Genomic DNA, 72,089 nt, shown 5'->3' with positions numbered 1-72,089 from the left:
CTCTCTCCTACTTTTACCATACCCTACCATATTATCTCTCCTACCCAATGTTTATTTTTATACGAAATTGATGATTTAAATTAATAGAAATATAAATATTCTTTGTAATTCTGGATTTTGTAACACACTTAGATCAATTTGGAAATTATTTTTAGAATTTCGTGGGTGGTTAAGATTATTTTGGGAGTAATTAGGATTATTTGAATTCAGAGTAATTAGAAAAATAGATTAGGAAGAAGTGTGGTAAAATATATAAAATTTGGGCTCAATTTATAGATAAAGTTATTTTACAACTCTTATTCTAATTTTTTTTTTAAACTTTAACCTGATTTATTAAATTAACGTTACAAAATTTGCAACGTTATAAAAATTATCATTTGGAACAATAAAACCAGCCAAAGAAGACACGTGGCAGCATCAGATTTGCTGCTCAGTGGCATCTGATGTGTGTCGGAACCACTGTGACAACAAATTTGTCACTTGGCCCACCATCATTGTGAAGCGCATAATTTCGTGCTTTCTCCCACTTTATTTTTCTCCCTTTTCCTTTAAACACAACGTTTAAGTGATTGTCAAATAATAATAATAAAAAATCCGCCATTTTTTTTTACCACATATCGTCATGCTACTCAGCATGTGCACTCCATCCAAGGTGAAGTTGGTCTGGAATTCTAGCCAACCAACTCAAAGGACCAATTGCCCCAATAGTAAAACCAACCAAAGCTAGTTTTACTATTTTCTAGACCAATCCAAAACCATCCCATTGTATATGCTCTAACGTTCTCTACATCATTTTGTACAAATCGAAACCCATTTTAACCATTTTCAGGGTTCTTAACATTTGGGTGAAGATTCAAGTTCATGAATATTTGGATGAAGTTTGAAGTCTTGTTTTGTGTGATTGAAGATTCGAAATTTTTTTTTCTGGATTTTTTCCACATCTGGGTGAACAAGAATTTCCAGATTTTAGATTTTTAGATTTCCAACTTTAAGATTCTTAGGTTTTGTTGATTTTTTTTCTTTACTTTTTGTTGTTTTTCATTTGGGTGGAGAAGATTTTTCAAACTTTTGGTGTAGATTCTATCTTTTCAATTTTCTTTTAATGTTTTCCAGATTTAGGTGAAAAAGATTTCTCAGATTTTGGTGAATAAGCTTTAAATTTTGGTGAAGAAGCTTGTCCAGATTTATATGGTGAAGAAGAAGCCTAAAAATTAGACTTAGATCTGTGTACTGTAATTAGTTTAATCAAGAGCTTAAACCCATGTTGTTTGCTTAATTGTTGTTCTGTACAGTGGGCCCCCAACTATCTCCTTTGTCTGTATGAAGAAGTAAATGTAGCAACAAAAATAGAAGACAGAGGGAGTAGGTAGTTTTTTACAAAAAAAAAAAAATCCAAAAAGAAATAAAAGAAAAGTTACCAATTTCATTTTTCTTTTCGACAAGGAAAACAGACTTAGACTGACACCCTAGTCTGGGGACAACCTAAAACATCCTTTCGAATGATAAGGAAAAGATCCATATAGTACGGGGGGGACCAGTACAGTAAAGAGGGGTAGCCGTACGCCTTCTTGGCCATAAAGTCAGCAACCTTGTTTGCTTCCCGAAAACAATGACGAAACTGACAATCCTGGAACCGACAAGAATCCACACCTGCATCTTTCACAATATTATAAATCTCCTATGGAACACGCTAAGAGTATCCACAACAAAGAGGAGGTCCTCTTCCTCTTATATTTTCTCTCTCCTTTTCTCCTCTTGACACCTCATTTTCTCTTTCCGCCACCTCATTTCCCACTAACTCATCCTCTTCCTTTTAACATTTCCATATATTTTTCTACAACAAAGAGGATCCTCTTCTTCTTACTTTACACAAACCCCACAATGTATTCTCTAATTTATTTTGATAATTATAGTTTTGATGGTATGTTTCATATTATTAATCTGTGTATAATTAAAATTAACTAATGCCATCTTTAACTACTACACTTGTATAAGTTTGTAATCCGTAAAATAAATTAACACAATTATATAAAAAAAAACATAAATTGCATTTGACGAACAATAAAAGAACACATGATGTACGATACACTAATATTTAAATACTAAAAATACACAAAGCCGATGTACAGTACATATTACTATTCATGTCGAACCCCGAACTTGTTCCATATTACCTTGATTTACTACTAAAAAACTGAAATGCCATCTGGAATTGAGGATTGTTAAAAATACTTGGATCAAACTGAATATTATTTGGATTGTGATGGAAGTTTGGATCATTTTGGGCGTTTGGATTATTTCTGTAATTTGGATTATTGTCATCCATAATTATCAAACTTTTAAAGAGGGAATGAATTGATTATTATAGAGTAAGTAAAGAAAGAGAGAAATGTGGTAAAAAAAAAGTGTGTCAAACTATGATAAAATTGGACTCTATTTATAGAGAAAAATAAAACATGTCCAATAGTATATTTTATTATATAAATAAAATTTTGAATCTAAATTATTTTTATAGTTGTTGTTAAAATTAGTGACCCTTTGAGAAAGATTATATCCAACTAAAACTTAAACTATCAAATGGGCCCACAACAAAAAAAAATTCAGCATTTTTTGGTGAAACGCAGCAAACAAGGGGAAGGAGCTGCGTTTTACAGCTGACTCATCACCCTCTTCGGCACAAGGGCCGAGACTCCATCTCCTCTACAAAAAGAGGATTTCCTTCAATCCTCTTGCTAAGAGGATCCTCTTAGCAATGTCTACATTGGAGAGGAGCTCCTTTTTGAGGAGAGAGAGAGCTAAAAGGAGATGAGATCCTCTTTGTTGTGGATGCTCTAAGAATTCTTCATAGAATTAATGACAACTAGGTTATCTCCTTCAATTATAATATGCGAGATATCAAGAGAAATAGCTCCTTTAACACCTTCTAAGGGCCTAAGTCTCAGCTTGAACAATAGAAATGTGAGGCCCCAAAGACTTAGCACCAACTAGCAAAACCTCACCATTACTATTACGAATAACAAAACCTAAAGCAACATTTCCATTGCTTTCTTTGGAACCATCAAAATTGAGCTTATAGAAATTAGCGGGAGGGGGGACCAAACAAGATTGGGACCTGCTCCGACAACCTTCGAAATAGGCTTGTTGATAGTAGGGGAAGGAACAATAATATCAGTACTCCATTATCGAGCAAAAGAAATGCTAACCATAAAGCTAACCTTGTGAGGGGAGAAACCTTCATCATTGAAAATAACTTTATTTCTAATGAACCAAATAAACCACCACACAAAGGCCAACTTAGAATTAGCATCAGAATCAAGGACGAAATGATACACCTCAATTCAATACCGAAAAGAGGAGTAGCTACACAAGTTAATATTACCAGGAAGACTAGGCCAAGCATCACAAACTTGGAGACAAGCAAAAACCTGTAAAGTAAATGGGTTCTGAAAATAAAGATGAGAAATAGACTCTGAAGCATTACAACATAACACACATTACTGAGGAACAAAAACTTTGCATTTTTCAAGCCTATCCTTAGAGGGAAGCCCATCATGACAAGCTTTTCATAAGAACATTTCAATTTTAGGGGGGACATGAAGCTTCCATAACTAGGGATGGTAATGGGACGGGTCCACCTGGACCTAGACCCGTTTATTTTTCACATACCCATACCCGCCACAGATTAAATAATTATCCTTTTCTTTTAAAAATAAGAGGGAATTGAATAGAATGAACTATCTAACAGATGTTACCTCATTGAAATCGTTAGATAGTAGTGCGACTGGAAGTTTTAGTGATTTTTGTTTTGGACAAATTTTCCTAAAGAGGGTCAACTCGTCAAGAAGAACGAGCAATTATTCTAAGTGCTTAATTAAATATGAAGAATTGATAATGATCTTGTATTATCTATATCATATATAATATTAAAGCAAGAAAAAATTAGCCTACGTGGCAAGACCTCAACCTTCCTCTGTTCTCCTTCACCCTTAACTTTTCGACCTAATGCTTGCTTATGCCACGTGGCATTGCTAAAAATAATTTTAACAATAATCAATTAATTCCTCCGATTGTGTAACAATGAAGGAATAATATCAACTACAATAACTAAAGGAATCAATCAACCAATTATCAATTAAGGAAACAAATCAAATATTATCTTTTTTTTTAAAACGAAAATCATATATTATCTTAGCGGTCATTCTTATTATTTTCAAAAAAACCAGTTATGGAATTATTTTCAAGCTAAATACCAATTTAGAGGAGAGAGAAAATATACAATGAAAAAGATGAATTGATATAACAACTTTAAGTTTTTCACTAATACAAGATACTCAAAAAGTCAAAATATGAAATTTAAATATAAAACAAATATTAGCTAAGTACAAGCCAATGGGTGCGTTGGTATAACAACTTTAAGTTTTTCATCACACCTATCAAACTTATATAATATAATTAATTTAAAAATTACCTAATTTCAAGCCAATGGTACATTGGTCTAATAATTTTTTTTTTTAATATTATTCACTTTTGGTAATGAATACCACACCATTATCATGAGATGCTAGCCCCTTCAAGAAAATATGCAAATGTAATAATAATAGTAATGCAAGTTTATTTTAATTTATTACCAAACAAGAAATAAAAAGATGATTTTGTTGAAAAAAATATAACACACCATGATTATGACTAGAGATTACATATAACAAAAGCAATAACAACTCAAATATTCATTTTTAGTCCCAAAGTGGTTTAGGTAAGCTAATATGATAATCAAAAAAAATCATATCCATGACCAATACATATAAAAGTATTTTTTAAAAAAAAACAAATTTAAAGTGAGAGAGTAAAATAAGAGTTCATCTATATATATGTTCAAGAAATTGAATTAGGTAAAAAAAAATGAAAACCAATATATAAGCATCTGTCTACTTTAACTAATTTTGACATAACTATGATAATATAAGTTTGGAAAATTTAGATAAGATTAAACAAATTTAGATATAATAATTAAGTGTTTTTCAGACAACTTAAGGGAGAATTAAGAAAATGTCAGACAAGATAAGTTGTTTAAAGATAAAAATGGATATTCTTCTCACTACTAAAAAGTTAAGGTCAAAGTACATTAAAACATTAATCTATGCAATTCTCTCTCCAATTTATTGGATAATATTAATATATTATTCTATTATTGCGACTAAGAAGGTTGACAACCTTAGGCTTAGGGACTAGGGTCACTCAAATATTTTCCCACATTCTTACATTCAAATGAAACAAACGATATAAGTACATACACTTATGAACTTACGCTTGATACTAATATCATTTTTAAAGAAAATTCACACACTTTGAATTTGGCCCATTCTATAAAAATTATAAAATAAAAGAGTAGGAGAGAGAGTGAAAACATGACACATGTGCTTAAATTATAAAATAAAGCTTTCTTTAATTTTTATAATAGTTTGCGAATTATTTTGCAAGTTTTATGAAATATCCCAAAAAGAAATATGTTGCGTGTATTAAGAAACTAAGAATAGTAATTATTTTTCTTCAATATAATCCAATATTCTTTAACTAATTATTCTTGCAAAAAAAAAAACTAATATAACTGTTCAAAATTTAACATCCTAAACTCAAATTATATATGAAAGTATGAGTGAATCATGAAGTAGTTGACATTATAGGATATCAATAATTATTTCTTATATGCATGATTAAATATAGTTTCCTTGCTAAAATAGATATTTCTCACTTATTCATCATTAAAGTTAAGCAGCGCATGATTTTCTTATATAATTAATATTGTATAATACTCATTCAGTTAGATGAAATGGGGAATGATGTAAGATAAAATATATCATCAAAATTATGGTCATTTAGGGAACTACAAGTAAAATAATTATCTTATAATTTTATATAAAAGTAATGTTACAATTTTTAAACCATAAATCGTGTGGACGATATTAGACTGGAAAGAGAGATATCTAATGAGCATTGCGACACTAATTTAGAAGGTGAATCAACAAGATGAGTTAATTGTCAAGCTTATATGTAAAAAAAAAGGGGGATTTATAAGTATTCAAGTTTAATTGGTTTATAATAGAGTGAAACTATTTTGAAAAGATCAAATAAAGTTATTGAATTGGAAAAGTTGTTAATTTATTTAACTTTGTTTTGTTTTTTTTTTCTTTAATGTAGAAGATAATATTGAAATGTACATCTTATAAAGAACCTTAAAACACACATATATTATACAAGTAGTGCGTATTTATATTTGTTTACATTTTCTAAATTAGTCTTAATGAATATTAAAACTTTAGTTCGCTTAATATATTCGAAAATTGGTTTTTAGGAAGAAATTAATGAATAAGGTTAATTGTGGACCATTGAAGTCACTTGAGGTAGTCTTTGGGAGGTGAAAAGTAAATTGAGAAACCCTGTATTATACTCATTCCGTCAGATGGAATGGGAAATAAGGTATGATACAATATATCATCGAAATTGTGATCATTTCAAGTAGCAACGGGGATAAGGTATTTAGGAAAAAAGTAGAGTGGGAAACCCTGTATGATACTCATTCCACCAGATGAAATGGGGAATAAAGTATGATACAATATATCATCGAAATTGTGGTCATTTTAGGTAGCAACGTGGAATAAGGTATTTATACCCCGTATGGTACTCATTCCGTCAGATGGAACAAATTTCCTCTGAGGTTTCAAAAAAGGCAATTTTAGTTGGGCGTGTGTCAAAAGTCAAGGAAATCCCTATCGCATGGTGGGTTTGTATCTCCCGAGACCAGTTCTCAGTCATGGCCAATTTTATGTAGCCATTCTCAGTCATTGGTAAAAATTGCCTAATAGTACTCCTATATCAGAAAGATAATGGAAGTCTAATACTTTAAGGCCATTTCGAGGAAAAAATGAAGATGTAATGTAGAGAGAGTTTCTCCCTCCCCCCCCCCACTGGTTAGTGGGATGAAGACCAAGTTCGTGCAAATTTTCTCCCTGTTGAGGCGGTTGAGATCCTTAACCTTTACCATCTCAACCCTTAGATGATGGCTTTCTATAGGGCTACACCAAAATTGGTATGTTCTACTAAATAGACCATCACTTTATTAATTTCTTTAAGAATTCCCATACAGCTGTTGGCGATTCTATTGTATCGGAAGTGTGGAAAAAAAATCTGGAATTCCAATCTTCCTCCTAAGGTGTTGTTGGCTTTACTTATGATGATATAATTGCTTCTGACTATATTATGCTTCCTCCGTTCTTTTTCTACTGCAGCAATTGGGTTTTCACGCTTGCCAATGCTCAATTTTTACTATTAATATCTTTATTTACTATTTAGTAAAATTATACACATTTGATATTTTGAAAGTATATATCAAGACGAATCTAACAATACCCCACATGACTATATTTGTCTTTACATAAAAATAACAATATATAGTGAAAGGGTATGATAGTGAATGAATAGTGTAAAAATCTCATTGTTATATTAGACTACGAACGGATGAAGTAGCTTCTTAAAACATTTTGTTTTGCTCTAAAAAGAAATCTTCCAAAACATATGAATATCATGTATCTGTTAAACAACTTTATAATTAATATAAATGTGTATTTCTCTTAAACACAAATTTTTTGATCAAGTAAACGTAAATAATCGTTTACATGTTTTCAATGTAGCGGATATATAAACATTTTTATTGTATTAAAGTTCCCGTGCATTATGCACGGGTCCAAAACCTAGTATATATATAAAACAAGGTTCATTTTGCTTACGTGTCAAGCCAGCATTATTCAATATTCACTTTGCCTACGTGTCATGCTACTATTACATCTGCCACGTGTCATCGCCAAATTCGACACTCTATTATATACAAAAAATTTGATGTCACATGGCGTGATAATTTCCTTCCAAAAAAAACTACCTTGAAATCAAACAATGATATTAGTGTGGTAAGTTTCAAACAACTGCCTAAATTATAGCTACCGGTCAAATATAATTAAATGTTTTTTTTTTATTTAAAATTCAAAATTCACCCACCAAGAATTGTTATTATAGTTGCGAAAAAATAAAGGTAAAAAAGTTATTATATAAGATGTTTATGTAATCACATCCTAATATAAACTGATTGTCCAGAAAATTAAAATGTGCATTCATCCTAATTTCAATTTCAATTCCAAATTCCTAAATGACAGTTATACTACTAATATATTAAATTATTTTTCACTAACTGTTAAAATTTAGAATCTTGATTTTTTCAATAGGTTTCTCACTCACTAACTGTAATATATTAGAATGTTTTTTATAGATTGGCATATTCACTATTTCATTTCAACCTCATGTTATTGTTTCAAATAATTTGAATCTTGATTCTTCTCACTCACTGTTATCAATTTTAGGAATTATATGACTCATTTTAGTATTATAACTAGTTTTTAGGCCCGGGCTACGCTCCGGGTACTTATATTGTTCATCTATTAATAATTTAATTTTAAAATGATTACACCATATATCACTTGGTGTAATGGTAAATGTATCTTAATTCTTATTAATATGTCATTTGATCCTTTGAACTTCATCTCCTAATTCGTATTCTCGACAACAACAATAAGATTTGATTAGCATCAAGAATAATTTATAACGCTGCCCTATTAATTACGAAGTAGAGGACTCTAATGATCATGGTGAATTTCGAAAGGAGGGATGGAGGAAGGGAATGACTGCAAAAAAAGAAATCAAATAAGAAAAATAAACTTTATGGCTAAAAGTAGGTATTAAGTGCCACATTACTAATTGCAATACATATCTATAATTTTGTGGAAACATGAATCACTAAAGGATGTTAGATTAGATGGTAAATTTTTGGAAATCCTTACTTGAGGTCAGGTGTTCGAGCCCAAGCTTTAGCATATATATTTTTTAAAATAATGATCACATGACTTAATTACTAATTGCAATACATATCTATAATTTTGTGGAAACATGAATCACTAAAAGATGTTAGATTAGATGGTAAATCTTTAGAAATCCTTACTTGAGGTTAGGTGTTCGAGTCCAAGCTTCAGCATATATATTTTTTAAAATAATGATCACATGACTTAATTACTAATTGCAATACATATCTATAATTTTGTGGAAACATGAATCACTAAAAGATGTTAGATTAGATGGTAAATCTTTGGAAATCCTTACTTGAGGTCAGGTGTTCGAGTCCAAGTTTCAGCATATATATTTTTTAAAATAATGATCACATGACTTATTCTTGGTTAAGACACGTGGGAAAATTGACAGATTGAGGTTAAGACACGTGGGAAAATTGACAGATTGAGGGTGCCACATGGCACATAGACATTGCATTAGAAATTTGAGGAGAGTGCCACGTGGCATCTAGACATTCTTCCGCACGCCTTTTAATATATATGTATAGATTATAAGATATAACTAATTGCTAAAAACTACATGCAAACATAAAATCATGGAAATTTCATCATAATTAGTCAAAAATCATTTTTAAAAAAAATAAACTTACCAAATAATTCCAACCTATATTGACCCATTTAGAAAATTATTTCGAACTCCATTCAATCCAACTCCTTCACAGATTTGTGGTTTTGCATGCGGTCTTTAAATCTTCTTCACTTTGTAGATGGAATGATGTACACCTTGGTTGCATTAAGGGATTATAGTAACCATGCTTCAAATGCAAAGAACATAAAGATAATCAAAGGCTTAATTTCTTTCACAAAACCCACATGCGTGAGTTTTATAATTGTTGTTGTTGCAAAAATCGATGACTTGAGAAGATAACAATTCAAAATGTTGGAGTATAATTTTGATCGATAATTTGTGGCTTTAAAGTATAAAAATGTAGCTACTTATAAATGAGAGATTGTAATTTGACTTGCTTGAAGTCTCTGATTTTAGAAGATGAGTAGGCGTATTATTTGGACTTAATTTTTGGAGTGTTTTGATGGAAAATCAAAGAGGAAGAAGAATGGCGGTTGGTAATGGATAATTGTTCATAAAGAAGTTTAATATATGGTACATCAATATAAGGAAGGAAGAAAGAATATATTTCATTTAAGTTCCCTGAATAATCTGAATACAAACAATTGTATAAGTTTGCTATAAAGTGCAACACCTTATAAAGTATTGTATATAAAGCTTGATATAAAGAGTTGAAAATAAAGTCTGATATCTTATTGTATAAGTTGATATTAAGGTTATATAAAAAAACAATACAATTTTTAAACATATTACTATGGTTTTATTTTTTGATGTATACATAACTAATTATAAGGTCAAAAAATTGGTTTTTCTTTTTTGATGCATAATGTACGTACTTGATATATGATCTAGGCTTTTAGATATAGTTGAAGAATATTTTTGTGGACTATGCTACATAAGAAAAAAAATTATACGGTTAACTCATATGAGCCCTTTATTGGATATATCTAACAGTACGACCAATCATAATTTTAGTACTAAAAATCATACAAGAGTTATTATTGACTTGGTGCTCGAAATCTAAATCCCAATTTCATAAGGAGCGTCTTAATGAATGATATATAAATGAAATATATTGTCTATTTGATAAATAAACTCACATGTTTTTTTAAAAAAAGTGATGGAAAACGTAATCACTCTTTACTTTGATTAAATAATATTTAATACATAGGCTTAATTATAATATTTTGGTAAATATTTATGAACTTTACAACATATTTTTGACGAAACTATCATAAAATCTTATATTTATCATTCCCATGTAATTTGCAGGGGTCAAAAACCTATACTAAAAAATTTCGATCAAATTTATTAGTTGCATATATTATGTCCACTCACACATGAGAACCATGGTATTAGGGGGACTATACTTTATTTTTGTGTGTAAAGAAATTGATATAGACATTTAAAATTGACTATAAGGAACAATGACATAAAATTACGTGAGTTTAAAGTATCTATGAGACAAGTTTTACCGCTAAAAAGTTAGTTAAAGTTTAATAAATGACTCTAAGCAGGTCCATTTTTTATAAGACACGATCTAATAAAATAAGAACAATCATACTACTAATTATAGATAATTCACAAGTCATAATCTTACAGCACAAGGGTCGTAAGCCAGTTTTAAACTATTCTCATTACAAGATTCTATATTTTTTAATCACAAGGCCATAATACATATTTCAACCTAAAATTACGAGATACACCTCATTCACGAGTATGTTGGAATGTAAATATAGAAGTTTGAAATGGTTCTACAATTCAATTCTAAAAATCGAAAAGAATATGGAAAAGAACAAGTCATATGGTGATTAAGAAATAAAAGGCAAATCAAGAAAAAAAAATGCCATATTTGTATAATTTTCTTGAGTGATTGTCTCTTTAAATTAATTTTTTCACTTAGAAATTTAGAGACAACCCCATTAACTTTGATGGAAATCATGCTATATAAACTTTGAGATTGTTTTTTAATACAATTTGGATAATCATATCATAAAAAAAAATTGTAATAAGATAGTTTAATAAGAGAGAGGAGTTAAGCGAAACTGCAGAAAGCAAGGAGTGAAAGTTGTTGCATAATTGAGTGACAGTAGTGATTATGTTTTTATATGAGCCTGTGTATAAAACGATAGGCAGAACAAAAGCTTCTTCTTTTAACTTTTTTTGTTTTAAGAAAGTTTTTTTTGCTAGGCAAGTAATTATATTAATTAGAGCAAACAGTTACAACCTAAAACCAACTAAGAGAAAACAAACCTTTGCTAAGCAACAAAAAAAAAGCTGGTTGGTCACATGTTTTATCATGACATTAGCTACATCAATCACTGAACATACGTGTCGTAAGTCGGTTTTAAAATTTATACGATATGATTATGAAAACTTGAAATCAACCAGCTACTATTCAAATCATGATTTTAGGAGAAACATCCTACAATCTTAAATTTATAAACAAAGTATTCCCCCGCATTTTAATGTGTTTTTTGTTTCATTTACGTAATTATAAATGTAATATCACGATTACAACATTTTTAAAGTTCAAAATGTTGTAACAAAGGATTTTTATATATATTAAATATAATTTTACTTTTTATATTCTTTTAATCTTGAATATATGGATTCTAATAATCACAGATTCAATATATTTCGAATAAAAACAACTACTTAATATAAAAAATAATGTTGTCGTACATTATATACGGCTCCAAATTATTTCTACATATATATACATAAAACCTCCCGTGCATTTTTGCACGGGTGGAAAGCTAGTTTGAATTATAAAAGAGCAAATATACAATGAACTGATTACAATGAAAATCGAAGAAGAGTAGATATCATATATTATATTGAGCTAAGATTGAATGCCATACGTTGGCTACACATTTCATTATTTATAACAACTCAACCCTAGCTAAGTTACCGTTATAGTTAGATATCCAAGATCTTTGCTGAATATCCCTCTTTATACACCTATATATATATATTTTTTGATATGGTAATTAATTGGTCAAGTAGGCTCACCCCTCATGAGTTAGGGGGGTAACAAGGGGATCCCAACCTATAAGGAAACTTCCAGAGACTGGAAAGTGGAGATTTGTATCCATAAGCAAATATCCACAGAAACACCCCAAATTTGGGGTTATTGAGAGTCGAACTCCCACCATGAGTTTGGGAGGTGGGAGCTCCAATCATTGGGCTCCCACATGATTCTCTCTTTATACGCCTATATAATGCTTCATCCTCTCAACCAACCAACGACCTCTGACTTTATTCAAAGTTCGTTAGAAACGCGTGCTTGACTGTCATGTAGAAGAAATTCGAACACGTAAATATCTTATGGACATGTCAAAGACTATGGCACACACAGATAAATTCTAGCCAGATTTTTGCCACACAACAATTATAAGGTAGATTTTTTTTATAAAAAAAGAATTTATAATACCACGTTTTTTTTTTTTTTCAAAATTTGTCATTTATTACTTCCTTCATATTGTTTTAGTTGCTACATTTTGTCATTTAGGTGTGTCTCAGTTTAGTTGCTACATTTCTACCTATTTTTATATTTCGTATACGAGTCCTACACTTTATTTACATTTTACCCTTATCTTTGTCCTCATCCTCCTAATTAATCCTCCCAAACCCCTCTAATACTCTCAAAACGTATCTTTCTTCTCTTAATCTTCTGCAACACTTATTTCTCTCTCATAAGCACAACTTCATCTTCATATCGTGGTTTTCGTAATTCGAATTTGGTTTTGTAAACTTCAAATTAATAATCCTCACATTATCTTGCACACACCAGTACCCATTTACACCATTTTTGGTTTCCAGATCTTAATTTTGATTGCACAAGCATTTTTTCTCTCTCCTGAATGAATTTTAAATTTAGATTTTGCTTTTCTTTGATAATATAATATAATATAATATAATATAATATAATATAATATAATATAATATAATATAATATAATATAATATAATATGATATAATATGATATGATATGATATGATATGATATGATATGATATGATATGATATGATATGATATGATATGATATGATATGATATGATATGATATGATATAATATGATATGATATGATATAATATAATATAATATAATTGATGATAATAATAGTTTTTAATAATATAATATGTTTTCGTCTCTTTGCGTAATGATAACGACATACTTCATTTTGTGAGGAAGCATTGTGCACTTTCAAATAATGATGTGTATAGGCCATAGATGCCTATGGATGATAATAATATGTTTTATGATTGAGATGGTACGGTTGCGAAGGATAATCTAGTTAAAATTGTGTGACTTTATGGTGGATTGCTTTTAAGTTAGAACTTTTAGTTATGTTATGTTTATGAGGATTTTATATGTGGAACTTATAGTTATTATCGTATTTTATATGTGGAACTTATTGTGGAACTTTTAGTTATTATCGTATTTTATATGTTTGTTTAAATCAAATTGCATTAAATGCATATGTGCCTCTGTAGAATAGATGGAAATTTGGTGCAACAAAGTTTGACGCATATAACACTGCAAGAGTTTAGGAGATTGACAACCTAAGTTGAACGGATGCCTTTGCATTCGGGGGGGGGGGGGGGGGGGGTTGGGGCATCATTTCATACATAGGATCTTGATTGTTGACATACCATCATAACTTGTGTAAAAAATAACTTCGGCTAAATAGAGAAATTTTTTGTAAGTCTTGTTAATATGCTTAAAGCACAACAACTCCTAGTAGATGGTAGATATATAAGCATAATAATAATAATAATAATAATAATAATAATAATAATAATAATAATAATAATAATAATAATAATAATAACAATAATAGTAGTAGTAGTAGTAGTAGTAGTAATATTGTTAATAATAATAGTAATAGTAATAATGATGATGATGATGATGATAATAATAATAGTATTAATGATAAAATAATCGTAATTGTAATAATAATAATAATATTATTATTATTATTATTATTATTATTATTATTATTATTATTATTATTATTATAGAGAGATAAATTAGGAACTGAACAAAAATAATTGAAATTGAGGCTTCGTTTGGTTGGATGTAAAACATTTTACATGGAAAATCGAATTGTGAAGCTAATTTTTTGTTTGGTTCAATCTAAAAAAAGTTATGGAAAAGAGAAAAATAGAAGGGGAAAGGAGAGGATGGATAAGAGGAGAGTAAAAGGTTGCTAAGGAGAAGCGCAAATTAGATCCTGCACCGAGGTGTAGGATGAGCATCCTACACCTTGGCCAAAACTACGTCGTTTTGATGGTTTTAGGAGAGCCAAAATTTGGCAGGCTTTTGGCAGTATTTTTGAAAGTGGGTTAGCTCTTTCTCTCTCATCATTCACTCATTCCCTCTCTTTCTCTCTCATTTATTTTTCAAGAACCATTTCAATTCTCTCTCTCATTTATTTTGTTCTTCATTTATTTCTCCCTTATTTTCATTCATTTCTATTATAAATTTCCAAATGTTGATATTTAATTTTATATTCTGTTTTGCATTTTTAAAACTTTTTTTAATGTACAAATGCATATGGTTTGATGTACAATAATATACGAGTGTACATTTGGGGATTTTCAGTGATCAAAGTAATGACCTTTAGTGTACATTGTGATTTATCCTTATTTACGTTGGTTGCGGTACCTCTTTTTTATTATTAGCTCCACCTATAGTTGCATGTACATGCACGTACCTTGCATGTACACTTTGTTGACATTCATGTACATTAACTGGGTTACAATCATGTTGTTATGTGTTGACCTTTTGTTTTAATACCCATATTTAGTTTTTTTTTGTGGCACCTGGAGCACTATGAGGTATAGGACTGTAATTGTACACATTGAATTTCATTAATGAACAAACATCAACACACCAGTGTACAAAGATTGCAAATCACTCACTTGATATAAACTTTAGGAATTGGGTTACTTTTATTCTATTATGTTTCTTTGTACATTCTTGGCTTCTTGGTTGTTCATTAACAAAATCAAAATATACAATGACACCCCCCATAAAATCGTCAATAACACACAATGAACAATAATAGACATCCAAAGTACAATCCTTGTGATATAGTGAACAATGTGATAACACACAATGAACAATAATAGACATTCAAAGTAGAGGTTCAGATATTTCTTCAGATTTTTTTCCCTTTGTTCTCAAAAGGGTGGCCAATGGTATTTCTTCACTTTGTGTTCTTTCAACCTCAAAAAAAATTAGTAACTAGAGGATGAAATTTAAAAAACGAAATCATTAAACATGGAAGGAGGTTGAGTGTGGAAAAGAGAGAAGTGGTGAACAATATATGAGGGGAAATGATGGCAGTTGAGATCAAATCAGTTATTAAATGGTGAACAGTAACTGTCAAATCATTTACTTTTTGAATTTTTGTGATGTACATTGGATGTAAGGGGAATGTACTTTGGCTGTCAAATCAATTACTTTTTGCATGTTGAATGGTGCGTTTTATTCTCCTTGCCTTGCGTTTTGGAGCTGGTGTAGGATGCTCATCCTACACCTCTGTCCACCATCTACGCATTGAAGGAGAAGGGAGAAAAATGTATTTTCCCTTCTTTTCTAAAGAAAAATAATTCCACCTAAAACTACTTTGATAGAAACTTGTTTTACACCCCCTTAGCGTACCAAACAACGAAAAATGAGAGGAAAAAGAAAACTATTTTTCATGAAAAACATTTTGCGCCATACCAAACAGAGCTTGAATCCAACTAATTGTAATTGAACTAAAAATAAGATGAAAAGAACCAACTAAAAATAATAATCGTATGTATATGATAATATTTAAAATCGTAACAAATTTTCGATACACAATAAGTTATTATAAACTCGTCGAGAATATTTATAGTACACCTGGGTGTACCATGCTCATGGTACACCCAAGACTATTTTCTCAAAATGAGCAAAATGAACGAATGAACAAATGAGCAAAATGAACAAATGAGCAAATGAACAAAAATTTCTACTCATTTAAGAAAATGAGCAAGAAGTGAGCAAAAGAGTACATGAGCAAAATGCCCATATGAGCAAATTTGGTGTCAAATGAGCACCTAAAATTCTAATTTATTACAAAAATACCCCTAGGTGTACCATGCTCATGGTACACGGGTGTACCATGAGTGAACTCAACTCAAGTTTCTTCTTTTTAAATCTTTTGGAGTCTTACATTTTCGGGTGTTTTGCATCAAAAGAGAAATCTTAAACTAGGTACAGGCCGGCGTATACTAACACTCCAAAAGACGCAAATTCAATTCCTTTAGAACCTATAGAACCTCTCAATTCTCATACGCAAATTCGTCACTCATACGCTAATTCCAAAGCTCGAATTGCAGGTTTTTGTTTTGTTCCTTAGATGAATCTACTTGTTTTGTTGCCGATTTTGGTGTGGAATTGCTATTTTTAAGATCTACTTCATGTGATTATTCATGCGATTGGTTTTATCCGGTTGTTATTTTTTGTTTCATGAATCCAACTTAGTTATTTTTATCTCATATATGTTATTTCATGTTTTTAGGGCTAATTTACATGTTATAAACTTATGATTCGAATTTCTGGTATAACTTGTTAATTCATCTTTGTTTCATGGAACTAAATGATAAGAAAATTGATGTTACAATTTGTAGATACGCATATTTGTGTTCACTTGTTCTTGTTTAAATTTATCAGATCAATTTTTCAAGTGTTGTGGCTGGAAATCAGGGATGAATGACCAGTCATCCCCGGGCCCAGGGCGCCGCCCCTCCTGCCCTGGCTAAGGGACGGGCCTGGCCATTTGTTTAAGTTTTTATTTTTGATGAAGAAGAGTTGTGTTTAGATGGTTTTTGAGGGAAAACTGGTGGATATTGTGTTTGGCCTTAGTGAAGTGAGAGTTAATGTGCGATCGTTTGCAGTTATGTCAGAAGCAGGTTTTGCCATGAAGATAATCTGGAATTTTTTTGGACTTTATAGTCTGCGTTGTGCAATAGATGTTTAAGTTTAGTTGACTGATGTAGAGATGAGGAAATAGCACTACGTATGAAACAGGTTACAAGAGATTGTGATTCTAAAGTTTTTATAAATATTTGTTGCAAGGGTTGGGAAGGGTTGGCGGGTGGGAGAGATGGTATATATTTATCGTGTGTTTGTGGAGACTTATTTGGATGCTTTTGAAGAGCTTTTGTTTTCCATTTATGTGCTTTCTGGCTTCTCTGAGTAGATATATTTCTCCTTATAGGTTGTATGATGGATCCTATGGACATAGTTGGTAAGGCAAAAGAAGACGCTTCACTTCCAAAAGGTAACCCCTCCTCAGAAAATTAAATGAACTTTGGGTTCTTGATGGAATATTCTACTTAAAATTCCAAGTTTGTTGATGTAGTGCAATGACCATATTTTAATTTTATTGGTATCGATGATGATTGTAACATTCTTGGAACGTCTTTTGAGCTAAAGTTGCTGGCTCTATAAATTTGGAATAACGAAGTCCCTTTAGCGTTGATTAGGAATTTAGGCTTGCATATGAAGCATGCATGTAAGGCAGGCTAAAACTTTTCACTGATGATGAATAATTTTGAGAATTATAAATAAGGCCAGTGATTTCAGGAAACCCTATGCCATAACCATTCTTTGTCAGGAAGCTGTTGAGGTCTAGTATGTTTGCTGTTCGCTATGCCTTTTCTGCTTCGTGCTCACTACCATTTTCTAGAAGGTCCTCTTTGAGTTCTTGTATCCATGTGTAAGTTGGGATGGCCCAACTAAAAGAACTTAAGCAATCTTTGGCATCACTGTTGAATGAAGTGTGCTCCCCCGCCTCCTCTTAATTTTGTTTTAGGAAACTATATATAAGTCAGCTGTAATATATACATATATAACATAACTGTTTTAGCTTGAAAAATTAGGAAAATATCTTAGTTTGCTAACTATATACTATATTTCCATAATATCAATTCTTTTGACGATTTAATTGTTCAATTACTTCTTAATGAATTGCGTTTAATATTTTTTTAAAAGACATACGATCTATGTCTCTTAATTTATTCAACATTGGAATTATGCACTATATATATTAACTTTGACTATCTTTTTAATTAATACTCCCTCTAGTTTTTTATTTGTTTACTCACTTTACTTTTTGGGTTGTCTCTTATTAATTTACCCACTTTTTTTTTTAGTTTTGGAATGGTCCCACCAATTATTTGTTATTATCTTTACCTTCTCACACTACTTTTCTTGGCTCACAATTTTAACTTCAATACATATGACAATAAATTAATACTTTCTCTTTCCTTCTATGACCCACATACCTATTTCTTCTGAAGCCGTGGGTGAACTAATAAAAATCGGAGGGAGTATATAAGAAACAAATGCCATCTAGAAGGTTGTTGAAATAGTTTCCATGTATATTTTCAAGATATCTTTTTTTCTAAACCACTAATTATATTAATACTTTAATAGTCAAAAGTGGTGCATTGACATTTGTAAAACTCAACATCTTGTATGTATTGAGAAACAAAGTTAGTAATATAAAACAATATTTGACCTTCATGCACTGGTTACCAAATTAGTGATTTCGAAATTTAACATATTGTTTCATGAGAATTGCGGTGAAGAATTAGAATTTTTATTCCAGCGTGCCATAAAGTCCATTTTTGTTAGTGTCTTAGCATGGTAGGGGAATGGGAGTACACCACCTAAATTTCCCACCATTTTAATACCTTGGGGTGGGGGTTGGTATTTGAGGATGGGAAGTGGGACATAGCAATTTCCAACTTATTACCTCTAATATGCCAAACAATGGATCGGGAAATATTTAATGAATTCCCAACAACCAATTCCCTCTCCCATTCTCACCTTCTAATCCTAAATTTTCTACTCCCACGTGCCAAATGGCCTGTAAATGTTGTTTAAAGTTTAGTTGTTTGGCAATTATTAGCTTTGGGATATAGGAACCTAGAATTACAGATTTTTCTATAAAGTTTTGGCTACCTTTGGTGGTGTTAAGAGATCTAGTTAATGTTCATATGCTTTTATGAATTAATTGGATGATGTTTTGATGCTTCTTATGACTTGGTTCAGCGACAATGACTAAAATCATAAAGGAGATGCTGCCCCCAGATGTTCGTGTGGCTAGAGATGCTCAAGATTTATTAATTGAATGTTGTGTTGGTGAGTATATAGCCTCCTCTCCAAAGTTACTTCTACTGTGTATATGTTCTGCTAGTTTATTTTAGATACCATGTTTGAGTCTTAATTGCATGTTTGTTTGAAATGAAGCCCATTGATATGCAATATCTAGGATTATTGTTTTCTGGATTCTGCTGCTTTTTTTCACTTACAGAATCTCATTCTTTCAGAGTTCATAAATCTTGTTTCATCAGAATCAAATGATGTTTGCAACAGAGAAGAAAAACGAACAATTGCACCAGAGCATGTACTTAAGGCTTTGGAGGTATTTGCTTCATCTGATGCAATCTCTTCCCTCCTTGTTTCTGCTACTTGTAAACAGAATAGTGGTGTTCTGGGAGCTTTAAGCCCTGTTCTGGATGCGTTTTTATGTTTTGGGTTTTGCCGTGTTTCACGGTAGCATGTTTAAGGTTATATGTCCTCCGTTCTTTTGTTATTGCAACATTTTCCTTATTTGGAAGTTTAATATTAATTGCAGCATTACTAAATTTGACTATGTTTTCTCTCTATCTCTCTCCTTGTCACATGGGTCCCTTTTTTCATCTCTCTATATCTCTCTCATCTCCTTAAAAAATGTGCAACCCTTATATGTTGCAATTATTAAAGAACGGAGGAAGTATATATATTATTCCTGCAATATTTGTATAAGTGAGTAGGCGTTGCAATAATGTGCACAGATTAGAAGCTCTGGCAGCAGAAAAAAGCCCTTGAAATAGATCTGGTACAGCTTGTCACCTTGTGGTTCTTTGCTGATATTATGGTTCTTTTTTGTGGCGGTGATTGTGCTAATAGTGAGAGCTCTGGGAACTTGTGAAAGAGTAGATAAGAGGCTTTCATAATTTACTTCTATATAGCTTGCACAAAGTTCCTATTAGTCTTGGAATCCGTTTAGGCATCATTGCACTATTAGTATACAACTGGCCTACAAAAACAAGTCGTTTTATACCAAAAGCTGTTTTTTCTCATGGGGTCCCAGAGATATTTTCCAACTGTCGGGACGGAGGATGGGTATGGATTAGTCTATTACTCTGCCTCCACATGATCCACTCTTGTTCTTTCACACCCATGTGGAAGGCTGGGAGGAAAATTACCGTGTTAATTGTATTGCCCTTGGTATTAATGAAGTATGTATAAATGGCTTACCAGTCCGTCATATCTGTTCTAGCTCTTAGGTCCAAAAGCTGATTGTGACAGCAAGAAAGTACTGTGTACCCAGCATTAACATCAACTGTGACACCTTAATATTTCGTGCTTTTCCCTGTTTTGGTGCTCTAATCCTTCTGACGAACCATCATATTGTTAATTTGTTATCATGTTTATCTTTCAGGTACTTGGTTTTGGGGAGTACATTGAAGAAGTTTATGCTGCATATGAACAACATAAATTGGAGACAATGGTTATTCTTCTTTTCTTTTTAGATATATATAGAAAAAAAACTTCAAAGATCTCATTGAGCCTGATGATCTATTAGGCATATAATTTCCTGAAGCTATTTGCTGAATGTTCCATTTTGTATCTCACAGCAAGATGGTGTTCGAGGTGGTGGGAAGTGGGGCAACAGTGCGGAGATGACTGAGGAAGAAGCTGCTGCTGAGCAGCAAAGGATGTTTGCGGAGGCTCGTGCAAGAATGAATGGGAATGCACCTCTTCCCAAACAAGATACTGACCCTACTCCAGAGAGCTAACTTTTAGGATCTTAGATCTTTCTTCCTTTTGGATCATAGCTGAAAGCACCCATTAACATCTTTCTGTGCATCTGGCCTCATTTTATTGTACAAAGCTTTTGAGGCAAGGGTTTGTGGCCTGTGTTTAAAGCTTCAAACATTTGTATCTCACCAATTGGTCTGTTCATAAATGAATATAATTAGTGAGAGCATTTCACCACCTTGGCGGTCAGATGCTCTTAGAGGGTAAATATTGTCATCAATGGGGGATTGGATTCTACCGATGTAGTGTTTCCTTGGTAAAGGGAATGACTCCTTAGTATTTTCCAGTTATTGCTGGCTGTAGTCGAGCCACATAAAGTGTAGAATTATTCATCTTTCCTCTTTTTTGTATTTTGTTTTTCAGTAATGCCTTGAATGCAGAGAATTAAGAGAAATATGTTTTCTGTTGGATGTGTTCATCAGAATTTCGTTGCTTCAGATGGCAAGGGTTTCGTCCGTGTTAACTTTCTCAATTCCAATGCAATTTATATAATCCCAGACAAATGTTTTTGGTCAAGGCAGCTGTTATGGTATTTCACAGATTGATGTGGGACGGTCAAGTATTAGTGTTGCTTGACATGGAATTGAGGAAGTGGATGTAAGCTTGGGGGTAAGGGGGTATGTGGGCAAAGACGGTCTTCAACCTGTTTTTAGCTACTCTGCTTGGTTTTAAGTCTTTCAACATTTTTACTCCTTCCTTTTTTTTAACGCGCAATACTTTTCTAAAAGGAAAATAATTAATTACTTGTAATACTTTTATTTTTGCTTTTCCTTTCTCTCTATCTCTCTCTAATTACATGGGTTTTTTTTTTTTTTTTCCTCTCTACCTCTCTCATACCCAAAAATTGCATTGGAGTTTATGAAAAAAAGGTGTTACAAGTAAAAAAAACAAAAACAAAGTATTAACTTTAGCTATAGGTTCATTAGCTGTAATTTATGATAGATTTTCATAGTCTGTCTAGTCGAGGTAGCCATTGCGTATCCATCAAAAAAGATAAAGATAAAGCATTGCATCGTCAATGTCCAGCCCCATCTTTTTTTTATATTTTATTTTAATAATTATTTGCTCTTTCTTTTCCGTGTGTCAAAAACACCATTAAAAGAACAAAAGGGCCATGTGTTCCTTGGTGCTTGCTTCCCTCCCTCATCCCTCCATTTTCTGTGGCATGCTTTTGCTGCATCCTTGGCATGGGAGAAAGGAAGGGAAGGTGCTTTATGTGGCGTGCTGAGTTTGGCCAAATATGAGGGAGGATAATGAAAGAAACCAAATACGGAAATCAGGGAGTAAAGCATGAACGGCATATTGGACCAATGTACAGATTCTTTAAAATTTAAAGCTGGAGATACTACTAATAGTTAACACCAAATACGGAATTGCCAATGCTCTGTGACCCTTGTCTATTGCTTCTGTACAAGTACTTACAGGAACTGAATCGACAGAAGTAGTTAGGTATGTGCAATCTGTCCCAGGTTGAAAGTCTCTTCTTATCATCAACTCCCAACCCAAATATGTGAAATTGACACCAACATGGTACAACTGTTAATATATGTCAAGCCTGTCCTACTCGAGCACTTTTAGTCTTCTGCCGTTGAAGCACGTGTCAGTCATTAAGAGTCTGCTGCTCTGTTTCTCCAGTCAACTCTGAGTCAGTAGCAGCTAGAGGTCCTCGTTGACGAGCATCTTCAGCAGCTGTTTTTGTTTTGTCACAAGTAAAAGCTACATGTTCTGGTTGAGCATCACAAGAAACATTTCCTTCAGGATCCATGTTGCTCTTCAACTGAGAAACCTGCAAATTCTTGCCAGCAATTTGGGCTGATGTTGTGGTTGTACTAGGAATTTCTCCCATCCTAGAAACCTAAAAAATTTATCATTAACTAACAAGTACATCATGATGGGTTGCTGAAGGCAGAACTAAGAAAGAATACTACTACATATGTCTGATTCGCCTTGTAAGCTGGCAGTCGTAAACACATTGCAGCTGTGGACATCCAATGAATATCAAGACATACAGTAAATTTTTGGTAAAACGAACAGAACAGTTTAAAATAAAATCTTTGCCGTGAGATGGCTATATGCATGTCAGGGCAGGATACCAGAGGTTTTCTACAAGTGATCTAAAGTCAGAATGGCTCTTGTTTACTAGCTTTATTCCAAAAGACAGAAAACGTGCCAGCTATGCAAGAAACTACTATACCATGGGACAAATGAAAGAACAATAAAATTACAACAAAAGGCCTTTCACAAAAATTGACATAAACAATCCAAGTTTTCATTGATTTTGTCAAAATGATTCTGACTTCCGATTGTTCAGAAAATAATCCCAAGTTGTTCATTAGCCCTGCCTTTGGCATCCCCCTACCCTCCAAAACTTGGGATTATTCTACACACTGAATCTACAAAAACTTTAAGAAAATTATTAATGAACTTTGCAGTTATTTATGTCAACTTTTCCTATAATATGGAGGGGAAAGTATAGATGCATTATACAGCATATGACAAAAACAGCCAAGCTAAGCAATGCCAATGAAACTGTAGACCCTGGTTAATCCATAAACATAACACGCGTTCTATACAAACTACCCCAAAGAAAAAAGCAGCCTTCAAGTTCTATGTATCCAGTATCCAGAACAAGGTACTGCTATCATAGAATTCAGAAGATCTGAATGTAGCAAATATATCGTGTTATTTTTTTATTTTTTTTGGGGGGGGGGGGGGGTAGTTAATTATTAAATAAAATCCTAGACTCGAGAAATATGCAACTGTCAGAATAATTTTATAGAAAAAAAAGTTCGTCATACCACTAAGATTTTACCTTGATGGTTCTTGAATAAAAAGATGCCCCACTGAATCTCAAAGCCCAATCTGCATCCTCCTTGCTTTGGAAAGTAATGTAGGCAGACCTAGACATGGGATCTTTGCTAAGTGGCCCAACACGCTATTTTTCGACAATGATAATATATAGACGGCGATGAAATATGAAAATTTACCTTTCTCTTGTAGAAGGCATATTATCAGATATGACTACATGCACCACATCTCCACACTTCTGGAAATACATAGCTAAAGTTTCTTCTGTCGCCTCGGAATGCACCTAAAGATTTTTATCATGATACTTGCTTTAGCTTACTTTTAAATCTTAGCACCTCTAGTATACAGTAAATATCAATGGCCAGCAAATACATGCGTAACCTAGCTTTTATACTCAACTCTTATTAGATATGTAGATGTTTTTTTTTTCCAAAAAAAAAAAACAAGTAAAAGATAAGTAGAGGTTCACTGAAAAAAAACTCCCTAGTAATCAAAAAAATAAGATTCACTTCCAATTTTACAGTTGGTTCTCTGGAATCATATTGCATAGGATATGGGTGAGTGAAGCACAAGGATCCATGTAAGCAACTTATGTGGATGACATAGTAGTCCATATAGCGAACTGCTATTGTTGTACTTCCATTTCACAAGACTTAAAAAACATTGTTTTTGCCTATTGTTCAACCAATTAGCTAAGTTTCTAGGAAAATCAATTCCAGTGCAAGTTAAAAGCATCAGTTCAGCAGTTGACCCAGGACTCACTAGATGATGTGCTAAGCAAAATCCTACAAGTGGATTTTCTTCCTGTGAAAGATACATGCAACAGAAAAGTAAATAAGACTACAGATAGCCAATCATATAAGAATGATTCCCCCCCCCCCAAAAAAAAAAAATTGAAGGATTTATGCTTTTACATTAGTCACGAGCACTGTTCTTGATTCATCCTCTGTTGGCTTTACCATACCTGCAAAAGCAGCAAAAGCAGGAAGTGAACAAATTTGCTAAGCACTGACAAGCCTCTGATACAAAACAACACAGCAGCACATGGAGGAAGACAATGCGCTAATAAGAGTAAACTATCATTACTGATGATAATCTATAGAAACAAGTGCGAGATGTTGATAACTTTGGGCAGAGAAATATGGGATTACATTTACATCTTCAAGATAGTCCCATATTTTTCAACCAGTTGGGCTTTGGTACACATTTAAAACTAGTAGGGTGGGCCAAAACATATTGAATATAAAAACTAGAAATGCATAGAGTCGGAATAGAAAAGCAAGAGTTTAAGAACTGTGAGGATAAATGTGATGGAGGTAGTAAAACTAGTAACAGAAAGTAGATCCACTATACTTATGGGTCACTATTTTTCGCCATAATAGACTAGAGGAAGATAAATATAGGACATCCCAAAAGAGTATACTGGAAGATAAAATTGGGACAGAGGGAGTATGAGACTAATTCAGAAGTAGTAACCAAGCACTCATTTGGGAAGTTTATTTTCTTGGAGCACTCATTTGGAAGTTAATTGATACTGCACAACCTATGACAGTTCAACATATAGATTCAAATGTTGCTAGATAAGATAAAATGAAGACAAGTTTTGATCCTCCAGAAACACACACGATATTCGAACAGTAATGAGCATATGACAAGCAACACAAGAAAATCCAGCAATCAGACTGTAACTTGTTAAAAAGTCAAACATGATAACTATCGGCTAAAAGTTCAATAAATGTGAATATTGTTGGCAAATTTTGCAATAAGCATAGCATGATGGTGAGTAATATCTAAAACTCTCTTTTACCAGAGTTTGTCAATAAGTTGGTATTTCCATCTTTCTCCAACGATACTTGCTTTGCTCTCAGCTTAGCCATCTCTTTCTCAATCTGACGCAAACGTAACTTCACAAGGTCCACTTGCTGCGTAGAATGCATGGACATATTAGTACTATAGGGAAAGAAGCACACTATCTAAACCCGATATAGTCAGATTTCATTTAACTCAAATTTTTAACTCAATGAATCATATTGAAGGCAACAACAATGGCTAACGTGAAAACCGTAAAAGCCCATGTTCAGACTAGTATAAGCAGCAAAATCGATCAAAAGTGAGAAAAAGAATCTTCCAATCTGAAAGATAACAATTTGATTCATGAACTATATAGCTTGAGAGATGAACCATCTATAAGTTGCAGTGGTGCTCTTAAATAACAATTCAGTCACCGGGTTATACAATTCAAAGACTTTATAGCTTACAAAATAATATCAACGTAAGAAACAGCATTAGTGACAACAGGTTCTTGTCAAGATACACAGACCATCCAGATCAATAAATCATATCTGAGGATAAAAGAGTGGATACCAGGGGAGCAGGGGAAAACATACTGGGACAACAAATAGAGAAGCCTCCGATGAAACCTCTGATATCTTATCGGATTGGCAAGCTTGTTTAAATTTGTCATCTGCTCTCTTCTCCGTTTCTAGACCCGTATCTGTCTTGCTACTAATCTCATTAAACTGTCTCTTTTTTCCTATATGACTCATAGAGGGAACCTCAGAATCTATCTTAGCAATATGTTTCAGTCTCATGTTGTCATCAATTTTGTGAGCGCCACCTTCTTCAGCAATCGGGTCTTGAACTCTAGGCAGAGGAAGTGGAGTAACCTGACCTATTTGTTTAGCAGGCTTAGAAATCAATGGTGATTTTTTGTCAATCTCTTCTCTACTGCATCGTGCCTCTTCCTTCTCATAAAAATTGGCAACCTGCCTTCTCAGTGGTGCATCATGTCGTGGCTTCCCCAATCTGTCCCAAACACTTTGCCTTGACTGGCCGATGTGGGAGGACGGACCTACTTGCAGTAAAAAAAAAAGGCCCATTTCAAGGCGTTTCCTGCATAACTCATTTGTGGACATTTGGCCTTAAATAGAACTACATACTGGCACAATTATTTATGAAAATATCATTTCAACTAAGAATCTTCACATATATATACATTATACACATAAATTTCTAATATACTATATTATCAAGAAGAACATGGCAAAGTCCTAGATGCCAGTATTCACCTTATTCCTTTATTATACTTGAATCAGTTCCCCTTTATGGAAGTTGCATAATACTTGCCTCATTACGTAAATTGGCAATGAGTCATTTCTATCTCTCTCCTATCATATGGGTGCCCCTTCTATCTCTCTCTCCTTAATGACCGTGCCAAAGCTACATGATGCGAGTAAAAAAATGGAAGAAGAATTATTACCTGAAAGATTACTAACATTAGAAACATGTGTTCCAAAATCAGGAATCCTCTCTGGTGAAGACATTGGCCTCCCCGATATACCAGCACAATCCTTATTTGATCTGTGACAAGAAGGTTTTGCTTCAAAAGCAGGAGCTTGTATCTGAGCAGAATCCCTCTGTTCTAAAAAGGGTGTCTGAGAGGACAAGTCGGTTCAACATCATAAATATGAATGTCAGTATCCAAATAGAATTGAAGCACTCGCTATTTCTACCTTTTCAAAGTCATCCACTCTTGCAGTTTGATACTTCCCAACTGATGAAAGCACCTCTGGCAAGGAATCAAAATTAGCTACTTTTCTTCGGGCGACATTTGACTGCATGGGGATATTTGTCAACTCTTTTGGAAGGAGAGGATGATGATCCTTGGGTGGTCCCATGTCATCAGATTTAGAAGCTTGCCTTGGTGAACAACAGCTTTCTTCACATTCATCCTGCCATTAGAAATTATCTTAAAAACTTCTTTAAATAGTTACATACAACTCTAACATTGAGAGATAAACTTCAAAAAGTTCCATTAAACAACAGCTTTCTTCACATTCATCCTGCCATTAGAAATTATCTTAAACACTTCTTTAAATAGTTACAGAAAACTCTAACATTGAGAGGTGAACTTCACAAGGTTCGGTTACCATCAAGTTGACAGATTCGCTGTTTCCTTTACTGTTTACAAATGTTCCACTCGCGTCAGCTTTCTCTCTATCAGTGTCAAATGAACTATGAGAAGTCTTATCCTTTTGATCTGATGATACCATAGCAGTAAAACGAGTCTCATTCTTCAGAAGAAACTTCCATAGCCTACAATATTGAATAAGGAACATGAAAGGAGATTTTGTTTTGGAGCAATCACAAAGTTTCCAAGCCTGACCCATAACAAAATTGACACTTGATGTCACTATTCAGATAAATTTTCAGTCACTTATTGTGATCACATATAATAATCATTAGGACGTAACAAAGACATAAATTTCAGTAACTGAACACTGTGTAAAATGGGAAAGTGCCTGCATGGTAGCACAAAAATTTGCTTTCCATACCAATTTTTTGGAGGCTTTTGCAGTAACTTTCGCCAACACCATGTTGTGCATGGTATATCTCATCAAAAAGCAGTTGTGCAAGAGAATACATTTAATTGAAGGTAAGTCATTGTTTGACATGTTAGGATAGCTAATTAATTAGAAGTTACTCACCATGATACAAATTTTTGAGTTTTACCCCCAAGAAAGACCTCCAAGTCTTCTCTTGCCTGATTCTGGTTTTTTGCATTACATACCAAAACTGTAACGTACTCCTGTGAGAAGGAAGGAGGCAAAAAGTTAACTTAAAATACCTGCCCATAGTAGATTTCAGTGTTAAGCACTCCTTTTGTTGATGTGAAATGGTATGGAAATGAAAGCAGACACCTCAAATACACAGCTATTTACATCCAAAAAACTTTAAGCTCAATTTGCATGTTTTTCAAGTAATATAACTAAGAATTTATTGCTTCAGATATCATACAACTAACAGAGACCCCCAGTATCTTTTCTTAAATTATTTATATAGATCTCATCACTTTTAAATCTTGATATAAAGAATACAAACTAACTTGTATTCTCGTAGTTCACAGTTTATATACATAGGATATCTTAACTATCACCCCACATGGGCACATGGCAAATAGAACCAATGTAATACTTCTGCTCATTACAGAATTACACAATCAGATACACAGCAATCTAAGTGACTGCATGTTCAAGAGGAAATCATAACTCAATGCTGAAGATGAACAGATTATGAAAACACACACCCCTACTTGGTCGAGAAATTGTGACCTGCTTTACCTGGTTTTCATGGACAGATCATATTACATGTTACCTTGTTATTCTTGTTCAATGACGCAAGAAATTTTTAGTCAAAGTGATATTACCACCTTACAACCCAACAACATGGTTTTCAAAGAAAGTAGTTAACAATGCACCCGAGTCTCAAATATAAGCAGCATCCCGTAGCTGAAACTCACAGATCATTACAAAAACCTACTGGACTAGGGACATTTAAGGAGACGAGTTTAAATATTTGACCTGCTATCTATAACACAAAATTCAAAATGAAGTCCTCCAGTTATGCCAGTCACCACAATGCTTCCATATAAAGAGTAAGTCCTGTTTATTCATCTATAGTTCTGTACTATAATTCTAGAAAGCTTAAAACATTATGGGATAAGGAAGATCATAAATCCTCAAAGAATCCTAAATGTGTTGTTTCCACATACCACTCTAAACTCTTCACTCTTAACATGGAGAAGATCACAAATTCAACAAATAATCTTACTTCCGCACTCAACACTCTCCGATGTCAATAATGAAACAATCCGTTCTCTGTGATCTTAACCCTAACGATAACTTACTCAATAAAACAAACCTCCCAGGCTCCCTCTCGTAGTATACTAGTATCCTACCCCATATTGAAAACAGGGAATACTTCATTTGATTAATCTTGTTTCTTCTAATATGTCAACATTCGATGTTTCCCAAATATAAAAATTAAAATTCATATCATTTAACTTCAGTACAAGGTAATTATCATAACAACAATAAACTAAAAACTAGGATAATTTTCTGTCAAAAAAAAAAAAAAAAAAAAAACTAGGATAACTTGGATATGGAACAACCGAACAATGCAGTTATTTAAAAACAATTTCATAACCTCATTTTCACTAACAAGAACCAGGGTTCGACTTCGGACACCAAAATAAACATCGAAATCAACAATTCCTTCAGTTCATCATCATTGGTTTTATCCGGAGGAATTTCACAACCATTTACAAAAATTCATGAAACCCACAACCAGAAAATAATGCACCACAAAAACCCAGAAACATTAGATGACGAATGATTAACATGCACAAAACCCTAACTCTCTTTCTCTCTCCTCGACAGAACTATGACCATTAACGAGCAACGTCGGAAAATGACTACTTCAATAAGTATAACATTGAAGAAAAAAACTCCATAGCTAAAAGCTTGTATTTCAAGCAAAGTTGTGAAAAATACAACAGTCTAAAATGGAAAAAGAAAAGGGGAAGAGAGAGAAAGATTACGGCGAGAACGTCATCGGATAAGTCGGAGGAAAGAAGGTTGAGGTGATGAGTGATGAATGATTTAAGTTCCAAAGCAAATTTGGATTTTCTATCTAAATTGAAAGATTTTGGAGGTCCACTGAAAACACCCATTTTTGTTCTTCTTCTTGTTTCTTGTTTCTTGTTTCTTGCTGCTGCTGCTGCCACTGTTTTCTGTTGAAGCTGGAAAGTGTAGTGGCAGGGTCAGGGTGTGCATGAAGGTTGAAGGAGAGAGGTGGGGTCTTCTATTTGTAATTTTGGGATTATGGTTTTTCAAACTTTTTAAAAATTTTTTGTATTTATCTAAAGTAAAAATGTAAGTGCGTTTTTTTTTTTTCCCTACTCCGTGTAAATTTTCCACCGTTTTCGATGAGTGGACTAATATCTTCCATGAGTTTGCATGAGTACCTGACAAGACAACATCCCTCTCCCATATCCAAAGCTCGAATCCGAGACCTTGGTTAAGAGCGAGATGTCCTTAACTCACGCCAATCCTCATTGGTTAAGTACATTTGTTTATGGATGAAATTGTGTCCTAACTCCTAAGTATACATGAGGTTCCCTTTGAAAATATATACGGCTTTTTCAGCAGGTATTAATAAGGCATAAAGTTATGACTTACGATATTTTTTGTATGTATCTTTTTGTACAATTTTTTTTACGTTTAACAATTCATGTCTTTTATTTTTGTATTCGTTTAGATCTAGTTTATCGATTTTTAATGTATATTTTGTAAGTAATTCATTTGGTTAGCATTAAAAAATGATTATTCATGTTACTTTTTGAATTTAGTCTATAACTCTAATATGTCAACAATTTTTTTTAATGTCAATTTTTTTTTGTTTGGTTTAATGTTGTGTTGTTTTATTTTTTATTTATCTTAAATCGAGCTCGAGTTGAGCTTAATCTATCGAGCTCGTCGAGCTCATGAGCCGAACCGAGTCGAGCTAAACGATATAGGAGTTGAGCCGAGCCTAGTTCGAGCTCGGTTCGTGCAATAAGCACCCCTACCAGGTACTCTTATCAGTAACTTACTAGTGTTGATCTTGTTAGCTTAAATGACATGAAATTATTTAAACCCCAACTTGATTTGCATATTAACCTACATGCCAAAATATTAGTGATATAAATCACCTTTAGACTATGGTCAAAATAGTTTTAATAGTGGCATAAGTACCTCTTAGGCAATTTTGTCTGCTTTTAGAAGACTTTGTTGAGCGTAATATGAAATATTAGAGGAATTAAAATAAGGGGTCAACTGATTTTGGGTCATTTAAGTGGACATAATTAACACAAGTAAGTTATTGAGAGTGTCTGGTGCATTATAGGCAAACTTCAAGGGTACTTCATGAATTTCGTAAAACATCAGGGTACCTGGTGAAAATTTCGAAAAATATATTTCCTTCGTTGTAAAATAAATGAACGATTAGGGAAGGTATGAAATTAAGGAAATGACAAAGATAGAGAGAAACAAAAATAACTCGAGTCCACTCATGGTACACCTGGGTGTACCATGCTCATGGTACACCCAAGACCATTTTCGTAATTAATTGCAAGTTAAGGGGCACGTTGGTAATTTCGGGGCAAAAAGCAAAAATCTGAATCCAATTCTTCTTTCTCGCTTTTCCTTCAATTCGAAACCTTGTAAACAGAAAAAAAAATGGAGAAGCCAACGCAACCTTGCGGACCATTAATGGCGGATTCAACTCAAACACAACAATGGAGATATGAAATTCGCTCATTTCTTTCAATTCTTTCTCGCTGGAAAAATCTGATTTTCAATTCTTCTCTCTCTCCTCCTTCCAAACCTTCCAAACACAACAATGGAGATCTGAAATTCGCGAAAAAAAAATTCTAGATCTGAAATTCGCGAGATGAACGATGAGATGATGATGACGCAGATTCAGGATGATGATGATGAGGCGACTGAAGAGACCCACGACCCATCCACGACAATGATGAAGACCCACGACCCAAATTTGATTATGTTTTTGCTCATTTGTTTTGTTATTGTTGTTTTGCTCATTTCCCCTAAGTTATTCGTATTGCATAAATCAGATGTTTTTTGTTGTTTTACATGATAAGGACATGAACAAAATTCTGAGTGCTGATGTTGAATTATCATTGTAGGAATGAGCAAATTTATTCTGTTTGAATTCTAATGTTCAAATGAGTCAAGCATCTATGCTCATTTAGAATGATTGAAGATTATGTGCACATTTACATAATTTGTGTTGGATGATTATTGGTGCTTAGTCAACTCTTATGTATTTGCTCTAGTCTCTTTTTTTTTTTTCTATTCATTTCATCACTTTCTTCATTTTCTTTTTTGCTCACCTATAATTAGTTCGTTTTCGTAACTGCTCATTTGCACCAAGTTTTGATCATTTTCTTAAATGAGTAGAAATACTTATTCATTTGCTCATTTTACTCATTTGCTCATTTTGCTCATTTGCTCATTTTGCTTATTTACTCATTTGCCCATTTTACTCATTTGCCGAAAATAGCCACCCAGGTTTACAATAAAGATTCTCAAATAACTCATGTGATGAAGAGACTGATATATAGAGAAGTAAATGTCAACTAAAGCAATGTTTTATTCCTTTCAAAACAACTTATAATTGTAAGTTTAATTTTAGAACGGAAAAAGTATACCCCTCGAGTTTCAAATAGATGTTCTATTTTGACTTTCACATTTTTCTCATCCGTCTTCACCGATTTTTAGCTATTCTGCTTGGTTTTAAGTCTTTCAACAGTTTTATAAATGTAATATCCCGATAATTCTCTCTTTTCCAAAATACTTTTTAATATAAAACTTAGAGAATCATCAAAGCATTATCGCCCGTGTGATAACGTTTCGGCTTATTCAGAATTTTGCAGCGAAAAACATAATAAATAACTTTAAAATTTAGTTAACTACAAAGTCAACCAACAAAGTCAAAGTCAACACAAAACCAAAACCAATTATAAAATGTATAAATCCCAAAGTATGCTAATTAAGCTAAAGAAGCTCTCCAATCCCAAACCAAATGCATCACCTTCAAACTTGTAGATAGACAATGCACTATTGATCCCTAGAAACTGCTCACCAAAATGGTTCATCACAAGATCAGTAAGGCATAGCCATGATCAACATACACAAACCAAAGCACGTAATCGGCAAAGCTGAGTACTACATAATAAATAAAGAAATAATCCTAACATGATACTACTACATAACAAATGTGGCCGGCTCTTCCATACACAATATCTAGAGATGAGAAAGTCTCACCCCATAACCCTAACTGAATCTCCTCAGTCAGACCTTGCTCAAACCTTTGAGCATTCAACTCCTCAATAACTACTACCTCAGGTGCAAACCTCGATAGTGCTATGAACTTGCTATAGTACTCGGAGATGGTCACACTCCCATCCTAAGGTTGATAAACTCTTGGGCCTTCTGTTTCCTCATAAATGCAGGGTAAAACTTCCCCCTTAAGGCAGTAACAAAAAAAATCCCAATTAAAACCTTCCACAACACTCAGACTGGCCTCATTTTCTCTACACCACAAATCAGCTTCATCCTTTAGGTGCAAAATAGCTTGACCTACTCTCACACCCTGAGGATAGTTCACAGCCCAAAGATCTTTTCAAATTCTCTAATCGAATTCTTTAAGACGATAGGATCAACTTGCCCCTCAAACATGTCCCCAACAGAATCAAAACGCTTAACACTTTCCCGAGTCAGTTCTCCGCCAAGAGGCGAATCGCAATAGCTAAGTTGTTATTGTTGCTAGCCATTCTACTACGCGACCTAAAATTAATACTCTACTTTAGGTTTCAATACATAACTTAGCTTACATGTCGTCCTCTAGGAATGCAACATTTGATTTGATCATACAAGATCGTATCAACAAACAATTCTCAAGAAGTTACAACAACACCACAGAATACTCGTCATCAACCACATAATCATTCATGAAAAAAAAAAATATTCACATCAGAAATACACATGTGGAGATCAACAAATAAGAATTCAATCACAACAAATAAATAATAAAAAAAATTCCCATTCGTGTGCCCAAAATAAATTCTTGCTCACTCGAATACTCGTTATAGTTGTCTTGATTGTATGCTTTCCTTTCTTATTAATCTATGTCTGAATCATGCTTTTATTTCTTTTGTTATGGGAGAACTGCTAGTTACTCCCGACTAACTGTAGAATTATTTAATATATCCTTGCAGATGGAAATGACTACTTGGGCTAGCAAAGTGTGGGTCGGTAATGAGAGGAAACTGCTTGTAGTCTTTTTGGTAGATGAGTTCTATGCAGACAATAGGGAGTCCTATGTTATGCTAGGTGTCAAAGACATTTAGTTTTATTTTCCTTTTCTCCCCAATCTGGCTCGACTTTAATTTTACACTCATTTTATAGCCGAGGCTTGGTGGCGGGTTTTAAAAGGTTTGAATCCTTACTGCACAATGGCTTCTCCCCTTTTTTTTTTGATTAAAAAATTTTTGTCTGGAGATTTTGGGAAGCCGAAAAGTGGTTGCACGTTGGACTAGATAAAGTTAACTTACCTGTGTCATAACATACATCCTTCGAACTAGACGACTCTAACTCACAGGACCAGAACACATCACTATCCGACTCCTCAAAAGATGCAGCTTCTATTGGCTGGTTTTGGCCTATTTGTGGTGGGCTAAAACGCATGTTGCACAAATTTATTTGGAAATGAGGGTTGAGGTTTGGGTCTATATGCACTTAATAAAGACAAGGAAATTCAAAGCTATCAGGCCCAAAGAAGTTATGGTCTCGCCTCTATTTATTTGTGGTTGTGGGCCTAGAAAGTTCTCTTTGGGCCGAAACGAATCAAACTCCGGAAAGACTGTGACATACAACTTATTCGTTTCTAAGAGGCGAGTAGTAGGTAGAGGGTTGTGTAGATGATTAAAAACAAATTGTTGTTGGGGTGGATCCATATTTGTCTTATTAAGGAAAACTCTAAGCTTTCTATGGGAATGGACTTCACCTGTTGTGGTGAGAAAGGAATATAGTAGAGGGTGCATGCATGTTAAAGGAATAATTGTTGATAAATAAATAAATTTTCTTATTATATTAAAGCCGATGGTTAAGAGATATTTACTACTTAAGCCTCTATACACCCTATCCCACACCACAATAGATTGTAGAGGGCATGCTAAATACTTAAGAACCTTATATAATAGACCCCCTATATTTTTGACTTGATTGTGAGGTGAAAAAATTACTTCCTAATCTTATTTGTTAAAGGCCTTAGTGTTGTTTAACTATTTTAAAATGAAAACATTTTTGTAATAAGCAACAGTCTCCGGCTAAACATTTAAGAAAAGGTGGCGGTTGAGCATTTATTAGTAAGATTAGACTGACCTTGGGACGCAGTAACTTTGAGCCCCTCACCTATAGGTGGGATGAATGTTCATGTTGCTGACGTTATCCCTCGTTCACACTCATCAATCCCATGCATTGGTGTAATAAGTGAGATTAGTCGCCAGAGCTTACATAGACATTGACCGAACGAGTCTCCATCCTTCGACTCCATGTATAAAGGCGTAGCCAACCAAGTAATCTTCCCTTTAGGCTCCGTTTGGTAGGGTATAAAACTTTTTCCTAGAAAATTATTTTCCTCAATTTCAATTTTACATTGTTCGGTTTGCAAAAGAGTGTAGAAGCATTTTCCTTACGAGTATAATTTCTCTCCCATTGATGGGAGACCATTTTCCCTTCAAAATGAAGGAAAAACTGTTTTCCTTATTTTTCCTTCTGTCTCTTGTACACTTCTCTCACTACCTCCTTACTTTTCCTTTCATTTTCTTTTCGTTTCATCATTTTTCTTACATGGAACCAAACAACGGAAAACTGATTTTGGAATTGTGTTTTCCATTGTTAATTGTTTCCTATGAAAATTATTTTACACTGAAAATGTTTTACACCCAACCAAACGGAGCCTTAATCTCTACTCCTCTCTTTTTCTTTTCTCCAACCTGGTTTGGCACTGACTTACTTCCCTCTGACATGTCTACCGAGTCTGATTGGGTTGTATCTAATAGGATTTACGATGCGAAAATACAAACAATTTGTACAAAACCTATTGCCAAGAACACCCTAAAATACTATAATGAATCTACATAAGAGAGTTAAGTTATTATACCTTTGTAGCGTGCCTCGTTGATGTTAACTCTAGAATCTCAAGTGAAATCCCTCCACAAGTAGTCCACCACCACAATGAAGATTAGACTTTTAGATTTGCTAGAACCTTAAAAACAACTAATTATTTTTGAAATAATACTCTCTTGTAACTTTTAGAGAAAAAAGTTTCTCACTCTTTTCTCACTTTTCACGGCTAAGCATGCATATATATTGAATCATCAAATGATTCTTACATACCCTCCTTAATATATGCGTAAAATCCTTTTTTTTTAAAAAGGAGGATACAATGCTTTCCTTACTTACGGGCAATCAATCATCACATGATTGATTTTGTTACTCATTTAATTAATTGATTCCAATCAATCAAAGATTAACATAATCAATTATCCCTATAATTGATATTTTACTAAATAAGAAGATATTACAATTATCTCATTTTATTTTAGTAATAGAGTATTTATTTGTATTATCAAATAATATTAGTCTCCAATAGACTAATTAATCGACTTGTAGTTTAGTGTGACCCTGTAGGTCCAAACAAGTTCAGTAGTAAATATTAAATCATTTATTAATATTACAAGTCAAGATTGACTTCTAGCAAAGCATCATGACTACTAAACTATATTGGATATAAGTAATAATTTAAAACTTATGAGTTATGCATTTGATCGTAGGACATACTCCAACAATCTCCCACTTTTCCAAGAGCAAGTGGTGCTTTATAATTCCTTTGTCTTTTATTGTTATATCTGAACATAAGGTAAGAAATCTTGTCATCCTTATGAAGTCCAGAAGATTTCTCAGTCTCCAAGTTCAACTATCAAACGAATGATTGAATCACAATCCATTCGAGCACGACCATGCATTTTATAGTTTAAATTCTCTGAGAGGCCAAAACAACATTCCTATGAAATAGGAGGGACAATTCCATCTTATTTACCCTCTATCCTTCACACGACTCATAGCAACATGTACATTGCCTTTATAGTCTCCTTTTACGGCACGACGTTTGACAATGCCAAAGTGTACTAGTCACCAATGTAAGGAATCAGTGGTAAACTCAAGTCTGAGGAATCAACTCATTTATATTTTAGAGAAACTTATGACATTCAGCTCTTAAAGATTTCTCTATGTGGGTCAAATCCAATGTGTATTCACCAATTCACATTAATATAATTGATTAGACATCCAATGCCCCTATGATCCATGAAACATGATCATCAATCAAATTATAAACTAATCATTATAGGTCATTAATGTACCTACTTAATGACCTGATTAGGGATTAGGTAATCATTTATTTTAGTTCACTTAATAGGGTTCCATAGTTGAGTCCTCGTACTCAACATCCTATTTAAAACAACTGATTACTTTGGACATTTGTTTTAATACTAAACTGAATTTAAACAAACATATATTTATAAAATAATAAACATAAACCTTTTATTTCAATAATGAAATACGTTCAATATTAATAAACAAAACAAATAGGTCATCCTCCAATGTTCCTAATTCCCATAGCTGAAATATGAGTCTCATGTTTCTGCTGAGAAAGTGGCTTAGTAAGCGGATCTGCAACATTGCTATCCGTATGAACTTTACATATCCTAACATCTCCTCGATCAACTATTTCGAATCAGATGAAATCTCCTGAGTACATGTTTGGATTTTTGGTGTGATCTTGGTTCTTTTGCTTGTGCTATAGCTCCAGTTTATCACAATAAACATCCAAAGCACTAGCAATACTGGAACCACTCCTAGTTCAAAATGAACTTCTTAATCCAGACAGCTTCTTTTGCTGCTTCTGATGCACAATATACTCAGCTTCAGTTGTAGAATCTGCTATGGTGCTCTGTTTGGAACTTTTCCAACTCACCGCTCCTCCATTTAAACAAAATATGAATCCCGACTGCGATCGAAAATCATCCTTATCTGTTTGGAAACTAGCATCAGTATAACCTTTTATACTTAGCTTATCCTCTCCTCCATAAACTAAGAATTTTTCTTTAGTCCTGTTAAGGTACTTTAGAATATTCTTCACAGCAGTCCAATGGTCATCACCTGGATTTGCTTGGTATCTACTGGTCATACTCAAAGCATAGGAAACATCTGGTCTAGTACATATCATGGCATACAGGATGGATCCAATAGCTGACGCATGGTCTTTCTCATCAGTCGTCGAAGGACGCTGAGTCTTGCTCAGACTTATGCCATGAGACATGGGTAGAAAACCTCTTTTACAACCTTTCATATTGAACTAGTTAAAACCTTATCAATATAAGTTTCTTGACTTAGTTCAATCATTCTTTTATATCTATCTCTATAGATCTTGATGCCTAGATGTATTGAGCCTCACCAAGATCTTTCATTGAGAAACACTTTCCAAGCCATATCTTTACAGACTCTAACATGGAAATGTCATTTCCAATCAGAAGTATGTCATCTACATACAAGACCAAGAAAACAATCTTACTCCCACTAACTTTCTTGTAAAACACAAGATTCCTCTTCATTTTGAGAAAACCAAAACCTTTGATTGACTCGTCAAATCGGAGGTTCCAACTCCTTGATGCTTGCTTTAATCCATAAATGGACTTTTGAAGCTTGCATACCTTCTTGGTGCATTAGGATCAAAAAACCCTCTGGTTGTGTCATGTACACTCTTCTTCCAAAAAACCATTTAGGAAAGCGGTTTTAACATCCATTTGCCATATTTCATAGTCATAATATGAGGCAATTGCTAGAAGTATCCGAATAGATTTCAGCATAGCTACTGGTGAAAAGGTTTCATCATAGTCTATACCATGAATTTGTTTGAAACCTTGTGCCACCACCTAGCTTTATGGATATATACATTTCCATCCATGTCAGTTTTCAACTTGAAAACCCATTTGCATCCAATAGGTTTAACCCCATCGGGCAAATCAACCAAGTTCCAAACTTGATTTTCATACATGGAATCCATTTCGGATTTCATGGCTTTTGACCATAAGTCGGAATCTGAACTAGCCATAGCTGCTTTGTAGGTAGTAGGCTCATTGTTTTCAAAAGCAATATTTCTTTATTATCAGACATGAGAAATCCATATCTCTCAGGTGCTGAAATTTTCCTAGTAGACCTACGAGGGGCGGGTGCCACGAGGTAGATTCCACAACAGGTTGTGGAGTCTTATCAGTTTCCACAACAACTTGTGGAGGCTCCTGATATTGTGGCTCATTTTCAGCTCGAATTTCCTCGAGGTGAATATTTCTCCCACTTGAATTTCTAGAAAGATGTTCTCTTTCGAGAAAGACACCAGTTCGACCACAAACACTTTGTTCTCAGTTTTATTGTAGAAGTAATACCCCTTTGTTCCTTTGGATAACCCACAAAGTAACATTTGTCAGATTTAGGTGCAAGTTTGTCAGATTGTAAACGTTTTACATAAACTTCGCATCCCCAAATTTTAAGAAAAGACATAGTTGGAGTTTTTCCAGCCCATAACTCATATGGAGTCTTTTCAACAGCTTTGGTTGGAGTTCTGTTTAAGATTAGTGCGGCAGTTTCCAAGGCATGACCCCAGAATGATATCGGAAGATCGGCCTGACTCATCATTGATCGAACCATATCTAATAGAGTTCGATTTCTCCTTTCGGACACACCATTCCATTGTGGTGTTCCTGGAGGAGTTAGTTGGGAAAGAATTCCACAATTTTGAGATGGTCATCAAACTCTTGGCTTAAATACTCACCACCTCGATCAGATCTAAGGGTTTTATTGTCTTGCCAAGCTGATTCTGTACTTCCATTTGAAATTCTTTAAACCTTTCAAAAGCTTCAGATTTATGCCTCATAAGGTAGATATACCCATATCTACTGAAGTCATCTGTGAATGTTATGAAGTACTGATAATTGCCTCTAGCATTTGTACTCATTGGTCCACAAACATCAGAATGTATGAGACCTAATAAGTCATTTGCTCTTTCACTTACACCAGTGAATGGAGCTTTTGTCATTTTTCCAAGTAAGCAAGATTCGCATGTATCATATGATTCGAAATCAAATGATTCCAAAAGTCCTTCCTTTTGAAGTTTTTGGATACGTCTCTCATTTATGTGGCCAAGACGACAATGCCAAAGGAAGTTTTATTTGAATCATTTGATTTGGCCTTTTTAGTATCAATTTATAAACTTGTTTTTCTAAATCTAGTAAATAGAGCCCATTAAATAAGTGAGCACTACCATAAAACATTCCATCCTTTTGAAAAGAAAGACATTTATTCTTAATCTCAAAAGTAAACCCTTCTGTATCCAAACAGGAAACAGAAATAATGTTTTTAGAAATGGCTGGAACAAAATAACAATTATTCAAATCCAAAACAAGCCCAGAGGGCATTATTAATCTAAAAGTGCCTACGGCTAAAGCTGCAACCTTGCTCCGTTGCCAACATACAGGTCCACTTCCCCTCGAGCCAAGCTCCTTTTTCTTTAGTCCCTGCACTTTGTACAAATGTGAGATCCACATCCGTATCAAATACCCAAGAATTAAAATAGTGAGATTTACTTCAATAACATGTATACCTGAGGTAGAAGGAATCTTGCCATTCTTCTTGTCCTCTAATACTTAGGCAATTCCTCTTCAATGAACCTGGTTTGTGCAATGAAAGCATTCTTGGTCTGGAGTACTCCAGCCTTAGTTTTGACAACCTGTTTACCCTTATCCTTACTCTGTGGGTATTGCTTTTTATTGCCTTTCTTCTTGAAAATCCCTTTCTTTTTCTGAATCATAAGAACATGATTCTTAGGTGCAACCTTGATACTTGGTTCAGCAGTCTTGAGCATTCCTAGAAGCTCATTCATAGTCTTCTCCAACTCATTCATGTTAAAGTTTAACACGAATTGGTCATACCCTTATGAAGGGAGTGGAGAGTGATGTCAATTGGTAGCTCATCACCTAAAGTGACACCTAATCGTTCCAGATTCTCAAAATAACCCATCATTTTGAGAACGTGTGGACCAACAGGTTCACTTTCTTTGAGACTGCTCTCAAGGATAGCCTTAACCGTTTCATAGCGCTCAATTCTTGCTTGTTTTTGAAACATAGCTCTGAGCTGATGAATGATGTCAAAAGCCTCCATATTTTCAAATTGTTTTTAATTCAGAATCATGGATGCTAACATCAAACATGTGACATCAAGAGATCTAGCTACTGCGTATCATATGCTTTTCGAGTCTCAGCAGATGCTCGAAGGGTAGGTTCAGCAGGGAGAGGGTTTTCAAGAACATCCAGTTTCATTTCAGACTTAAGAACTATTCTCAAGTTGCGATACTAATCCAAAAAATTGTTGCCATTAAGTTTTTCTTTTTCGAGAATAGAGCGAATACCATTAGATGACATAGCGGAGTTTAAATTAGGAGTAACCATCTACAAATGAAAAAGTAAAGTCTTAGGTTTATGATTATAAACAATAACTTCAAACTTTAACCAGGTTAAAACAAGTTAAAGGCTTTTAGTCTAAAAAAACGTCCTCAATTAGGCTAAAAGATTCCAAGACCCGAACTCATTTGATCCTAAGCCGACTTTGGCCAGTCACCTAAGAGATAAAAGATTTAGGTAAATAACACTTTATTAGTTATACTTCTATAACTCTTGGTTAATGGGAAACATGACATGAAAAAAACCCCATTCCTATACCCCAAAGCCCAAGTCCTAATTGGATACCTTGTTGAATAAAACCTTACATACTTGTAAATTTCTTAAATATACTCTAATATTCTAAGATAAAAAGTAATACCTTGCTTGGCAAGCCCATTACCAATATCAAACATGAATAGAGGTGGTAAGGGTGGGTATCTAATTTATTCAAAAATTTAAAAAAAATGAGGACTTAAGTTACTATGTCGGTTCTAAATTTAGTGAACTAATAGTAATTAGAACAAGACCATAATAACAAAATAAAAGCAATAATTAAATGCATAATTTAAAATGATCCTAGTATGGGCGTATGGCCCCTACACCTTAATCTAAACTTGAGGATGCTTCTTTGTACCCGCCTTTTGATCTCCATCAAAGCTTGATTCTCTACAAGTTATTTGAAATTTAAATAAAATTACAAAAATACAAAACGGCTCAAAGTCCGTATTTAAGATACAAAAATACATAAACGGTACGCAAATTGTATTTTCCATCCTAATTTGGGCCATACTAGTCATCCAACATCCAAGCATAAAATTATTCATTCATTCACTTACTTAGAGTAAGTGACCCAGTTTATATTAGACAATTCTAATAAAAAAAATTAGTTAAACTAATCAACAATTTAATTAGTTCAAAACTAACAAAATATTTAATAGTGTTAGAAATTATACTTGGACTTTATATTATCATGATAATAAAATTGCAACTTTATCCAGAAAATCGAGAGTTGAATATTAAACTAATAAACTTCCACTAAGAAATGGATCACCTAACTATTAGGTTCAAAATTTGGATTGAAGAAACTGAGGTTAAACATATTTTAAGCCCAAAAACTAAATGTAAGTAATGCTGTCCACACAAGCAAAACAAGCCCAAAACATTTTTTTTAAATCATGTTGTAATCCAGGCCCAACAGTAGGCCCACAAGAACCACTGCCAAGCCAGAGGATAGCAAAACAGACTAGCTGTCCGGCCCAGCTGTCCAGACCAAACAGAAGTCCAGCCTGGACGTTGGAAACCAAACAGCAAATTTGCATGACAAGTTTGGCAAAGTGACAATTAAAAACACATGCTGCCAAGTAGACCTGGGAAAGTTGATCCTGATCCGAAAATCCGGTCCGAAATATCCGATCCGTGGTCCAAACGAGACGGTTCGAACCCTGATTCGAATCCGAAACGGCCCCGATCCGGTCCGAAATAATTTTGATCCGAAACTCATCCGAAATTCGAATAATCCGATATAATCTTACCCGATCCGAAACCGACCCGACCCGATCTAAAACTGATCCGACCTGAAGGTAAACCAATCCGAAATTATTGGTTTCGATTAGGCTTTGATCCGAAATACCCGAAACTTACCCGTTTTTTTATATAAAAAAAACATCATTGGTATGAGTATTCCATTCATTCCACCATAGTCCGATTCCGATCCGAAATAATAGTCCGAACGATGACCCAATCCGAAACGATCCGGTCCGATCCCAGTTCGAATGTAACTTGATCCGAAAACGGCCTGATCTGAATTGGTCCGGTCCGAATCCGATCCGATTGGTCCGATTGCCAGGTCTACTGCCAAGTGCCAACATTCATTTTTCCTTCTTCATTTTTTCTTTTCCTTTTTCTTTTTTTTTTCAATTTAAAATCCCATTGTCAATAATTAAAATGTGTAATTTAATTTGAAAAATTAAACAAATTAGACACCCTTGCCTACAAATTTTCGTAATTTAAGAAATAAAATATACACACCTAAAAAAAATTGAGTAAGGGATTTCAACTTTTTTTTTATTAAAATATAATCATATTATTTGAACAAAAACTTAAAGGACTTATAATCGGAAAAAAAAAATATTAATCTCATCAAAAAAAATCGAATATAAGAAAAAAAATATATTATATGAACTATTCATAAAAAAAATTGAAAAACAAATACTAAATATCATATATTAATATTATTCGAATTCCAATAAGAAACAAAATAATATGTTGCAATTTCACAAGTCCAAATATAATATTAACAAGATAAATAATATGCATCTACAAAGATCAAAATAGCATAAATAGGGAGGCGACTGATACCACTAATAGGATTTACGATGCGGAAATACAAACAATTTGTACAAAACCTATTCCCAAGAACACCCTAAAATACTATAATGAATCTACAGAAGGGAGTTATGTTATTATACCTTTGTAGCGTGCCTCGTTGATGTTAACTCTAGAATCTCAAGTGAAATCCCTCCACAAGTAGTCCACCACCACAATGAAGATTAGACTTTTAGATTTTGCTAGAACATTAAAAACAACTAATTGTTTTTGAAATAATACTCTCTTGTAACTTTTAGAGAACAAAAGTTTCTCACTCTTTTCTCACTTTTTACGGCTAAGCATGCATATATTGATCATCATCAAATGATTCTTACATACCCTCCTTAATATATGCGTACAATCCTTTAAAAAAAAAAAAAGGAGGATACAATGCTTTCCTTACTTAAGGGCAATCAATCATCACATGATTGATTTTGTTACTCATTTAATTAATTGATTCCAATCAATCAAAGATTAACATAATCAATTATCCCTATAATTGATATTTTACTAAATAAGAAGATATTTACAATTATCTCATTTTATTTTAGTAATAGAGTATTTATTTGTGTTATCAAATAATATTAGTCTCCAATAGACTAATTAATCGACATTGTAGTTTAAGTGTCACCCTGTAGGTCCAAACAAGTTCAGTAGTAAATATTAAATCATTTATTAATATTACAAGTCAACATTGGCTTCTAGCAAAGCATCATGACTACCTAAACTATATTGGATATAAGTAATAATTTAAAACTTTTGAGTTATGCACTTGATCATAGGACACACTCCAACAGTATCCTCTTATGAGAGCTCTCCGGAGTCAGCTTTCAAAACAAGATCTAGGGCAGAAGTCCTATTCCCTTGTTTCCTAGCCAATCCTCGAATTTTAGATGTATTGAGAGGATGGTTGAGGTTATCCACATGTATCTCACTAGTTGCTCCCCAAACTTAATTGGAAAACGACTTCACTAAAACCATGGCTATCTCCCATGATAAACAACAATGGCTTTCTTAGTACAGTACTTTTCGACATTTAATACAGAACACAAACATTCCCTCATATCTCAAATTTATCAAATAAGACACCCCCTTCTCATCCTGGTTATAAAATCCGGGGAGCAGAAGTTTATTCAAGTTCACCCATATCTTGGCTCTAAAAACGGCTTTGGACCTCTTTGTTTCGACAAGCTATCAAAGTAGAAAATGTAACCCAGTTCAGCCAACACCTTCCTTGAAACCTCTTCTGTACGGTAGCTAAATGGAAGTCCTTAAATGCGTACCCACATAACAACTTCTTTCAAGGTCAGATCAGCAAAAAGGAACTTGTTTTGATAATGAACAAACACCATCAATGCGCCTTGGATATAAGCCGACCCTTTGACAAATAACACTTCCCTATCCTAATTATTTGTAAAGAAGAAGAGAATACTTTTGCCCATTTTTCTACTTCAACCTTGCCTCTTTTCATCCAGTGATTGCATGCCTAGTCTTTGATCATCTGTTCATTGAAGTGCCGGTAATCCCATAATTTTCCAATTACCGCAGATTTGAATCGACGTGCCTTTAAAGATTTATCTGACTCCGACAACACTATTTTTGGTCCCAACCTGCATGATCCATCTCTTAATTGACGCTTGAACTCTTCCATAATCTATGATTTTGTGTAATTTTGAGACAAGTTTCACTCTTCTCTCCTGCCTATCTAGGGTTTCTTGTTTTTCATTTGGTTTTTCTGCTTATAACTCTTCACTGGAGAAGAAAAAGAGAATAACACCACTAGGAAAGAAGGTGCATCAAAAAGATTGGAGAACTTATTTGCAAGGGGATTTGAACCCTCAACCAGGTGGTACTCATGCATCAGTAAACAAACCATATGCACTACCAACTTTTGATGTCAATCTAGTGCAGTATTTCGTACTTGTTTGAATATAGTTGGATAATAGGGCCATTGTCGGGTAAGCCCCCTTGGTCGGATCCGCTCTGCTTAGAGCATGCCCACTCATGCCCCAAAAAAACATGTCATCCCTCTCTCTCATCAACTTTCTCTCTCATCTTATAAAAGTTTGTCATGAATTATGACCCATTTTAACAAATACACCCCACTCATGACTCAAAAAGAACGATTTTTTCACCAGGTACCCCTGAGGTTTCACGAAATGCACCAAGTACCCTCGTTGTTTCAAAAATGCACTAAATGCCCTTGTGATTTGCGTAAAATGCATCAACTACCCTTACTGACTAACGGTGTTAAGTTTCCTTTTAGCTTTATCTACCATTTCGTCAATATTAACCCCTAATCCTAAACCCTAACCTTAAAGTCTAGCCATAAACCTTAACCCTAATATTAACCCCCTAACCGTCCCCTAGCACCCCAGCACCCAGCCCTCCTCCCCCACCCCAGCACCCAGCCCCTCCTGCCCTACCCCTCGCAGCAACCCCCCTCCTCCCACACTACACCAGTCCCCAGCAGCCCCCTTCTCCCCACCCCGCAGTAGTCCCCCCCTCCGCCACCACCCTAGTCTCCAATAGCCCCCTCCTCCCCCATCCCCCCCCCCACCCCGCCACAATCCACTCCTCCTCCGCCCTTGCAGTAGCCCCCACCTTCCCCACCCCCGTCGAATTCCCCCATCCTCGGTACAAAATACACCAGTAGATCCGCAACCATTAAGGAGAAAGAAAAAGTGATTGGGGGTCATTGGTTGAAATAGGGGAATGAGGGTGGGGGAATTCGACGGAGATCGGAGGTGAGGGGAATTCGATGGAAATCGACGGGGGTGGGGAGAATTCGACGGAAATCGACAGGGGTGGGGGCTACTGCTTGGGGTGGGGTGGGGTGGGGAAATCGACGGGGGAGGGGAGGTGGTGGTGGTGGTAGGATTTGAAGTTAGGGGGTTAAGGTTAGGTTAGGGTTTGAAGTTAGAGGTTAGTTTTAGGATAGGGTTAGTTGTTAAGGTTTAGTTAGTTAATTAGGGTTAGAGGGGTTAATTAACCCTAAAAGCTAACGGAAACTTAACATCATTAGTCAGTAAGGATACTTGGTGCATTTTATGCAAATCACAAGGGCATTTGGTGCATTTTTGAAACAAAGAGGGTACCTAGTGCATTTTCTGAAACCTCAGGGGTACCTGGTGAAAAAACCGCAAAAAGAAAGAATGTGATCTCTCTATCTCACTTCTTACTATACTCCATCTCATTTTCTCTCTCCTACATCAATACATATTTATACCTTTTGATATTTATAATATCATACAATATTATAAATAAATTATTTTATATATTAACGATCCTAAATAAATTCATTTGGTAGTAATTAATTTTGATTAAAAAACTTCTTCAATAATAAAAACTTCCAAAAATAATTATTCATGTGCGTACAATGTAGAGAGAAAATAATTAATTTCGAAAATGTATCAAAATATTGCAAAATGGATGTCTATTTATAGATCTCAAAAAGATAGGACCATTGGTGAAATTTTTATTTTTTTTAAAATTTGTATTTTTTAAGTTATTCATATTACCAAACTTGAATTATAAAAAATACCATTTATGACGCACTATCACATGTCCACAAATGGTTGGCTTAGGTAATAAGATGACCAATCATGGTTTTGGTCATAGGATGACCAACCATGGATTGAGTCATAGCATGACCCATATACAAACATCAAAAAACCATGGATGCAATCCCATGTTTTTTTGAGCAAGGATCATGACTAAAATTGATGCCCAAAAAAACCATGAATGGGTATGCTCTTATAAATTCACAATCATTGAAGTACTACCTCCGTCCTTTATTAGTTTACCCACTTTGACTTATAACACTATTTATTTTTATTACTTTGACCGTCATTTGTACTTTATATGTAAGGAAAATATAATCATGTGTGATATTGTTTGATTCGTCTCAATATGTAGTTTTAGAATATTAAATTTTTATAATTTTTACAAATACATAATTAGAGATATTATTACTCAAAATTTTACATCGATAAATGTGAAAAGTCAAAAGGGGTAAACTAATAAAGGACGGAGGGAGTATATGGCATTTATATTTGAACTTCTAAGATATTATTGAGGTGTATATCTTTCAATGACTGAACTTTTAAAATTTTAAATATCTTTTTCTTATCGAACCTGTATTTTAAACTTTTAGAGTTTGTATTTTTTGTCCTCCCCGCCTCCATGCCATCTACATAATATGCCTTGTGTGAGCAGTGAGTTACATCAAAAAGATCAAACTTTTGCTATATTCATATCTCTACAGAATTAGAGAAATTGAGATCTACACATTGCACAATCAACAATCTTGCTGCAAGACCTATACATACTACTCTAACTAAAGCACACCATTACCAACAATTAAAATCTCTTTAGATTTATACTTAGAGATAATGAAGGCTATTAGATCAAGCTCCAAGCTCATCTTGATATGCTTGGTTTGAACCATACATTCCCTTAATATTTTTCCCATGCATCTAAGCAACACCATTGCCTTTCTCCCAACTCTGAAGCTCCTTCTCATCATTAATTTCCATCTTTTCTATATGTGTTTGTAGCTTATATTGATGCTTCATAGCGAACACCAGAAATATAATGAAGTCTAACGCCACCAACCCCGCGAGCAACCAATAGAAATAATCCAACTTCCCTGTGTTCAAGTTGTTCTTTATCCATGTATCATGTGATGATCTATCCACTATCGAAACTAGCAAGCTGCTCACGAAAAACCCCATTGCTAGAGAGCTTAAGAAGAATCCTGCATGAATAAAGTAAATTAACTTAGAATAATCATGCTGCTTAAGTCATAATGCAATTGCAATTTCTTGAAATTGATGGTCTTATCCAGTCAGACCACTCCTATAAACTGAAAAACAGTTGAGAAAAGGTTATAAAGAAACCCTTTTAAGTTATACAAAAATAAGTTGAAGTTAGTATACATATAGATTTAGTCCTGGTTCACTTCACCTTACTAATTAGAATTGGAACAGACATTTGCTGATCTCTGGTGTACATCACTTATGCAGTTTTTACCAACTGAAACTGATTTTCGCTGATTATTATTTGATTTAGTTCATATGACAGGTCCTTACTGATCCAACTCGGTAAGACAGACATATGTGCTAAGCGGTTAACTAAGGACCAAGAGTGTAACTGTTACTTACCAGTGCTCATAGATTTCATCTTTTCAGGAGCCTCTCTGATGAAGAATTCAAGCTGACCAACATAAGCAAACCCTTCGCCTGCACCAACAAAGAAATACTGAGGAACCAGCCAGAACGCGCTAAGTTTGATTCCACGAACTGCATGTTCTCTCCTTTGCATCTCCACAATGGCAGCAGCAATCATAGCAGCAATAGCAGACACAAGACCAACCCCGACTCTTTGAAGGCTCGTAAGGCCTTGAACATTGTGGGTGAGTCTCCTCGCGATGGGAACAAAGACCCTTTCATTCAAGGAGGTGAAGAGAAGGATTGATATAAACAGAAAGACAGAGAAAGATCCTGCAGGAATGACGAAGGATCCTACTTTTCGGTTCATGAACGTTGCTTGTTCTATGGTGAACGTAGTCATCTGAGAATAAACTGTCCAGAAGAGTATACAAGTGGACCAAATTGGGAAGAGCTTAAGCACCATTTTTACTTCTTCTACTTCTGTCATCGTCGAAACAATCCATGGATTGTACCTGTTTTCATCTTTTGCAGCGAAATCGTCTATGATGGCCGCTTTGTCAAGACATCTAGTTCAAAATAGCAAAGGTTTAGTCCATACTCCATAGTCCATAGTAATTGCTTTAAAAGAATGTTGACACTTGACACTTCAAACAAACAAAAAGATAAATATAAGGAATAAATTTACTAACCCACCCACATATGAATGAAGTCCCTTCAAAAAAAAACATATGAATGAAGTGTGCGTGGCAGCTAGAAGGGAATGAAGAATAGGGCTTACTTTTCCATGCTTGCCTAGTTACCTTCATTGGTTGTATGATAGCAAATGGGCCGATCGTTAGATCAGACTAATTTCAAGTCAATTCAGTTCAAATTCGGGCCAGTCTATTTTAGATTAATAATATTACGGAAAGTATATCAATTTTTAATCATATATAACTTTTGGTTTGAATCAAATAGGGTATCGAGTTTCGAGTTCAAATTGAGGATCATTTCAGGATGCGTTACCATTATCCCAATTACAAGTAACATGTCTTGTCATTCCTCACTTCAGTAAGTCCAACCCCACATATTCTCTTACTTTTTTCTCTCTCTGTCCACTATTATTAGCTTTCCTATTGAAGATAATTATGCAAAATAAAGATGACATGACAGACAGGATAGATTGGAGCAACAGAATCAAAGGACAAAATTTGAATGATTAGATATTGATTGAGCAACAATAACCGAAATAATTTATTTGATATGATAGCATGTAAAAGTGGTAGTTTTAAAGGTTGGGTAATAATTTCTTTACTTGGGTCCTCAAGCTCACCCCACCCTGACAAAAATATCAGAGGAACTATAAAAAATCAGAAGGAATGTGACAGTGTACCCTACTAAAAGATATTTCTGAATATGCCTGTGTCAATCTCCTAGATTTATAAAAACAACTCTCAAATTCTTGTATGCTCATTGAAGTTGATCTTTTTTATGTTAGAAAAGAGATAACTACTAATTAATAGACATGATGTTTAATCATTTCGACTCGACTGCCTATTATTTGTCATCGCTATTACAAAAATGCCCACTTCATTTGCATATTTTGTTTATCCTTTGAGATTAACCTGGATTTTTCCTAAGGAGAATTCTGGATGGTGGCAGTGTCGATCATAAATCCGATATTTACCTGAACATAGGAGTGTATGGAATCTGGGCTGTCTGAAATCCATTTAGAAAGCTAGGTTGAGAAGGATGAGGAAGCTTTCTCTTCTTATAGGCAAGAAAAACCACCCTCCAAACAATTGTCAGGGGACTTCCTTGAGGGGATCTGTACCTATAAAGGCGCGTTCCAGCTAGCAAAACAAGCACCCCAATCATCATGGTAGCAGCTGAGATTCCATAACCCCAACCTCTTCCTACATCATCTTGAACATAAACAAGAACAGTAACAGCGAACAATGATCCCATGCTGATGCAGAAGTAGAACCTATTGAAGAAAAAGATCATGGCCTTCTCTTCTTTTGGGTTTGATGGATCGAATTGGTCTGAACCAAAGCCTGAAACATTGGATTTTATTCCCCCTCCACCGAGGGCAATGATGTATAGAGCAGCATAGAGCATGGCTAATTGCTTGCCATCAGCTGAAATGCAGTGGCTACCTGGACTCCTGGGGTTGCATGAAGGTGGCCTCATGCTCGGAAGTGAGGTTGCCAATGTTAAGAGTGCTACACCCTGGTTCACAAAATTACGTTTGTGTTAAATCCACTTAATGTAACAAGGTGAATAATTAATTAAATTAATAAATAAGCTTGATCACAGCTCTAAAATCTTGTGATAATGGGTATTTATCTTTCTTCTCTACTCTCTATTCTTTTCAGTTACTCTTTTCAGTTATATCAAAAAGTGTGGGAAAGGGGTCGTTCTTACTATTTACTTTTCTGTTTTATTACAAAGGCAGTAATGTTCATGACAAAATTAACAATACTCAAGTGAACTTCTAAGAGCCCAGTTACTCAACCAAGGATGTCTTGGCCTAGTGGTTAAGATTGAGGTGCTGTGAACGATAGGTCAAAGGTTCGAATCCCCCCTCCCCTTCTTTGTACTTTGTACCGCCTTTGTGGCTCATATGGATCAAAAAAAAAAGATCCCAGTTACTCAAACTCTTCAATTTCACTCAAGAACCAATATTCAAAAACATGCCTTAATCTTTGAACATATAATGAGCTATGCCTTATATTAGCTCTATTGGTCTTCATATAAAGGCAGTCAAACGTATCCCTCCCCTAAGTTCCCATGTTGTTCTCAAGATTTCGATATTTTAAACATCCGAGGGTCCATCATGCTTAGGTCTCCCAGATTAGAGGAAAGCTACTTTAGATTGGAATAAAGAATCAAACTTAGAAAGCTACTTTGGGACTTTGGGACTTTGGGTTGGAATAAAGATTCAAGATAAAAACCTAAAATTCTATTTTGGGTTGGAAATAGAGAATCAAACTTTAGAAAACTATTTAGTTGGAATAAAGAATCAAACTTAGCTAAGCATAACCTGAAAAACTATTTCTAGCAGCCTATATACATGTCATGCACAAAGATACGCTTCTTTAGCAACCTACTTTGTATGTAACAAAAGTATTTTAAGCTGATTTGCTTAAGATAGTTAGGACTTGATAGTTTATACTGGAAAGATAGCAAAGCATCTAAACCTGGTGTCAAAACAAGGCCGCATCGTATCGTATTGCCCGTATTGTAAAGGTTTTCAAATCTACCGAACTGATATTACCTGCATCGTAAAGGTGTAAAAAAAACCGCATTTTAGGCGGGTTTTAGGGATATTTCATGGTTTAAGCCGATATTCAGCCATATGACAACCACATGATCACCGTTCCCGCATCACCGTGACCGTTACCACAACCGTGACCGAAACCGTACTATGATATTCTAAACATACAACTGCAAGTATGTGCTGAAGCTGATTTAAACTCACCATAGCTGCTATGGATGCAAAGATAGCAACAGTCAAGTACCGGCCCAACTTGGCATCTGCGACAAATCCTCCAAACAAGCCTAGAAGATTGAGAGTTCCCATGAAGTTGGTCACTATTGTAGCAGATTTTGATGATGAAAGATGCAAATATCCAACCAAGTACGTCACCAAGTTCATTGAAATCCCCATCACACATACTCTCTCAGCAAACTCAGTCCCTGCAATAAAGAAACAAACTTCAGAAATTAATCACCCAAAAAATAAATAAGAGAAGAAGAACCTTGTTGAGAAAGGCCAAAGAATGACACTTCCTCTGTTTCTTTAAACAAAGTAATAAATGACTTGGTTGCAAGTATAAGACGTTTTTATTTCAGGGAAGTGTTGGAAGTATTATAAAACAGATGAAGCCTATACCAACCTAAAATGAGACCAGCAGCAAGCCATCCCCCAGTACGAGACTTATCTGCAGGATTTCCATTGTAGTCAACTACAACTTCACTATCTCCATCATGTTTATGATCCCCAACCAAAACCTGCACAAGTAACTTACTAAGAGAAAAACTCTATAGGGAAAGGAACAATGTAAAATACTATGAAGCACGAAAACCTCTGGCCTCAGGTTTTCTGGTTTCTGAAACGTTTTCATTACAAAAACCCAAGCCATTTCCAAGCTAATGAAGCTCAGAAATAGCTGGAATGTCAAGTTTCCTCTTTTTTTCGTGTCCGAAACACCAGCCGTGTTCATGCTACATAGGTTTGAAAAACGACTGACAGACTAAACTAGTATAGGGCATATTACCATGATAGGATACTTGCCAAGTTCAAGAAGCACTGAAGCTGAGAAGATAATGTCTTTGAGTAAGGAGATATAAGAGAGAGTATATAGAAAGATAAAGAATGTGAGAGATAGAAAAAGAGAATAAAAACGAGTTAAATAAGGCAAGCTGGTAGTGCAAGTACAGGAATCAGCTTTGTACTGGGTTTTGCTGTTGCAGTAAAGACAGCAAACATATGAATTGGTAAAGTAAATAATTGAAGAGTGGTCCGAAGAAGCAAACAAACTCTTAACAAGTAAATTGTATTTTTGGACGTACAGCTTAAAATTGGTACTCCACAAAAAAACTCAATGGGTGAAAATGAACTTGCAATCCTAGCATGTTCATGTGGTTATGCTTTATAGACACAATTTTTGAACCCACCAAAGAATATGACGTTTTTGTCAGTACATTATAAGATTATCATGCATGCATCTTTTAGCATATACTTGTATCAAGATTGAAGGAGGCTGGTGATGCATATTTTTCTGATGAAAACAATACCAAAACGCTTTTGAATAGCTGTGAAATACCAGCCCCAAAAGATGACGGAAATTTCCCACATTACGTGTTACTTATTACTTTAAATTATTATTTTTCTGCGGCGTTTCCGTGTTTGTGACACGTGGCAGATTACACGTGGCAGATTAAGTTAATTTGGGTTTCGCAGTGGACAATAATAACCAACAAAACAACAAAACAGCAAAACAGCAATCATATAGGCAAAAATTATTGAGGATACTTTAGATTAATGAAATCAAAATCCTGAACAGGAAAAGGGATAATTCCCAATCACTCTTTAGCATCTCTCTTTTTCTCTAGACGCTTGGAAGGTGGGCGATGTGATTTTGACCTAAACTAACTATAGTTACAAGGATTGAGTACCAAACCCCATCTTTGCTTTGAGATAATGGTAACCACCTGTATGGACAGTTGAAAACCAACATGCTCTAATAACCATTACATGAATTCATCCCCGCTACTGAACGATCCCATCATGTCACTGTCATCGTCATCTTCATCGCCTTCCGTCACAATCTCTAGAATACCACCCCCTACATCATAATTCGCATCATCCACCAAGAAGTCACCGTCGTCTTCATCGTCGTCGTCAATATCAGTCACACTATCATCGTTGCTCATATCATCGCCGTCACTATCACCATCTCCATCAAGGCCTGAACCCAAAATGGGATCCAAGTCCACATCATCTTCATCATCGTCATCATCCTCATCCTCGCTTTCTACATCATCTGGGTCGGAATCATCGTCAGGTGGTCTTCGACGGCCAATCTCATAAACTCTGGCAGAAGAGAACATTTCATCCTGGTCATCCATAGTGACCAACCCAACAAACGAATCTGTAGGCTCTGTTGCAAAATCAAGAACACAGCGATCCACAGGAATGGTGGCAATGTCAGAGTAGTTGACAGCATCCAATGTGCGGAATGCAGAAAACAGGGGATGTTTGCAACGGCGAGTGTGGACAGATGACATTATATCATCAAGATTCCTTCTCAATATCGCATAAATCACATCCCCACTACTGTTAAATGTGATGACAGTTTGGTCAAGAGAAGGTACGCTTCTAAGAAGCCTGTACTTCCGAAGATCCCAAACTTCCGAGTTTATTATAACCTGAAACAATAAGCGGATTGACATTTGTCAAGGGATGAACATAAAACAAAACAAGAGAAGAGCAGCTCGGCAATAAGGAAATTACAGAAGTTTTGTATGCCACAAAATTCGACAGCATAAATGTAATCCATCACCCAGACCACAATAATGGCCTAAAAAATCAGAACTAATTCTGAAGTTCAGCATGTGGCAGTCAACATATTCAAAACAGAACGACATCCATGAAAGACTAGTCAAAAATCGTTGTTTCTTTTTCAGTCTTAAAACAAACAATGAAAGAAATGCTACATACAATTATCAACCATGTATTGTTTATACCTCATTTCCAGCAGGATGGAAGCCACCGCCACCATAATCTGTAAACTGGTCAAATCGATGGACTGCCGTAGTAACCCGTCGATCCCACAAGACACCATTCCAAAGCAACATTGTATCCGAGGGGTTAAAGTGTACGATAGAATAAGCATGACCTCGACCAGAAGGACCAGAAGAGGCGTCCAAGAACTTCTGATCCATTTGGTGCGTTGCTACATCAAACAGCAGAATCTCTCGCTGCGATGATTCAGAAGGTAAAGCTGCAAAATGAGTCCCAGCATTGCCAAACCTAGCAGCCCTACATCCTTCAAAAGTTTGGGTGGGACCCCCTGAAATCGAAGATGCATCCCACAGCTTCACATCAAGGGAGCTGGAGGAAAGCACTAGAGGGGTCCCATTCGAAGAACACGATTGAACAAGTACTAAAGGAGTCTGGTGGCTGGTGCAGGTCTCCACAATATTATTACTATTGGAGTCAAAAATTTTGAGTTCGCCAGAATGACTTCCAGCAGCAATCTGGGAGGAGTCGCCAAGAAAAGTCATGCATGTCAGAAGGGCAGCAGCATCATCCCTACAAGTTCTCCATGGCCTAAACCGGCTGTAAACAAATTGACGGTCCTTTCTACTTCCATGGATTCCACCATACATACTTCTAAATTCACGAGTAGAAATACGAGCAGTCACATTGGATGGGGCATCAAGGCTTCGTCTAGGTTCAGGACAAACATGAGAGTGTAGGAGAGAAAGGGGAGGTAAAGTAGTAATGGGAGCTGGACATTGGCGATGCTGATGCTTCAAATACTGAACAACAATGGAATCTAAGGTTAACCTTTCAGAGGTGGTAGGTTGTAAATCACCCGAGAACCATGGTTGGGAGGAAGCAAAAGGAGTATCATTGTACTGACTATCATCAAAATTATCAACCTGGCCAGCTAAAGGTGTTTGCCGCCCATACAAATCCTTGATACAAGTATTTGGGGTAATGGAGCCACAGAGGTCACTTAAAAGACTCCCTCTGCGACCACTATTAGGAGTTTGAAATACAGGAGACTTCAACCCATGCTCACTGGCATTCAATCGCTTTGCAGAGGAGGCAGGAGCAACCTCCTTCAGCTCAGTGAGCTTCCTCTTCATTGGCAACACTATTGGCGTTTTCACATGAGTTTCAACATCAGCCGCTGTTTCTGAAGTTGGCGCCAAAGGAGTTTCTGGAGGAGCTGCAGGTCCCACGGCCCTTCTTGAACTAGTGTGCGCCTTGCTAATCGTGGGTGTTTGCAGCTCAGTAGATGAAGAACAACCCTTTGATCGAGCACTGAAGCTAGATGAGAAAAGAAAAGGCTTTTTTTTCAACGACACAGCAGAATCATATTTTGACTGGAGTTCCTCATTCTGTGCCAGCATCTTTGACTTGTTGAGGAATCCCCCAGGAGACCGACCTGATGGCCACTGAATCTGTACAGAAGGCATCTCTTGAACAGAAGCATGGTGAGAAAGTGATGATGGTGCAGATAAGGATGGCAGAGGCGTCAACTGCGCCTCTTTCATCAGGGTAGCAGCACTAGACGATAAACCACAAGCCTGTAGATGTTCATGCATGAGCAGCAAAAGTTCCCTGATAAAATAAAATACAAAAAGATTACAAAACTTAGAACTAACTATCAAATGACAATGATCGCATCGGAAGTAATTGAATACAAGATACCTTGAATGGTATGCAATAGGGGTAGCTGCAGCAATAGCAGCTCTCTCTATACGTCTTAGTGTCGGGGTAGCAGCATCAGTAGCAGCTAAAGTGCTTGCACGGCCTGAATTTGTCACAATCTGTAGATCACAGGAGCAGAATTGTCAATGCCACATACATTTGCAGTAAATATACTGTAAATTCATTCGTACCGACTAAAATATACAGACAACAGGTTATATATTGAGATATAAGGTAATAAACAAGCAACTAGCAAGAGCCTAAAATTTTGTTTGGATAAGAGGGGTCAGAGAGAAAGGGGGAAAGGATAGGGAGGGGAACAAGTTCCTTTGTTTGGATAAGTGGTCGGGGAAGGAAGGGGGGTGGAGGTAGGGACCCAATTTCCCCCCCTTTTTAAGTAAACACGATCCTCCAAAATTGGAGAGGTTTAGAGGGATAATGGAGCACCACCTTCCCCCTCCCGTCCTTTCCCCTTCCCTTCCTCCTCTCCTCCCCTTCCTTTCCCTTTTATGTTGCTGTCCAAAGTGTAAAACAGTAGCCTATCGTTCCCATACTGATAGTCAAACCACCAATGAGTTTTATTGAAATTTCAAGTTTATATAATCAATTTTGGAAGACATTATGGAAAATACATATGTATGATAGATTCTTAGCAGCTTTATGTTCCCATACTGACGATGAACCCTTTAGGTATTCTGGGAGACAGAAACAAGCTACTTGTATCCCCATGGGTATGTTTTTGGCAAGAAACAAGGCAATCAGAACTAAATCATGCATCTTTCTGATTTTGCTCTTCTAAAAACTCTTAAGATAGTCAAACAATAAACACCTTTTCAAAAACAAGAAAATGGATACGTTGGCAATATAAAACAAACTAATATAGGCAAGATATGCAACTAGAGTGGGTCATCATCATACCGCAATTAATTCAATAGCTGCCTGTGTAAGCTCTGTTTGCCACCTGTTCTGCTCACTTCCAGGGTTCTGATTTCCCAAATCTCTGATAACTTCTGACAGCTTCTTGCCAACCTACATATCCAATTTAAAAGAAGATACGTTTTTTGAATAATACAGTCAATCTACCAGACGTCAAAGAGCAATGTGATTTAGAGAAGCGTCTATACCTGGAGCTTTGTCAATATTTGTGCAATAGTGTCATCCCTGGCTAAGCCAAGCAAGACACGAACAGCTAGTGCACGCAGACAATCAAGAGTAGCTGGCGGCAACACCACACGAGTTTGAAGGAGTTGTAGAAGAACCTTTATACCATTATTGGAACGGACAGCCTCTCTGGCTTGGCGATATCCTTGTTCTAACTGTGCAGCAAGGCCAGCACAACCAGCCCCAACACCTAAGGAAATTCTGCGATCGCCAACTAATCCAGAGGCCAAGTTAGGAGATGGGCTTTGTATGGCATTATTCATAGATGATCCCCGATCTGCAGTACTGGATTCACCATTTCGCTCTCTTGCTTCAATTTGACTTGCCGCAGGAGCCACTCGATCAGAGACATTTCTCTCTGCATTCCTATCTCTAGCCTCCGTAGATGTATTAGAGGTTTGGACAGAAACAGGTTGCTGATTTTGTGTAAGGAGAGGCGACTTATTGCTGATTGATGGGGGAGGACAAACGAGGTTGATCAACACATTTAGTGCCTGCTGAATAATCTGATAGTCACACAAAAATAAAACAGCAAAGCATTAGTCCCTGCTACAAATAACGGATCTGAATATCTCCGCTCATCACATACTTGGAAAAGAACTACAATGAACTTACATCAGGGTCTATATAACCAGGTCCATTAGCAGCATCTAAAATAACAGCTATCCCAACACGATCATTGCTTGATGTGGCATTAACGATCAATTTCCGGCTATATGGCACCAACGTAACGATATGCAAGATACCCAATGCATATTGAAGCAAGTCGTGCAAATAACGTTCAACAGGTGGAGCCTGTATTTGTAGAAGTTAAAAGAAAGGTTCAAGTATCAAGAAACTACTTAGAAAAGAGAGAAAAAGATTACCTGACACAACTCCAGCATTGTCACATGTCCATTACAAGCTAAAAACCTCTCAACTGCTGGCCATCTAGCTCTGACCAAAGCAGGACCAAGCTTCCGGTCCTTCTGTATCTGGAGAAAAACTGCATCCATGGCCTCATTACTTATATCAAGAGGCTTATAGCCAGCTCTTATGCTTGGAATATGACGAGCTACGCTTCGATTGCTTTTACTAGGACGGACAGTATCCACTAGCAGCAACAGCTGCGCTCTAAAATACTGTCGCAAAGCCACACAAGTGTGATAAGCTATCTGTTTCTCGGACGATGTAAGTACATCAGCATTTGATCGATCATTTCTAAGTGCACCTGGGGTAGAAGCCCCCAAGGTCCCTGAATTCACTCCTGATCGTACAGAAGCAGCATCATGCAAAAGGCCAAGTGATTTCTGCAGGCCATCCTGCGCATCAAAAACATCAAGAACAGCTCTGAAGACAAATGCAGCAGCAAAGAATAAAGCAGCATTTTTTCGGGCCTGATCCTGCGGGCATTCTAGAAGCTGTAGACCCAACTCAACTAGCTTATAAATTACATCAGAAGGAAGTGCACAAACACGCTCCATGATACCCTGCAACACAGGTTCCCTTTTAACATTAAATATTTGGGGAAAAAGACAAAAACATAGACATGCGGTTGAAAGATAGAACACAGAATTGAAGTCAAATTATTCCGAGGGCACTAAGGCTACAATGGATATCCAATTTCTTACCTGAAGAGACCCAATGGTAAACAAGCAAGAAGATAGGCCAAAGAAAGTGTGAAGAACCCTTGGTACAGCAAGCAACTTTTGGATGCCTCCTCGATCCACAAACACTGCAGCAAATTTTCTATGAGCAGCCAAAGCACATATCAGCTTTAACACATCAGGCAGGAAAGAAAGAATTTCCGATTCCTTCTTTCCCCTAGAATGTCGCAGTAATAATGCAAGGCAAACATCTACCCCCTTTTCATGCAGCACAGGCCCTAGAACTTCAACATACTCTCCTAAGAGCACAAGACACTGGATGCAAAACTTCTCCCTTTGTTGTGCAAGGGTATCACAGTCTGGGATGAAAAATTCTAAATCTTCATTCCCTTCTGCCTCAGCAACCCCATCTTTAGGTAAATCCGAACTGACACTGTCAAGATTCCTACCATCAACCAATTAAAAATTTATCATCTCTGAAACAAAGGATCAAAAACAATGAATGAGATACTGAAACTTTTACTATATGGTACGTTCTCCAGATGACTACCTAGAAACTTCAATGGCATTAGCTGCATCAATCACAGTGGATGCTGCTTTCGAAGCCGCCAAGAATGCAGCCTCTTCATCATTTGTAGTTTTGAACACCTATTAGTGCATAAAATGAGAAAGTTCAAAAATTAAGTTCAATGTGAAGGTAAAGGGTTTGGGGATGGGGAAATGATGGTGCCTTGGAGAGGAAGATGGGGAGGGTGATTTATCAGACCGCTTACATCCAATGCGGCAAGTTTCACCAATTCAGCAGCGTCCTCTCCAGCAGCTTTGACAGCTTCTATTGGCGCATTGGCAGCTCTTGCTTCAGCTTCAGCAGCCCTCACAGCAGCTTTTACAAGATCTGAGATGTCCTTGGAGCCAACTCTGCATTCTTGAATGAATTCATCAGTATCTTCTGCTTCTGTTGCAGTGCCTTCAGCAGTTGTCCTACTTGAGCTTTTCTTGTTATCATTCACTCGCTTACCATCCACATTTCTAGTTGAATTCCTCTCCCTAGCACTACGCAATTGCCCACCACGACTTCCTGACCCAGGCGACATAATAAGCTGTTCAGGCTCTGTAGTAGTTTCATTAACCCTGGCTTTGCCCCTAGATCGCAATCCACGGTTCACCCTACGCCTAGCAGAGTCCTCTCTTGTGCTTTCATCATAATCTTCATCATGCAAGGATCTTCCAGGACCGTTTCTTTCCCCAGTTTTCAACCGTCCATCATGCATATCCCGCCCATGCCAACGATCATCGCCATCAATATCTGCATCATAAATGGCAACCTCTTCAGTCAATCTATCAGCTGGCTCTCCATTAACCCATCGTTCTTCCCCATTCACCTGCCGATTCAAGCTTCTATCATGATCCTTCTCCCCACCTAAATCAGCTGAACCTGCATCTTCTATTATTCTAGAATCATCTAGAGAAGCGGTCTCCAGAGGTGGTCGTAACCTGGAACGATTTTCATCTCTACCTCTTCCTCCACCTCCAAGGGCAACACTTTTACTCTCAACCACATGACTTGGATCTTTATGGCTGCTACTCGTCTCACCCAAGACCCGATTTCGAAGATAACGCATCAGCTTAGCCGACAAGCCAGAAGTTAAGACATCTTCAACTACTTGACTACCACTGCCAGTATAAGTGGCATACAAAGTTAGTACGACTTTCAGAAGCAACGGCTAAAAACAAAAACAATATCTTTGACATACCTGGTTAAGCATAGTGCAAGAAGTCCTGCAGAGTAGGTCTTAAGCATATCAAAATCTGAGCATTTTCCCTCACCAAATTGACGTTTCCATAAGCCATCGTCACTGGAATATTTCGTACTATCATCCAACACCCAATTTTTTATGTTTTCTGTAACATCGTCTTCAAAAACATGAGGGTACTGCAAGAAAATCAGAACTGGTTAGTAGATTAAAACACCCATGTGCTGCATGGAGAAGTGGAGCCAATTTAAGCAAGAAAATCTGATTCTTCACCATCCAACTTAACGAACAGCCAAGAAGCACCCTTGCAGCAGCAGCCCGTATAGATATGGAGTATCTAGACTCTGATAGAAATTTTGATGATAATAATTCAAAGAATTCATCATTTTCCTGAAGAAAAGAATACAAAAGGCTAAGAAAGATTTTTTGAAAAAAAATCACCAATATATCTATTTAAATTCATAATTGATAAAGATAAATTCTGACAAAGGAAATACTATGGAATTTAAGCTCCTAGAGTCCCCATGTCATTACCCGAATTAGATTACCCAAGCGTCCAATATTATGTGAAGATCGAGTTTGATTTGAGGAGGAATGATCTGCCTCTTCCATGTACCTGTATCAGTTAGTGTGATAAGCAGATATACAATTGCTGTAAGTACAATATTATCCATCATGAATACCCGCAACAAATTGCACAATAGAACCTAAATGCGGGCAATTACGAGAATATAATCTAGTTCTGGCCCAGGTTTCGTTATTTGCGAAAAGGGGGTTAGGAGTTAGATTTGATCTCCTATTTTCTTAAAAAAAATTAATATTGTATAGCTAAAGTGATCAAGTCCTCAGTTAATTATTGGTAAGAATTCAAATCATCATGTTGCAATTTTTGTAGGTGAGCCCAAACCAATGCATGAGAAGGCACCAAGCCACAGAGGAGCAAAAGGGCACACAATTCCCGATAATGATATGTCAATGGGGTAAAATACAGATGCATAATACACCTCACTAGAACACATTACCAGTCCTACCACACCGAAATCCTACATTAGAGGAAGTTATTGAGAACCCCCAACTATTCAGAAGATAGAAAGAGCAAACAAGAAATCAAGATAACTTTCTATAATACAGCATATAGTCCAAATAATTGACCGTACATATAGCAAGCAGTTACACTGACCAAATCTAAGCTTTAGGGTTTAAAATCGACAGATAGTTACATGGAAAGCTATAGATTAGTCTTTTACCATCACATGGTACTATGTCAATGTACTTCTATTGATGGAAATATGAAGTAGAGAAAGAGATTCCCAGATTAATCTGGTCAAGATTCCACTTAAACTAGCTTAACATGAGACCTTGCTCAGCTAAAAATCGGAAAGCACACGAGTTACTTATTTATATGGAAAATACACTATTCTACCCATCTCTTTAGTTTTTCTAGTTTGAATCATTTACATCATAGACATCTATATTCACACAATCTGAATAATAAAGAAATAGAAACATAGAGCAGTACTTTATGATTCTCAATACTTTCATCATACCCAGCTTCCAGCAACTCACCTACATGCCTCCTATTTAAAAGAAGGTCAATTTTTAAAAAGAAAAAAAATATATGATAATTGAAAGGAAAGGAAAGAAAGACAACTATGTCTGTTCAAATTCTTCCCGAAGAAGCATCTTAGAAAATTAAAATTCCACGGATTCTGATACTATAGTACTTGAATTGTTTTATATGTGCTCCTTAACTTGTTCTCACCATTGACATCTTGTTTCATGTTGCATTGGGTTCTCGGAACAGATCTTACTAAATAAAGTCTTGCACCTCAATCTAGATAAAAAAAACAGTTAGAAAAATAAATATTATTTAGACGAAATCCTGCTATTTCATTTACCAAATATCTCTCTCTCTCTCTCTCTCTCTCTCTCTCAGTCCTCTAGAAGAGAGACGCCATGCACCCTCTTTAGTAGCCAATGGGAAGTGACATATTAGACAAAATCCTGCTTTTTCATTTACCAAATCTCTCTCTCTCTCTCTCTCTCTCTCAGTCCTCTAGAAGAGAGACACCATGCAACCTCTTTAGTAGCCAATGGGAAGTGACATATTAGAAAAGCACAGATGACATCAAGCTGCAACGGCTCTCATTCAAGCAAATCATTTATATATCTCACACGTTCTCCCAATTGCTGCATGAGCCACACATAAGATCCAAATGGGGATTGAATGAGATGTAAAAATCATATACATTTTTTATGATTTTTCATTTATCCAAAAGTTGGGGTATAAATCTTTCACAAAAAAAAAAAAAGAAGCTTGGGTATAAAAAGACCCTATACATATTTCCTCCACCATAATAATGAACCACAAGGGTAGATTGATCACAGTTAACAGCTCACAATCACATCGCCAAAATGAGTGGATGCAGCAAAAACAACAAGCTCATTTCATGTAGTTCTAGCTCTCCTCTTTTTTTTTTGGGGGGGGGGGGGGGGGGGGTTTAAAACCAAGGAGAGTCAAAGTAGGAAGAATAGCTCAAAGTGACTTTGAAGATAAAAAAAACCCAAATCAATTATGTGCATTCGTTGACCATAAAATCTGCAAGGATAAAAAAACAGAAGAAGCAATTTGCTGGTTTGATCAGAGGCAACGGTGAAAACAGTACTTCATGAAACTGTATCAGCCACAGTAAGAGACTAAGGCTTCTTTGGTAGGGAGTAAAACGTTTTCCTGAAAAACTGTTTTCCTCTATTTTCATTTTTACATTGTATGGTTGGCAAAAGAGTGTAAAACCATTTTTCCTTGGGGTAAAATAACTCTCACAATGATGGAAACCATTTTCCCTTCAAAATGAAGGAAAAACTGTTTTCCTTATCTCTCTTGTACATTCCTCTCACTACCTTCTTACTTTCCCTTTCATTTTCCTTTCATTTCATCATTTTTCTTACATGGAACCAAACAACAGAAAACTAATTTTGGAATTGTGTTTTACATTGTAAATTGTTTTCCATGAAAATCATTTTATACTGAAAATGTTTTACGCTCTACCAAATAGAGCCTAAGAACTCTCTTCAAACACAAAAAAAAGTGTGATACTGTGATCTCTTCCAACAACACTTGTTCCTCAATCCTTATAAGCTCCCTCTACTCTCCAAAGTTTAACAGCCCAAACTTTCGTTCACAAACTTGAGTGCAACAACACACCTTCAAACTACCTCATAAAAACATCCTCAACACTTCACAAGGGCATAGTAGATGCTAAAACGCCTGACAATCTATTCCCTCTTTCCCTTTTGGAAATGTTCTACCTCCAGTAGGACCTTCCTCCATTCCCTCCTTCAGTTCCGTCGATTCGAAACTTTATAAACACTACCTTTGTTTCAAAGCTTTGCCCATACTTATTCCACATCGATTACTCGACCGTGATCATATAGCTGTATATGTACAAATATAAAATTAAAAAAAAAAAGGTGACGAAAATTACTTAATCTTTCCAACGTCACAATAAACTCCAAGCAAACGTCATATACATACAACTCACTACAATCATCAACCAAGTATATATTCGAAAACACAACGAAACTCAATTTGATAATAAATATAATTATAATAATAATTTATTCATTTAATTATTCACCAACAAATATAAAATCAAGAATTCCAGAAACTTCCTCACTATGCAGTATCACTAATCACACTATCAAACGTCGAAAAAACCTCATAAAATTCACATAACAAAACAAAACAAAAAAAAGAGAAAAATAATTTTTAAAAAAAACCTGGATTCTTGAGTTTCGAGGAGAGAAGCAAGAGCATGAAGAGCTTTAGGATTAGGGTTATCAGGAGAAGAAGTGATGAATTCCATAAACTTTTGAGCTTTAGAAATCAAAGCGTCGTCTTCATCCTCATCTTCATCTTCTTCCTCCGGCTCTTCAGCGGCGACGGAAATATCCGACGGCGGAGGAGGTTGCGGCGGTTGCGATTGCGAAGGAGAGAGAGCTTCGTCTATGGAGGTGGCCTCCATTGATATGATGAAGAGAAGAAAAAGCGAGCTGAGAGAAAAATAAATACACTTTTTTTGTTGTGTTTTTATATTCTCTCTCCTGCTCCTATAGTTGTACTATTATTTTGGGTTTCTGGTTATGTGTGTGTGTGTTTTCACTGGAAATTGATGTTTAGGGATGGAGAGAGAAAGTGAGGGTGCTATAAATTGGAAGGAATACTACTATACACTATACAGGGATCGGGTTGGGTTTGGTGTATGTTGGCCCGGGGTTTTTCCTTTTGCGGGTCACTCGAAATTACTATGTGTTTTTCGTTAGAGAGCTACCAAGCTTAATGATGTACACGAATTCAAACTCATGCGTAGGGTATTATTTTTGTATAGGACTTTAACAATTAATCTAAATTATTTATGGGTATAAGCATTAAATACATTTCTTTAAATAGAAACAGTTTAAGAATTCAAGACATATTTTCACATCAACTGAGGTAATAAAATACGGCCTTGTTTTTTAAAATTTATTTCGACTGAATTGAACTGAAATTAACATAACTGAATTGAACTGAAATTGACTAAAATGTATTGAACTCAACTGAAATTTACTGAAATAAACTGATGATAATAATAATAATGATAAAAATTAAAAAAAAATAATAATAAAAATAATAATAATAATAAATGATAATAATAATAATAATTAACTAATAATAAAAAATAAATCATAAATACTACTCCCTTCGTCCCATAATATAGTGCCTATTTCATTTTTGGTGGGTCAAATTTTAAAATCTTTGACCAAATATTCTCATTATTATATACAAAAAACCTACTTATGTGTGAATTGTGATCTTGTTATATTCGTATTAACGTCTTACTTTCATAAAATCAACTTTTAATATTTTTTATTAATACGAGATTGAAGATATTAAAGGTCAAAATTACGTCTTGAAGAAACGTGTAAAAAAAACAATCACTATATTATGAGACGGAAGAAGTAATAATATTAATAATAAAAAATAAAAAATAGATAATAAATAATAATAAAAATAATAATAGTAATTGTAATAAATAAATAATAATAAATAAATAAATAAAATAATAAAAATAATAATAATAATTGAATTGAAATTAACTGAACTAAACTGAAATTAACTAAAAATTAGTCCAAAAGAACAGGGCCTAAATGTAGGAAAATGGAGTATGTAACTATGTAAGTGAAGTTAATGTATATAACTCTTAGCTAATGCTAGTTTTATTATTGATGAACATATTTGAGTTTATGAGATCTCGGTTATATTTAACTTTCTCGAATATTATTTATTTCATGATTGAGTAGTCCTATTTTCTAGGGTTTGAAAATCCACGTTTATATGTTATGAATCTTGATTGATGATGTTTGTGGTTTGATTAGTCATTGTTATTTCTAATTGATTAGTGTTTTTATTGTTAATCTTGTAATATGATTAATTGTCTGATTAAATATTGCTAATAATGAGTCATAGATCGAGAGATAGTACTCTTTAGAGGCTTACCTACAATTAGCAAATCTGATTATGTTCGTGACCATACTGCATTTGTTGATTTGAGAGCGTTAAGACCCGACGGTAGGATTAACTTGTGCTCTAGGTATCTAATTAATTGAACTATTGCTGATATTTTGATAAATTATATATATGAACATGGTGAAGCATAACTTTTGATCTTTTCAGTTTGATTTTTATATCTTATTAGTTTAGAACCTTAAATCTCAACTTAGTGATCTTGTTTAGTTTTCCCATACTTTAGAAGCTAGATTAAAACGACCATTTCTCTATAGATTCAATCCTACTTACCACCAATACATTGTTAGAAGGTTTTGCATGAATTATTTTTGACTGGTGAATGACAACCTATCAAGACACTAATGTGAACCGTAATATCTCTAATTATCAATAAGCAAAAATTATAAAAAGTTAATATTTGGAAAGTATACATTGAGACAAATCTAACAAGATTCCACACAATTATATTTCCTTATATTAAGTACAAATCATAAAAAAATAGTCAATGTCATGTATCTTTATTATATAAGCCAAGGTAGGAGGTGTGGTGTCCTCCTTTGAAGTGATTAGAATACCCTCTAATAATTTAAAATAAAGTTTTCTTTTTATAGAAATTGAAAAATGAGAATCAATTAAACTTGCCATATGGGTAGGTCAAAAATGGAATATGCAATACCATCAATAACTTGACAAACTAAATTGACACAATCAATTCACGAAACCAATTAGAATCTTCAACAAAACAAAGTTAGCAATATATCGTGACAACATAATATTTCATATGTAGAAAGTAATTCAAACAATACGGTTTATTAACATTCATAATTGTTAAAAAAAACTATACTAAACTCGTTGAAAAGAAATTATTAAATCATAGACCAAATTCACCTTTAATTTAAAAGATAATAACATCTACAAAAGAACCTCAATAATTTACATCACTGCCAATATAATTTTAGATAAAAAAACATGTCCATTTGTATATACCTACATAAGATTGTCGACGCACGCATCGCGTTCAGATGCCCCTAGTGTGAATAGTGTAGAGTCAAAATGAGTCATTTAAAAAAATATAGGAACGAAGTATATAAAAACCAATTTTAGAGTACATGATGTTGTTAAATTTGTATCGGCGCATATTTTCAATATGTCTATTTCGAATGATTTTATACTTATAGATAATTAAATATATTAGCGGTCAAAGTTATGCATTACAAGCGTACAAGTTAAAATATATCATTTATTTAAAAAAGGAAGGGAATATTAAATTCATTTGCATAGATTATAGAAGCGATTTGATAGGGTGTGATAGCATGTGTAGACCAAATTTATAGTACATATAATGCTCATAAAGGAATTCGTTTTTTGTATTGAATTTTATTGGTAAATGTTCAAAAAATTAACCTAAGAACATTATAAACTAACTAGAACAATATAAACTAACCATTAATTTTCATATCAAAATACAATTTCTACTGTAAAATATCGTTGACGAGAAAATCCTTAGTCGCTAAACGAGCAATAAGCCCTTTCTTTTATCATATACCTCAAAAATATCATCGACGAAAGAAGTATTTTGTTGTTGTGGTTAAGAGTTTTGTGCTAGAAGAGGTTATTTAATATTTTCATTGTTTCTTATTACTTGTGAGATATGAAAAAGACACGAGCCAAGGAAGAGGAGAGAGAGAGTGAAACAGTACATGACCCATTTGACTAAAAAAAGAAATTTTTTGTTTAATATTTTACCTAAAAGAGAAATGTTAAAAATCTTGTACTGAAATATCCAAAAAAAAATATGTTACAAGTATTAAGAACTGAAGGTAGGATATAAAATGAATTAACTGGTACTCCTAGTTGTACGTACAAAAAAAGTGTTCTTATGGTATTTTGCTCTACTAGTAACAATTTAGTAGTTTTTTCCAAAATTAGTATATAGGAAATGTTGTATCAATATGAAAAAATGGATTGGTAGGTATAATAGAAAGTGTTACTTTAACTCGATGATTTGAAATAAATATAAATTAATACCAATAAAAAGTTCTAACCGGTATTATTAGTGGTACTAAAAGATGCTTTATATTGACTTTAATGACACCAAAAATTTCAATTTTTCGAGGGATACTGGGAAAGTAGGTCCTAAAAAATGCTCTTACATTACCAATTTATAATATTTTGAATAACCCTTTTCAAAAGTATTTAATTAATAACCCTTTTCAAAAGTATTTAATTAATAACCCTTTAGCACAAAATATACTCATAGTACTAACACATTTAGTATCTAAAAGACCAAAATATTCTTATTAGCATCCACTATGACCTATATATGATGAAGACATCACTATGACATACCCAAATTTCTTTTTGAATGGAACCGATAAATCATATTATTAAGAGAGATCAATCTCCACAAGGGTAAAACACCTTGCGGAAAAGAGTCACCAAAAACTTCTTGTTAACGATTAACAGGCATCATGACAACAGCTAGGCCCTAGTTACAAAATGAGCCATGGCATTGTATACCACCCCTTTTAACATGTGAAACTAGTGAGTGTCCCGGGCCATATCCATGTTTGTTACTTTTTGTCAAGCGATGAAGAATTGATGTAATGACATTAATAGGAATTGCATAATTTTAGAAAAATTAACCCTTAAAGTTCGGGGATGAAAGCAATAACTTAACTTCTTACAAGGAGTTAGAGTAAGAGTTTTTGTCTATAACAATCTTCTATTATTATAAAAAAAACTATTTTTTTTGCGCGAGCGATGCCTCGAGTTAGTTACAATAAACATTAGACAACAAAGTCATAGTGTATTGATGCTTAAGCTTTTATTTTTCATTTAAAAGGTTACATGTTCGATACCTTCCACTTACACATTTTTTTTAAAAGTGAGGAATACACATAGACATAAAACATTTCAGTTAGAAACTTGAGGAGAGTGCCACGTGGCACATAGACTTTCTTTTGCACGTCTTTTAATATATTTGTATAGATTAGGTATCTGACTACTTGTGCAAATCTTTTAATGAAATATAATTATAAGACCTTATGATAGTTATTTTGAGATATTGAACAATGATGTTGTGTTGGATCAATGGTTAAGATTTCACCTGTTCATTTCAAAGGTCATGTTTTTGATACCTTGTAACTGCATAATATCTATATATCTATACATCTATACATATATATTAAAAGGCGTGTGTAACAATGTCGATGCGCCATGTGGCACTCTCCTCCTGCTACTAGAATTTTGCCACGTGTCTATTAACCAACAAAGTCAAGTGGTCATGATTTAAAAAATAAATATGCTGAAGCTTGGGCTCGAACCTCTGACCTTACGTAAGGGTTTTCAAAGAATCACCATCTCATCTAACATCTCTTAATGATCCATGTTTCCACAAAATTAAAAATATGTGTTGTAATTAGTTAATGTTATTAAACATATCCCTTGCATTATCCTTAAAAATAAATAAATTTGCATTTTAAAATTAATTATGTATGCATGATACCATTTGAAGAGCAGTGTTGACCACTACCGTACGACCCCTAGGGAGTTTTAGTTCATGTAATCTATATACAATAAAAAAATTTAGAAATTGCGTAGTATAGGGTTTAATCCCGATACCTCAAGTACATATACTACAGTCTTAACCACTAGGCTAAGACCACTACAGTACGACCCCTAGGGAGTTTTAGTTCATGTAATCTATGTACAATAAAAAATTTTAGAAATTGCGTAGTATAGGGTTTAATCCCGATACTCAACTACATATACTACAGTCTTAACCACTAGGCTAAGTTGTATTTATTGTTATTATCATAAAGTATTATATTATTAAATGAAATTTTTTCTTACCCGGGGCATAGCCCGGGCCTAATAACTAGTTTTTTTTTAATTGAGGGTTTGACTTTTGCCACATCCATCTATAAAAATATATTAAAAGGCGTGTGTGACAATGTATATACGCCACTTGGTACCTTTGTTACTCCATTAGAATTGTCCAATATGTACATAGTCATGTCAATTAACAAAAAAATAAATTAGCTTGCAACAATCTAAGATTTGAACCCATGACCTCTTGCTATTATACATGACACAATTATCATCTCAACCAACTTTTAATCATCCTTTAAGTGTTCACATTATTATATTTGTACCTTTTAAATGTTGAGTTTTTCTTAATATATTTTAATGGGAATGGAAAAAATACATATCAAATTTGGAAAACAACACCAACCCGGGGTAACGCCTGAGCCCAAATACTAGTTATTTTTTTAATTGACGGTTTGTGTACAAACGTTTTTAGGAACACCTTTTAATACTACACTAGTATTTTAGCTCGGGATATGCCTTGGATTAGTTACAACTAGCA

At 34.8% G+C, this 72,089-nt stretch overlaps 5 protein-coding genes across 10 annotated transcripts; 1 reads left to right on the top strand and 4 right to left on the bottom strand.

Moving 5' to 3' along the window:
- Window positions 1-16,708: 16,708 nt before the first annotated feature.
- On the top strand, window positions 16,709-21,833 carry LOC104886728 (protein Dr1 homolog). Of its 2 annotated transcripts, none has more exons than XM_010671211.3 (6): window positions 16,709-16,893; window positions 17,775-17,837; window positions 19,616-19,705; window positions 19,918-19,988; window positions 21,051-21,119; window positions 21,247-21,833. In XM_010671211.3, the coding sequence occupies exons 2-6, from the start codon at window positions 17,780-17,782 to the stop codon at window positions 21,406-21,408; spliced, it is 450 nt and encodes a 149-aa protein (XP_010669513.1). In that variant the 5' UTR covers window positions 16,709-16,893; window positions 17,775-17,779; the 3' UTR covers window positions 21,409-21,833. The 2 variants fall into 2 exon arrangements, with proteins under 2 accessions (XP_010669513.1, XP_010669512.1); XM_010671210.3 differs by having other exon boundaries at window positions 16,711-16,893; window positions 19,894-19,988.
- Window positions 21,834-22,714: 881 nt separating this feature from the next.
- On the bottom strand, window positions 22,715-30,897 carry LOC104886729 (uncharacterized). 3 transcript variants are annotated; one of them, XM_010671212.4, is made up of 11 exons: window positions 30,618-30,895; window positions 28,726-28,826; window positions 28,168-28,333; window positions 27,751-27,969; window positions 27,498-27,672; window positions 26,626-27,092; window positions 26,046-26,160; window positions 25,153-25,202; window positions 24,418-24,521; window positions 24,243-24,330; window positions 22,715-23,285 (listed from the first exon to the last, which is right to left on the bottom strand). In XM_010671212.4, the coding sequence occupies exons 1-11, from the start codon at window positions 30,747-30,749 to the stop codon at window positions 23,031-23,033; spliced, it is 1,872 nt and encodes a 623-aa protein (XP_010669514.2). In that variant the 5' UTR covers window positions 30,750-30,895; the 3' UTR covers window positions 22,715-23,030. The 3 variants fall into 3 exon arrangements, with proteins under 3 accessions (XP_010669514.2, XP_010669515.2, XP_048494984.1); XM_010671213.4 differs by having other exon boundaries at window positions 26,626-27,089; XM_048639027.1 differs by having other exon boundaries at window positions 23,156-23,285; window positions 24,229-24,330; window positions 30,618-30,897.
- A 7,669-nt stretch (window positions 30,898-38,566) lies between these two features.
- LOC130590507 (secreted RxLR effector protein 161-like) lies at window positions 38,567-39,025 on the bottom strand. Its single transcript, XM_057392980.1, has one exon. It carries the CDS (start codon window positions 39,023-39,025, stop codon window positions 38,567-38,569), a length of 459 nt encoding a protein of 152 aa, XP_057248963.1.
- A 9,761-nt stretch (window positions 39,026-48,786) lies between these two features.
- Window positions 48,787-54,346, bottom strand: LOC104886730 (protein NRT1/ PTR FAMILY 6.4). Its single transcript, XM_010671215.4, has 6 exons — window positions 54,001-54,346; window positions 53,620-53,734; window positions 53,202-53,419; window positions 51,405-51,949; window positions 49,730-50,304; window positions 48,787-49,323 (listed from the first exon to the last, which is right to left on the bottom strand). The coding sequence occupies exons 1-6, from the start codon at window positions 54,001-54,003 to the stop codon at window positions 49,043-49,045; spliced, it is 1,737 nt and encodes a 578-aa protein (XP_010669517.2). The 5' UTR covers window positions 54,004-54,346; the 3' UTR covers window positions 48,787-49,042.
- A 389-nt stretch (window positions 54,347-54,735) lies between these two features.
- LOC104886731 (DDB1- and CUL4-associated factor homolog 1) lies at window positions 54,736-66,354 on the bottom strand. 3 transcript variants are annotated; one of them, XM_010671216.3, is made up of 14 exons: window positions 65,953-66,354; window positions 62,707-62,788; window positions 62,446-62,562; window positions 62,173-62,351; window positions 61,192-62,092; window positions 60,969-61,066; window positions 60,443-60,863; window positions 59,699-60,301; window positions 59,448-59,627; window positions 58,796-59,338; window positions 58,590-58,700; window positions 57,672-57,790; window positions 55,973-57,581; window positions 54,736-55,654 (listed from the first exon to the last, which is right to left on the bottom strand). In XM_010671216.3, exons 1-14 carry the CDS (start codon window positions 66,195-66,197, stop codon window positions 54,977-54,979), a joined length of 5,886 nt encoding a protein of 1,961 aa, XP_010669518.2. In that variant the 5' UTR covers window positions 66,198-66,354; the 3' UTR covers window positions 54,736-54,976. The 3 variants fall into 3 exon arrangements, with proteins under 3 accessions (XP_010669518.2, XP_048494983.1, XP_048494982.1); XM_048639026.1 differs by lacking the exon at window positions 65,953-66,354 and adding an exon at window positions 63,935-63,975; XM_048639025.1 differs by lacking the exon at window positions 65,953-66,354 and adding an exon at window positions 63,692-63,729.
- Window positions 66,355-72,089: the final 5,735 nt, after the last annotated feature.

The sequence above is a fragment of the Beta vulgaris genome, chromosome 2, assembly GCF_026745355.1.
Source record: "Beta vulgaris subsp. vulgaris cultivar EL10 chromosome 2, EL10.2, whole genome shotgun sequence".
Classification (NCBI taxonomy): domain Eukaryota; kingdom Viridiplantae; phylum Streptophyta; class Magnoliopsida; order Caryophyllales; family Amaranthaceae; genus Beta; species Beta vulgaris.
The sequence above is the reverse complement of the archived record's forward strand: the minus strand, read 5'-3'. Positions and strand labels throughout refer to the sequence as shown.

Coding starts and splice junctions, on each gene's coding strand:
- LOC104886728 (XM_010671210.3), top strand. CDS start 17,780: ATGATGGATCCTATGGACATAGTTGGTAAGGCAAAAGAAGACGCTTCA. Junction 17,838..19,615: donor AGACGCTTCACTTCCAAAAG/GTAACCCCTCCT, acceptor GACTTGGTTCAG/CGACAATGACTAAAATCATA. Junction 21,120..21,246: donor AACATAAATTGGAGACAATG/GTTATTCTTCTT, acceptor TGTATCTCACAG/CAAGATGGTGTTCGAGGTGG.
- LOC104886731 (XM_010671216.3), bottom strand. CDS start 66,197: ATGGAGGCCACCTCCATAGACGAAGCTCTCTCTCCTTCGCAATCGCAA. Junction 62,789..65,952: donor CTCGAAACTCAAGAATCCAG/GTTTTTTTTAAA, acceptor TAACTGATACAG/GTACATGGAAGAGGCAGATC. Junction 61,067..61,191: donor TGAAACTTGCCGCATTGGAT/GTAAGCGGTCTG, acceptor ATGCACTAATAG/GTGTTCAAAACTACAAATGA.
- LOC130590507 (XM_057392980.1), bottom strand. CDS start 39,025: ATGTCTCATGGCATAAGTCTGAGCAAGACTCAGCGTCCTTCGACGACT.
- LOC104886730 (XM_010671215.4), bottom strand. Junction 53,420..53,619: donor TGCTGCTGGTCTCATTTTAG/GTTGGTATAGGC, acceptor TCTTTATTGCAG/GGACTGAGTTTGCTGAGAGA. Junction 51,950..53,201: donor TTGCATCCATAGCAGCTATG/GTGAGTTTAAAT, acceptor TTTGTGAACCAG/GGTGTAGCACTCTTAACATT.
- LOC104886729 (XM_010671212.4), bottom strand. CDS start 30,749: ATGGGTGTTTTCAGTGGACCTCCAAAATCTTTCAATTTAGATAGAAAA. Junction 28,827..30,617: donor TATCCGATGACGTTCTCGCC/GTAATCTTTCTC, acceptor TCCTTCTCACAG/GAGTACGTTACAGTTTTGGT. Junction 25,203..26,045: donor CAACTTATTGACAAACTCTG/GTAAAAGAGAGT, acceptor CTGCTTTTGCAG/GTATGGTAAAGCCAACAGAG.